This window comes from Lineus longissimus, chromosome 10, assembly GCF_910592395.1.
Source record: "Lineus longissimus chromosome 10, tnLinLong1.2, whole genome shotgun sequence".
In the NCBI taxonomy this organism is placed as follows: domain Eukaryota; kingdom Metazoa; phylum Nemertea; class Pilidiophora; order Heteronemertea; family Lineidae; genus Lineus; species Lineus longissimus.
This window is the reverse complement of record NC_088317.1, coordinates 1,007-71,542: the sequence shown is the minus strand read 5'-3', so window position 1 is coordinate 71,542 and position 70,536 is coordinate 1,007. Positions and strand designations below refer to the sequence as shown.

Sequence of the window (70,536 nt, the reverse complement as noted above, 5' to 3'; positions counted from 1 at the left end):
CTGTTTATAGCTGTTCTGCCCTAAAAATAGTAACGGATTGATTGGTCTAATCGGGCAGGGAACGTATGACGTCAGTGTTTCTAAGCAGCGGTATCGACCACGCGGTTGTCAAGTGAGTATCACTAAGGGTCGTTGTTAAGTACCTGGGAAATGGTATTTTGTCACGATGCTAGGAGATCTCCTAGCTGGCATCCGCCTGATGCTGGACCCGGGAATAAAGAGGAGAGTTGTGTTCTCTTGTTGATCTGTGATCTGACCGGTGACAGATGATCTGTGGGGGTTCTCAACCAATGTTTGTTTAGAACGCAAGGAAGATACCGGAAGTCATCACATCCGAGTGCCTCGTTTATGCATATTCATAATATATGCATGTAATGATCGTTTTAACTAAATCAATGTATGTTGTCACAGTTTTCAATTACAAAATCGGCCCAATGTCTGCTGCGGTACGGTAGCAGGTTAAGAGCAGCTTCGCCCTGAACGCTCGCACTGATCTGGACGATTTCTACTGTATTCGCTAGGCATAAGTCTAACCCTAACCCTTAACTTCATTTACTTCAAATGCTCGCTAATTTCCAATCCTGATAAGCACAGTAGTCGATCAGAACAAGGATTACGATCAGTAGTGCCATCTGTACTCTACGTGCAGATGTGAGGATTGGTCCAGGTGGCGGAGAACAATGGCCCTCTACAGTGTCCAGGGTTTTCGAATACCCGTCAGACCTCTCGCATTTCATCATGTACCCCGATCTCAAGCCCTGTCTCACCCAGTATAGAATACCATTCGGTCTTTTATCCCGAGCACACAGTCGTTCATAAAGAGGTTACATCCATTCTATAAGTCTCATCTTTTTCTTTCACCTTTCCTTCCTCAACCACTCTCCTCGGTGGTAGTTCCTCCGGTAGTGGCTTGCCTTTAGTCTCTGGCATGAACGCGACCATGACGACAGACGTGAGCACACCAAGCACACCAAGCACAACATAGGGCAGTGAGACGTGGAAGTCACTCTGAAATAAGGAAGCAGCTAGCTAATGGGTGTTACGAATAAAGACTTGGAAATGCCTTTACTGCAAACTTCATGTCAATTTACACAAAGCCTTTCTGTAATCATTTCGAGGTCGTTATTCATAGAAGTTATGTTGCTGAAGTGATGTATCGAATAGTTACAACGATGATTTTGCATCATTTCCTAGAGACACCTTTTCGAAGATACGCGAATTCTTGATAAATTGCTTTCTAGTGGGAAAACAGTTGATTTAAATCATTTTCTTTGTTCTGTAGTTTTCGGTAATTTTACGTTGGCGGAGAAGGTATTTGCTAGACGATTCATGCTGTAGTGGAAATGGAGGGTTTATACCTACTAACAAACCAATCTGTGGAGAAATAATTCCTCCTAAAACACACATGAAACTCATAGCCGACATTCCAATATTCCTGAAAAAAGGTGACACAAAATATGTATGGCATTTAGCCCATTATGAAATATTTCAAAACGGCCCCAAATATGCCCAAAAATATTTAACCCTTTGCTGACGTAATGCGTACCCCGGACACGTCACGCCGCAAAAAAATTGCATTTTAAGTGAATGCATAGTACTGCCATCTGCTATCAACTTTTGTAACTACTCTAATGATTCCTGCTGCCAGTACAAACATTCTGCAGCCATTAGAACTACACAATGGCGAGTACTCGCGGCGTTTCTCACAGGTAAATACAATTATGGAAAAAGTGCTCTCGTGTCCAAGGTGGGTAGTGGCTCAGGAGGCAAAGGGTTTTAAGCGAGCCTTCGGTAATAAGGGTGATAATGACAAGGTTACAGCGGCCATTTTGAACACCATGAAAGACAAAGCCAAAAACAAAGCCTTCACTAGACTTTTTTGGATAGTTTTTGCTTGAAAACCAAAAGCACCAAAACCGCTGAAAAAACTTCTGTTGTAATTTATTTGTTGCGAGTCATCTATATCGATACGTCTAAACGTACATAGGTCTTTGTATGCTGGCGCCTCTATCCGTCGTTCTCCCGGAAATGCTTTCAGGGAATGGTTGTTCTTACCTTATCACTGTTGGATAAACTTCGCAACAGTATACGAATAATAACAACCAAACACCAGCGATAGAACCATAGCTTGTCAATGCTAGTCCTGTGCGAATGCCTTCCCGACCTTCCATGTAGTCAGTCAGATCAAGGGCTAGGATAATGAACATGGAGAGAACTGGGACAGCAGTGAAGACGGGATAGCTCCAGCGGCGACCAAGGCTGAAAGAGAACACGGACGGGGTTAGTGACAGAGCTAGTCCGATCAATGCTAGTCCAGTGCGGATGTCTTCCCGACCTTTGATGTAGCCAGTCAGAAGAAGTGCCAGCAGGATGATGAACATGGAGAGAAAGGGGACAGTAGTGAAGACAGGATAGCTCCAGCGGCGACCAAGGCTGGGAGAGAACATTGACGGGGTTAGTGACAGAGCTAGTCCGATCAATGCTAGTCCAGTGCGGATGTCTTCCCGACCTTTGATGTAGCCAGTCAGAAGAAGTGCCAGCAGAATGATGAACATGGAGAGAAAGGGGACAGTAGTGAAGACGGGATAGCTCCGGCGGCGACCAAGGCTGGGAGAGAACATTGACGGGGTTAGTGACAGAGCTAGTCCGATCAATGCTAGTCCAGTGCGGATGTCTTCCCGACCTTTGATGTAGCCAGTCAGAAGAAGTGCCAGCAGAATGATGAACATGGAGAGAAAGGGGACAGTAGTGAAGACGGGATAGCTCCGGCGGCGACCAAGGCTGGGAGAGAACATTGACGGGGTTAGTGACAGAGCTAGTCCGATCAATGCTAGTCCAGTGCGGATGTCTTCCCGACCTTTGATGTAGCCAGTCAGAAGAAGTGCCAGCAGAATGATGAACATGGAGAGAAAGGGGACAGCAGTGAAGACGGGATAGCTCCGGCGGCGACCAAGGCTGGGAGAGAACATTGACGGAGTGGGTCCATAGCATGTAATCCAGTGCGCCGATCCTGCTTCAGATCCCTGCATGCATACACCGGAGATTTTATCTAAACATGTGATAGTTATCGCAGGTGTAAAAAAGTCACTTTGTGGGACGCTAAGGGATCAAATGGCGTTATACCTACACATTGAGTACGAAAGGAGCTAGGAGTCTTGTCACACAGTCGACTGAGGCGGCGATGAGCAGATTCTGGTAGAGGGAGCCCGTCATATTCGGGATCTCGGTTTTGATTCCATACGCAATACAAGCTGAGGTTAACCTGAAGCAGAGGAGAACATGTAGAGAGATGTTTTATTTTAGCAAGAACGCCTGACGAAATATCAAGTGACTATCATTTTCGGTCAGTTAGATCGGAGTCCAGTAATATTTTGTTAATGGGGTTATAGGTCTGGCCGTTGGTCCTCGTGTGAAAAGCAAGCCATAATAGAAAACTTCGTAAGGAAACTGCTACCCTGGTCTCTGCTCATGCCCTCAAACCTCTGGTCTGACCATACATCTCATCGAGAATATGTCCAAGAATATTAAGACCAGTTGACTCACTACTCAGACGTCGAATGGCCAGAATTCACCAGAAGGTGGTCAACAGTGGTGGTCATGTAGGATCATTTATGATTTAGCTCATTATCATGTTACAACTTAGCATCAACCGAAATGACCCAGACCTACCATGCAAACATTGAAACTAGAGTTATCTTTGCATAATATCTCGTCCTGAACAGATCATGGTAGCTGTATTTAGAATTGACCGCCTCTTTCACCCTGAACTCCTCCTCGACTCGGCGGACGAGATCAGCATCTGGGGGCGGCTTCCTGTTCAGTTTTGCGATGAAGGTCAGACATTTGTGGGCATCTTCGTATCGCTTCTTGTGAAAGAGCCAACGGGAGCTCTCGGGCAAAAAGCTGAGAGATGACAAGACAACTGGGTATGCAAAACGAGGCAAGATGTATGAGAAGATGTTCCCTCCTTAAAATACCAGGGACGCCAACCTACTTAAACAGAAGAAGAAATTTTCAAAGTCAAAAAAGTTTTGGGACTGACGATTTTGGTTCATTTTGAGCAGAAAAAAAAACGAATGAAAAAAAATTTGGACTTAAAGTTTTTTTCAGGGTTAGGGTAGGGGTAAGTAGAAAAAAGTCAAAATATTGAAAAATTTACAAAGTCAAAAAAGTTTTGGGACTGATGATTTTTGTTCAATTTGAGTAGAAAAAAAAAAACAGTGAAAAAATTTTTGGACTCAGAAATTTTTTCAGGGTTAGGGTAAGGGTTAGCAGAAAAAAAGTCAAAATTTGTAAAATACCAGGGACGCAAACCTACTTAAACAGAAGAGGAATTAATTGTATGTATACATTGCATACACATGACTCCCCGGTATTTTAAGGAGCGATTATTTTCTCACAAGATAGAAACCCCACTTTTGATATCAGCACTAGTAGAAAGGAGCCGAATATAGGCTCATTGTGATCCTTTTGTAATAACAATTCATACGATATCATTGCTTAATTGCACCGAGTGGGACTTCGTGGTGTCTAATGATAATTTCCCTTATCAGAATGCCGGAATATAACCACTCACAAGCATGCTAAAACAAAAAATGGTATCCACGTCAGACTCAAAGCTAATACGAGATGCCGCCATTGACGAATGAAGTAAGCGAAAAACGCGATGCCAAAGTGTGCTACCCTCCATCCGAGTCTGAGACCAACGAAGACGCGCCATTTCGGTCCCACATATTCCACGGCTAGTGTGCCTGCAACACTCGAACAACAACCTGTAACATAAAGAAAGGATAGAACTTGAGCTGGGCGCATGAAGGTGACCTGTGTCCCTGGAACATACCTATCAGTGGAGGTATGGCGTTTTCCTACTAATTGTAGTCGTGGTTAATTAGCTTAGCCTCCACGACGAGGCTTGTTAATTACCTATGATTTGTTCCTCAAATAACGAAGATAAACCTCTGATAGGACAATATTTCTGAGAGAATGTGTTCTCCGTTACATATCCTAGGAGAGCCACCTACCAAACAGAAGAAGAACACTTGAAAACGTAGAAGCTACACGCAACATTTTGTTCAAAGCACATACAGTCGGAGCTAACAGATCCACGTCATCGGCATAGGCGAAGGCGCCAACAAAAAGTAAACATAGCAATAGTAATAGCAAACAAAAGCTCATCTAAGTAAATACTGAATAAAACCGGAGACAACACTCCACCCTGTTTGACCCCGTTTTTAGCCGTAAACTCGCCTGACATGTGAGTCCCCCACCTAACTCTTATCCCCTGATTTGTATACAATAGAGCCAAGAACCTAGCGACCAGGGGGCAAAATAGTTTGATAAAATGTACCTTATCAAAGGCCTTAGAGGCATCAAGCATTACACAATATACATTGGTATTTTGAGAATTAAAATAATCAATAACCTCATTCACTACCGTACTGCAAGTGGCAGTAGATAACCCCTGTTTAAAACCAAACTGCATGTCAGACGAGGAAAAAACATTACTATATTTATGAAGGAAAGCGTAATCCAAAATCTTGTCCATAATGCTGCTTAGTGAAATACCCCTTTCATCAGAATGCTCTCACCTGAGGTTATGCCGTTAATGATCCGAATAAAGGCATAGACGGGCCATGATGGAGCAACAGACAATATAGATGTGGTAGCTATATTCAGTATCCATGAAGCTAGTAGCACTGGTCGTCGCCCGAACTGGTCCCCTATTTGCCCGCTTGCTATTATGCCGAGGAGATTACCGGCGAACATGAGAGTCGGTAGTAGACGGGACATGTAGCGGGATTGGCATATGAACTGCCACTGGATGTGGAAAGAAAAGTGATGATGAGAACACACCAATACTGTCTGAATTAAATATCCGTCCACATTGTGAGGAACTATCGTATTGCCAAGGTGCTTCCATGTCTAATCTGGACTGTTCTCGCAGATGACGACCTCTTCTTAAGCTGAGTGACAATCGATGAATCCATTGCTGTGAGGCGTTCATCTCAAATCGAATTCAGTAAAGTCACCTTTGATCCGTCGCGACCGTTTATGTACTAGCACAACATATATCAACATTTCATTACAACATCTTACCGAGTAGTCGGGTGTCGTCACTATGAGTTTACTGGCCGAGGTTACAGCACAAACATAGACTTACCTCCGTCGTTGGCGATGTATACCCCTCAAATAATGTCACATTGACACAATCTGTCTTCGCCGTCGGGCATCCATTCCATGTAGCATTCCCAGAGACGTCAGACGTATTGCGGTCAACTGGTGTGCAGAAATAACCAGGATTTCCGCTCTCTATTATGTAATAATTTGTTGACAAGCCGGCAGTGGCGTCCAACGCAATACTGAAGACTATTATGAGAATCTGCGCTGGGCCCATGTCCCCAATCACATCCAAAATGTCCTCGAATTTTGGTCCTGCGTCAGTCTCCATATTAAATTCGTGTACGTTTCAAAAATCTCAAAACATGTACAGGAATCACAAGTCTCTAACTGCAATGGAACTCGGCATGGTTTAGGTGGCCGAGTCGATTAGTGGCATTGTCTAAGTGTTCGGCTATTGGCCTATATGTGGTAAGCCTGGTTTGATTGATAAACACAATCATAACTTTTGATTGCAAACATGTGCTTATCGATCTATACAGTGCTGTGCTAGTTTACTTCTTGATCGGTTGTGTTCACAGTTAATTAACCTATTCTATATCATAATACTATAAGGCGGCTCGCTAAAGTGCCATTTGGGGGTCGTGTTTCGTCTCGAAATTTTGCACGTTTGCAGGTGATATGTTATCCTGATGCAACGTCATGTTTATTTTCGGAAATTTACTTCAGCGGAGCAGTAATGAGGGATTTTTAATCGGACACGGTCAATTCTCCTTATCACTCACGGAAGCCAAGCCATTGCTGTTCAGTTATGCAGGGGATTAATGAATCACCTGCACTCCCTGTGGGGTGACTAACACTACCTGTTGAACGGCTGGCTGTAGGGGGATGATTGGAACAGCCTGTACACGTGTTGACCTGCTGAACCAAGGTTAATGTTATTTTCAATCCACGATTGTAGGTCACCTGATCTTCGAGATTTCGCGGGAAAGAAATTGTAAACAAACACATGTGTGCAGTTCAAATGTAAACAAAAATGTATTTTGATACTTTTGGTTGCTGGACTTGGGTTTTCCCGCAGTAAGGAGCTGGGGTCAAATTGATGGTCTATCGTATATTGGTACTGTATTAGCCAGAGCTAGCCCTTGATTATGAAGGGATTTTCAAATTAAGGTTACAATGGTATGTTTATCTGCTCACCACAGCTTTCAAAACTTGATGTATCTGAAGAGGCACTCTGAACTTGGCATGGCCTTATCAAGGACCTGCTCACGGTGCTGAACTTCTAGCTTGCCTGTTGACTAAGTGCCTTGCCCGAGATCATGCTACATGTAGGAGGAGCACGCATTTTAAAGTTTTAGTACTGATAGTGCAATTGGTCCGAGCCATTTGGAGGCCGACATGTGAAGGCCTATCTGGGTTCTCCTTCATCTCCGTATAAAAAGGGGCATATTGCTGACTAAGGAACGAGGTATATTCACATTGCCTCATCATCTCATTCGGACCAATTGATTTACTTTTATATGCACGCATACAGCACGCCACAGGGTCCGAGTCTGTGGACAAATGGTTGGTTTAATTTGTCTCTTCGATATTGCTCCTTTGATATTGCATTATATTTTCATTGCAATTCAATCTATTCAATGTATAGCCCATTTGAACCTGCCTGCGCCACGGGTACAATGCTAGTAATAGCATAATACCCGTGGCGCGCGGGTTGTTTTAGGATGATGGCTTACTGTGGGGTCGGGGCAATTTGGGTGAAATGAGATTATATGTCTGGGGGTTGTGATGTTGTCTTGATTTTGATATGCGTAAAATAGGTCGATGTGTGATGTGAGCACTCCGCGCCGACCCATGTGTTTACAAATCGAACATGATGATTTGGGGGGAGGATTTTCCTCCAAATTACTTACACTAAACGCGTTTTTGGCCATTTTTTCCCTGAAAAGGCCCCTTATGTTCATGAGTAGGCCCATATATAGAAAGAACAAAAAAATGCTATTTCTCCGAGATCGCTGCAAATTTTACCAATTTAACCCGGGAAGGTGCATCTCCATATCAACCACAACTTTCAGGAAAAGTTTTGAGGTCATCCGATCTGAACTGACGGAGGATATGTGTGACAAACTATTTCAGCTCTACGTCCACTATAGTCGTGATTCAACAAGGGGGCCATTTTTATTGCTGTGGCCAAGCCTTATCAACTGAATAAAGAGATCGCTTGTTTTCTCTGCAGTGTCATCCAGGCAGAAAGAAGGAAGATTGCAGAGGTGCCCTCCGTACACACTGCAAAGAATCACTTGCTGATCGATAAACATATTCTCGGCTTTCACAGTATTTTTGGTTTATTTCCATTTCGCCCCTTCCCAATTCGTCCATTTCCCACTTCGCCCCTTTTTTTCCATTTCGCCCCTTTTCCATTTCGCCCTTGTCCCATTCCCCGGAGGCCTTGCCCCCTGTTATACTGAAGGGATTTGAGGGCGACCAGATTTATAAGCCCCCCTTTAGGAGGGGCTCTTAAGATACACGTGTGTGTGGGAGTATATACTGATTTGATGAGAAATAAAGAGAGTAAATATTGTATATCCTACAAACAATTTTTTTTGGTATTTTTCTGAATTAACTCCGTTGAGTTTACCGATTTCTCCGCGATCTTCCGGTGGTGGTTGCTATCCCATTGGTTGAAATTAATTTAAATCTTCATGGGAATTCGCTACATCATATGCCTAAGAAATTGGCCAATTATATTAATATTTTTATCAGAGAAATATCCGTCCTAAATAATGACAGAAAAGGGTGGTTTATTTCAATTTTGTGTCGACATGATCGAGGTCACGTGACATAAAAACAAAACAATCGCACACACCCGTCCAAAAAAGGCACTTTAAGAAAAACAAATACGTTTTTCCTGCTTAAAACCACACTGACGACTAAGTTATATTGGTCTACTGCCCAAATCTGAAGTATCAAAATGAATAACAAACTAGAACTAGCTCTATTTAGCAAAAGTTGCGTGAAAAATTCGGGTGAGCGACATTCTGCACCCTAGCGGCCAATAATTAAACTACTTTCAGCCGTCTGCTCCGGTCTCGTTAGGGAGTTTTTCCCAAATGTACGCGATGATGACGTGCCCCATTAACAGGACGTAACATCTATTTTAAAATGCGTTTCCAAAGTGAATGCATGAGGACAACCCATTTGTGTCGTATATCACTGGAAACGCCCGATTTCCGTGAATAAGGACAATCACAATGTATTACATTACCAAAACAAAAATGTGTCGGAAGGATGGTCCCATCGCACCCCCCCCTCCAGCAGTATGACACAGAAGGGCTAGTTGACTGTCCACCGGGGGGGGGGGGGGGTTTGGGGGAGCTTCCCCCCAACGCACTGGTAAAAACCTATGTCGACGGAGGGGGGTTTGGGGGGTGTCCCCCCATTGTAACAGCTGTAGTTGTTAGAGCTTGCACTTAACATATGCTCGTAGGGGGGTTCGGGGGAGCTCCCCCGACCTAAAGGGGGGCTCACTAAGTCCTTGACTTTACATATTAATTCGGATTGAACTCGTATTGAACCTGTTGTCTTAACACAGTATCTTGATACATTCTGACCTCATAATCCAATTGTCGCTTCGTCCCTTTCCGGTGTCGCCAGCAGCTCAAGACTTGTGTAGTGTATGATGTCTAGCGCCGCAGTTAACCTTTCCTTCCTCTCGGGCACTTGTTGCAGAAGGTAGGCCTACATCAGGGTTGCCCGCGAAGCAAACATTGGCCTCCTTAATCTCTAAAAATCAAACGAGGACTGACAACGAATTTGAGGGCTTCTTTCCAAAATTACACTGTAGACATTGATTGATTTTTATGTATATATACATATACATCATCAATATATATATTGATGTCTTTTTTGTGGCACGTTCTGCATGAGAGAAATGACTTTGGGAGGATTCACCAGTCTTCTAAGATGACTGTGGTCCAAAGTAATACTCAAGTTGTACTTAAAGAGTTTTCAGGTAGATATTTGGTACAACCAGTCTCGTGAGATCAGATAACCAGCTGGCAGAGATTGGTTGTTCCATTGTCCGTCCTTGTGAGATGATTACCATGGTACAACTCAATCAGTTGTCTTGTATCACCCATGTAGGACACAAGTGTAATGTTGTCTTGTACAGCTAAAGGACCCTTTGAAGGTTGTGTCAATGTCTTCCCAACCTGACCAGATAACCAGCTGGAAGAGGTTGGTTGTTACGTAGGCTGTCCTGTCGTCTCCAAAGTTCATTAGCGGTAACCTTGGTGTAATTTTTAGGTTGTGTCAAGGTCTTCCCAACCTGACCAGATAACTGGCTGGCAGAGGGTAGTTGACAACATGATGAGAGAGATGAGACAGTCACAGACAGGCCAAATCAGTATTGGCTGTTACCCTGGGTCCCGATAAGGACAGGCCCTCTGTAAAGGTCAGGCCTATCATCCAGGACTTCCAGTATCGTACTGGAGTGCACATCGAGATAGAAACAGAAGTGTACTGATGAACTTCAATAGCAGTGCTACAATGAAGAGAACACCTTACACCAACAACCAACTAGGGCAGAAATAACGAATAGAAGACAAATATCATTTTGTACAGGTTAACTTAATACTTCTGAAACAAGGCAATCAAGCTTATAGAATGTACACCTCAGGGGATCATAACATGAAGTGTTGCGTATCAAGCATGAACCCTCTGAAAGACCACTGAATGCAGCTTCGAAAACGTGGGTATTTTTCAGAGGAAGACCAGAAAACATGCTCTCGGGCATAACTATGATTATTTTTTATGAAATGAAATGACAATGGTTTGTTCGAACGCCAGCAATAACAAAACATCCAGGAGAAACCTTCTATACTGAACTCGCAAAACTTTTGTCTTGGTTTAATAAGAAAAGCACAATAAGTACAAATATTGGTAGCATTCATATCATTTTTGGCCATTTAGGCCAACAAACGTAGTGTCTTTTACTACTTTTATTGGTGGCTGTATGAGAAAAGAAGAAATGTACTCACGCAACTAACCCGGTAGAGTGGAGCCTGTTCAAACGGCCTATTTCACCTGCAACAGGCCTCTATCTAACACTGAGCCGCTTCACTGGCTTAATAGTGTCGACACAGTACATTCTTTTTTACTTTTCTATTTTGGACAATGTCTGTTAGCATATTCAGTAGTATCACAATTTTCCACATTGCCCATTTGATACAAGGTTAAAAAGCGCAATTCTGGAGATCTCTCATTAACATATATTCACAATTTTCCTAATAAATACAACTGACAGATAGACAAAGAGTTTATTTTCCCACGACCATTATTGATGGATCACAGCCGCGGACTTTGAAATGAGGGTCAGGATTTGTATAAACGTGATCGTACATTTCTGAGACGGGTGGTTCTGGAGCTGCTTTCGCTGCTTTGACCGCATCATCAACCTCTTTACGAATTTCCCCATCAATTGTCTGAAATGGGAAAATACATTTGATTTACACATCAAGTTACGACTGCAGACCACATTCTGACAGGATGCCATTACCTGGCCTAAGGGAGGAATTCAAGCTATTCAGAACCAAGCCAGCAAAAAATGGAACATATCTGAATTGGCCACATTTGGGAGACATTAGGGCCATTTAGACGGCAGGCGAAAAAACCACATTCGGATCGGATCCAGATGCGATCCGATCGAACCACATTCAGGTCTCAACAGTTGTGCGCATTTCGACGATGAGTGCAATCCGGTCTGATCTGGACGCATTTCAGTCGATGTGGAACTCTCCAAATGTTCTGGTTTTTCTAATTATTCAAGCTGTAGCCTACCTTAAGTTCTTCTGCTGAAGCAAGTTGAGAGGAGATGAGTCGTTCTTTGAATGAGACAATCGGATCTCTGGTTGCCCGGACTTCCTGGATCTCTTCGCGAGTTCGATAACTGCAACGAAATTAAGATCATGAGGGTCACATCAACTCATCTATTGTTAATTGCTTAGATGCGGATGGGATGAACTTGTTTGTGTTCATCTTCAATATCCCAACTTGACCTCTATCTAATCAAGAGACTAAATGTAGCACAAGTGTCTAATACCTTGTGCCAGGGTCACTCATGCTGTGACCACTATATCTATATGTAGCACAAGTGTCTAATACCTTGTGCCAGGGTCACTCATGCTGTGACCACTATATCTATATGTAGCACAAGTGTCTTACCTTGTGCCAGGGTCACTCATGCTGTGACCACTATATCTATAGGTGACGACTTCCATCAGCATTGGTCCCTTGCCCGATCGACACCACTCGGCCGCATAGCGTGTGGCCTCCCTTACTGCCAATACATCCATTCCATCAACCTAAAACAATGACCATGATGATTGTAAGTCTCTTAATAATTCGAGGTCCTAGTTGAAGCTCAGCTCTCAACTCAATATTCTAATCTATGTAATGATTGTGTTGCTCCACTGGATGTCTATACTTACCCATATCCCAGGTACATAGTCTCCTCGCCTGTAATAATCTGTACTAGCAGACGCCCTCTCTACACTCGTTCCCATACCATAACCATTATTCTCGCAGACAAATACTACTGGTAGATCCCACAGTTTGGCGATGTTGTATGCTTCGAATATCTGTCCCTGGTTGGCGGCACCGTCTCCGTAGAGGGTGACACAGATCTGATCAGATTCCATGTATTTGTGGTGAAGGGCGATACCAGCTCCGAGGGGAACCTGCAAGAAGAGCAGATTGATTTTGATTTGGAATGAAATGACAAACATCTACCAATACCTCACAAACAGTTCACTCAACCATACCATTTAAGGGTTCAACATTTGTAAAATAAACTTGTCTCAGCTCCTTACATGGTTTCATTGATCGATGGATCTTTTGACTTTAGTATCACAGTTGTGTAAGCACAGCTCTACTAAATTGAGTTGGGAGCCGAGTGCCATACGAACAACTGATTCCAACTAAGGCTGCCTGCTTGCACTCTGGCACATACCTGAGCTCCAACGATTCCATTTCCTCCATAGAAGTGTGGTGCATACATGTGCATGGAGCCACCTTTACCCTTCGCGCAACCAGTGTATTTTCCTGAAACAAAAAAAGCCATGTAAGTTTTCAAATGATGCAAATTCTCTTTCAGACATTGAAGATAAGGACATGGTCAGTTTGGGGAGTGGTTTTTGTAACACTGACACGTTGAAGACTTGTGTAGGGACAGTAAGCCTTTCAAACAGTCACACCTACTAAGACCGCTGGCAAAATGGAGAAATAACCTACCTGTTAACTCTGATAGAACACCAATAACAGGGACACCCCGTAAGAAGCACCAGCCGTGGGCTCTGTATGCAGTGATGACTGAATCATTCCTACGGATACCTCCATCCATACCAACAGCACAAGCCTCCTGAAAAATAGGAAGATTACTGCAATTTAAGACTCGGTCATACTGTCAAGTTTGTGATCTGTCCAGTTTGTTGAATTTCAACACGTACAATGAATTACAACTCCGGATACATTATAGGTTACTGGTGAATGATGCAGTAGTGGCTTAGGTATCTTGCCTGATCAACAGTTGGCAGTACTTGTCTAAGTGTTTCTTGGTTAACTGTGTCGGTAACCAAAACATTTTGTCAATTGAGTTTCCCTTAGGTCCTCATTTGTGGTAAGACTTTTGGCTTTTTCTCAAAAGCTTCATCTTCATTAGCCAAACTGATAGATGATAACCTGAACAGAAATGAAGATCACTTACTTGGCCAGAATATAAATGACAGAAACCTCGGATGATTTTCTCCTTATACAGGTTCCCGGCTGCTGTTTCCATCCTGCGAATGGTTTGCATGAGGCGGTAATAACGTAGTGCGTCATCTCTTGTCACTGTTACTGTTGTACTAGGTCCACTTTCTAAATTATGTAGCTTATAAGGCTGAAAAGGAAAAACAAACTGAATTTATACATTTGTAAAACAGTATTTCCAACGAATGCAAGGAAGGTCTTAGACACGTAATCAAAATATCCTGGGTTTAACATGTAGAACACTTACACATCGTGTGTTAACTAACACATTGAGTGTGCCCTTGGCCTTAGACACTTTACTTCCCAGAGGATTCTCATGGAGAATGAGACGTGAACCAAGATTCCTTTATAACAACTTGAGATACCCGATGCTTATGCCAGGTAAGCAAAGATACTTATACCATCCAACTCCAATTGAGAAAGGTGTACAATGTAGCTGGTCATACTCCTCCTCCAAAGCCCAACACAGTCTTTCGAGTACATCCAATCAATGCCCATCTGTAGTGACTGGCAGCAATCACCGACGTTCACAAGTCCTAGAGTGATTCCAAAGAAGATCTAGCTAGGATGTGACTCACCTTAGTTTCAAATGTGGCTTCACTGGCTGGACTACAGAAATGCCTCGCACTGCTCATCAAATTTGGCTGCTCCTGAAATTGAACAGGAGATTGAATCAGTGAATAAGACTACCAGTAGTTAGCCTAGCAAGATTTGAAACAGTCCAAATAGCACTGCTCATCAAATTTGGCTGCTCCTGAAATTGAACAGGAGATTGAATCAGTGAATGAGACTACCAGTAGTTAGCCTAGCAAGATTTGAAACAGTCCAAATATTTTTGTCACCATCTTTTTCTGCTCAACCGGGCAAGTGGGTGTTCAAAAGTCATAACCGTTCATGACGAGTGAATTGCCGTCAAATTGACAAGTACCAGTCTCTGTAATGTAATGAGTGAATTAGGCCTAAAATGTTCTGGAGGTCATATAGGACGCCATTTTCACAAGCGTTTTTGCAAATATCTCACCACAAATAACTAGAAATTTTGATCTGATATGTTCTGGCAATAGCAAGGAACATACCCGCACAAATCTAGGGAGTTTTTTCACAAAACCAGTGAGATTTCGCAACATTTTGAAGCCGAAACTGGTTAAAAAATTAGAATCGATCGGAGAATTTTCACTCCTTCTCCAAGCGGAGAATCTGAACAGGCGGGGGTAGGTGTAAACTGTGGACGAAAGTGTGGACAGCGGCCCTCTAAGTTTGGTGGGCTGGCATTTCTTTGTCTTTCAATATATTAACTATTTTTGCCTACAACTGAATGATATTGTCATTGTCATTCAAATAAAAGTAGTTTTTGTGAAAGAATATTATTTGGACTAGTTAGAAATATCACAGTTTCAACAAATTCTTTGATAATTAGTCCACACTAGACCTCGCATTTCCCCGTCCACAAAGTCAAAGGCCACTTCGAAAACCTTCAAAAAAGGGGCTTCAAAATCACCCATCAAAATATTTTTTTTCATTTTTTCTTTCGCTGACCCATTAAAAAGATTATAATGCATAATATACTGCAATTTCTTCTAAGTATATTGAAAGACAAAGAAATGCCAGCCCACCAAACTTAGAGGGCCACTGTCCACACTTTCGTCCACACTTTCGTCCACAGTTTACACCTACCCGTGAAAAGTACGGTTTTTCTCAATTTCGTGTGCAGTTTTTAGAATTCTACAAAGTTGATCTGTAATATTGCGTTTTGCTGTTCTTTTTTGTTGTCTGGTTTTGTTCGATTACTCGGCCTACATACCTAATAACATTGATTGATGGAAAGTCATGATTTTGACTAGTCACTAGGCCTAGGCCTACATATTAGCCTAGGCCTATAGGCCTAGGCTAGGCCGAGCATGCTAGGCCTAGGCTACATAGGCTAGCCTACATGCTGGTGAAGCCGATCTGTTCAAAATGTGAATCCAGTCCTCATCTTGGATGGTGACAGATGGTTTGGGATAGGAAAGAGCAGACAATAGACCTGTGATATGTCGGTGACGGTGTGTCATGCGATACTGCTGCCTGCGTGTTTGTACCTGACATAGCATGATAGTAGGCTAATAGTAGGCCCTACAGTCCTGAGATGGTTCAGACAAATGTCATGATCAATGATGGTTCAGATCAGAAGGGGTTTTGTCATATAAGATTCTCTTTTCTTTTTCAGTAACTTATAAAAGATGAATACAAGTCTTAAAGTTAAACCCACCGTCAAACAAGGCTGCCAGCTAAAAGCAATGCGGCATTTCCGAGACCCTGCAAAAGATGAAGAGCAAGAAGAAGGGGAATCCCATAACCAAAACCAGCATTGGATCGAAAAACTCTTCCCTCCGACCTACGCCTTTGATCATAGTGATGTTGTGGAGAAGCCTTATGAAGAACCAAAGGGCATCATCGGGACAAAACTGGAGCGATTTGATGCTGAGAAGATGAGAGAGATTTTCCATCGTGTTCATGCACTTTATATGTTTGAGGAGGAATTTGAACGGGCAAAGAAAGCAGAAAAGGAGGGTAGGTTGAAAAGTTCTGAAGATTTGGACAAAAAACGCCTTGCCAAAGCAAATCATATACCTATAGATCCATTTGGACAGAGGCTTGACTTGTTTGTTTTCTTGTTAACTTCTCTTTCCATATCAGCAGATTCCATTTGTCTTTTAGTCCTAAAACTGATGTTTTATCAACGAGTCATGATCCAACTTGCAGGTAATCCTCATGACTTGTCAAAAGAGATACAACAGCTAGAGAAAGTGAAGGATGAACCAAGTGACGTCGACATTGAGGACTCGACACTCTGGGACGCACAAGAGATCGGGGTACTGAGATCTGTCTTCAAGGAAGCAAAGAGACAGAATAGAAAGATGCAGGTTAGTTTAGTTAAGCAGGAAAATATTAGGTCAATGACCTAAATATGTGTCGACTCATTGAAGTCAAGTAGAATTAAGGATAATTTGTATGTTTCTTTAGTAGAACTGCTTCTGTGCCTCAATGTTTATTACTCATAGTAACTGGATACAGCTGTTTTCGAAACTCGCATTAGTTCCTCACCTTGTCTAATTGTATATGACTGCTCAGCTGACCATTGTGTTCCATTTCTTATCATTTCTTGCAACCTCTTCCAGATCGTCTTGGAGGTGAAACTCCGGCAGCTATGGTCAGTCGAGAAGAAGTACAAGGAACAACATGATCTTCTTGACACAAGCACTAAACTTTTAAATGAAGCAAAGGCAGCAAACGAACGCCAAGACATTCTTGTAGCAAACTTACACGGGCATCTCAAATGTGAAAAGCAGCGTGTTCATGCTTTGATTGAGGAAATCAAAGAGTTGAAACTGAAGAATGTTGATTTGAATGATCACATTCAGATGTTAAGGATTGACTTAGATCGGGAGAGACGAGAACGTCGACGGAAGGAGCTTGATTTGGAGGAGCAGAATCAGGCGTCGGCACGTGAGCAGATACTACGTGAGGAAAGGGTTGATTTACTCCATGAACAGGAGGTGGTTAAGCTGCATGATCAAATTCACAAGTTGGAGGAGGAGTTAGCAAAGGAGAAACAGGATCATGCGACAACAAAACGAGGTCTTGATCATTTGAGGACTCATTTTGCAAGTTTGCCATTTGGTGGTACTGTAAGTAGTGGTTGTGATAAACTGAAGAAGTTGGCTCTATATTGAGTGGACCTTTTAATTTGGAGTTTGCAATAGTTACCACTGCTCTTGTGTGGGATAGTCCGATAGGTGACTCGATCCTGCTAACTTAGCATTTGATTCAAAGTATCATACAGGGAGTTTTGAGTAAGACTGGCTGAAGAAAATACTTGATCAATATTGTAACATAGCATGTAGTTATTGAAATACCAATAATGTATTGAGCTGGCACTCATTTTGTTAAATAAAACATATTTTCTATGTACCACGTCCTTGGCTATTGGAATCGTTCAACTTGCTGCAGAAAGACTGTCCTGGAAACATCTTGTTGATCAACTCGCCGTCAGTCATCCAGTGTTCTGACCCATTTATTCTTGAGCAACTGACCAATGTACAGGTTTCCCCATACCATATCGCATTGGGGCGAGTGCCGAAGATGACCAGTTGTTATGTGTCTCATTGGTTGACGTATGAATCTGTCTTGTCCTATACATTTACCATTACATTTCCTTTCGATGACATGAAAATGACCAAAGAGAGGTAATATGCACCTGTCGATGAAGTGTCTTTCAGTTGAAGTGAAGCCTTCAGACGAGCTCCCCGTGTCTTTCAGTAGATCTAGAACGGAACATCCCAAGAGGAATCCATTAAACACTATGTTACATCCACATGTACCATACGTGGAGGCCCAATTAATCTCGGGCATGTCCTTGGTCATCTGTGGTTAGGCTTTTGCAAGGCTTTCTCTACTTTCAAGCACACTACCTGTTGGGTTCCACCAGTTCACTCGCGATTCTTGCGAGCCAAGGGTAACAAGTGAGGCCACCCCAGGTTGGTTTATTTCTTCCCGACCAATGCTAGTTAATCTACCCCAGACTATAGACTGTAACAGGCTTAGGGTTTCAGACTTGACCAAAATGTGTGAATCTGGTTTCTGAGAAGCTTACCAGGTTGACTGACATGACATCACACTCTCCAGAGATATTACAAATAACAGAGAGAAAGAACACAACTTAATTACAGATTACATTTTATTATCATATTATAATATATGACATCCACATGATTATTAAAATACAGGGGTAGAGTCTGGATAGAGTTGGATCATTCAGTATGAATTAAAATCAAGTGAGGTCGTTCATAAATTACGCAGTCAAGCGGACATTGAATGTAAAAAGTTTGAGATAAAACCAACTTGGTTGGAGCTGTTGTGTCTCTCTATTTTGGGCATCTGCTTTGAAATGGGATATATCACATCAGAAGTGATAGTAAACCCAGAAAAGACACGACAGCTCATGACTGATTACACATTTTCAGAAACAAAGTCTTTTTTTAAACATTTATCAAAATTGTTGCACTTCATTCTTTGTTTGCATTACCTTTCATTGGCTGCAAATAAATGTCAGTAATGTTTAGGCAAAAAAGAACATACAAATGAAGGTCTACTCTATCATTACACCTTTAATAATACTCAAACTCCGAGCAACAAAACCCACTTCTTCATCTCATGAATTAACAAAGACAGACATTACAGATATGGTGAGACCCGTTCTCCTCCTTGGTGCGGAGTTCCATCCAATTAGCAATCCTTCATTTGAGTCAACGAGGTTTAACACCAAGTCAGCCTCCCTTATGCAACACCTGTCTCTGACCATAAAAAAGATTATTCAGTGCAGTAAATACAATTACCTAGTCCAACGCTGAAAATGTCCAACAAACATTAATCCACAATCTTGTGCGTCTTTCACGTTTGAGGATGGATGCAAAAAAATTGAGGAACAGCAAAAAATTAACTTGAAACCCGTACAAACCAATTGGCTATTTTCATAGAGCCATACAATAATTACAGATTTGATTCAACACTTTTGTGGATGAAATTTAAACAACTAAATATACCATGCTTCATACCATGTAAATCAATTGTGATTTCCAAAACAACAATTCTCTTATCTTAGCCTGGGGACTTCACAATCACATAAACTCTTTCTCTTAGAAGCGGTTTGAATAAAACAAGCATGAATATGCTAAATGATTAGATACCAAGAAGCCAGTCGACAACATTTTATACAGGGTGTACCAAAAATAGACTGCTTATTTCCCATATTAAATTGAGGCATTCCTAGCAGGAATACCTTTGTTACCCCCTGTTGCTTTACAGTGCCATTGTACATTACACTTCAGACAACAACAAACATGTAGGTTAGACATATATCTCATCTCTTCTTAATCTGATGCAGTGCCTGTAAACAGTTATTTCGTGCAAATTTACATGAATGGTAAAATCAAGTATGAATTGATAAATCATATATTTACAAACACAGGATGATACAAGTTGGAACTAGTTAAAATTAAAAGAATCTAACAGAGATAAAATCATCCAAAACTCAAATAAAATAAAGTGTTTGTCTCTTATTAAACCGTCTTCATGGCAGATACTGCTGGCAAAAGATGTGGCAAATCTAATTAAAAAGTGCAGTTTAAAAGCATGACAATCAGACGAGCAACTGGACTGCAAAGAGATATTAGTCTCCCATGTCCCTTCAACACAGATGAACACTAAGCTGCTAGTAAAAACACATACCACAAACTAGTTAATAAAAGAAGAGGAAACCATCAAGATTTGGGTCATCATGATTCATATTTTCACAGTAACACCAGCAGTGTATGACCGGTCTAAAAGTTCCCAAAAATGGCAAAGAAATCACCTTGAGTATCTCAAATTGAAATGTACTGACAATTCGGTGCAGTTCAACAGAAACAAGTGATGTTTCCACACTAAACCTGAGCTACCAGTGAAGATTTGGGGGCAAAATCAACTTAAAAACATGTCTACAGCTTGTGGTTGATCTGAACACATTATTGTTATGTCTCGGTTTCTTTAACAATTATTGCTCATTTTTAATCTAATAATTAACAAGTTCCAATCAATAACATCCAATGTGACACTTTCCCGGATTACTACGCAATCTAACTTCACCCCAGTCACGTGCGTGGTCAAGGGGACAAGGTCAAGTCCAGTGTAGTAGTCCGAGACAGTTGGTTTATGAAAGCATTATACAAGGTCAGAGTTAGAACCACCTCAAAAAGATAATACAGGGTCAGTTGCAATAAAACTAGGCCAGCAGTCAAGCGAAAAACTACACCCTTAAAATGTTTTAAAATCTCATTATTTGAAAACGTGATGGCATCTTCTCCAAGCAATAAAGTTTTGATCATAACCATCAAGTGTATTGATTAGGCACACATTATCTGACAGCTGAAGAGTAGAATGATTGGAGAAAAATGCTATTTTTAGTTCATAAACTGGCCTTATCTTTTCAAGAAAAGTTCATTTGAAGCAATCATAGACTGGACCCTAGCAGTCCAGTTCAAAAATTGAATCAACCTCAGCTTCGTTCACCCAGAGGTAATGAGTCAAAACGTACTCAACTTCCTCCCTCCCCTAACGAATCAACTTCGGGTGAACTTCTCTTTGGTAAAAAAGCATACGATTAGCCAATTTGCCTGATGGTTTCAAATTACTTTTGTACAAACACCCATCCGGGTCCATCCTAACCCTAAAATGAGTTTACTGCATTGCCCCGCCATGTGCGGGCACATTCAAATTGTTCCATTCCTTAGGTAAAGCATATGTCATATAATGCCATGTTCTTGCCGGCGTAGTTCTGGTAATCGATACATTCAGCTCCTGCACTCCTCCTGTGGCGCCCTGCAAAGACACAAACAAAGAGATGTTAGAACAAGCATTCAACATACTTAAAGGTTAGAAGTAAAAGCCATCAAATAGAACCCTAACCTAGGAGAAGTAATTCTTCTCTTGTCTAAGTTCTGAAAGATTAGCAAACATCACAAGCATATCTTCTGCTAGGCAATGTCTTGATACAAACTTATGTTACACAGGAACATTATCAGTAACACTTCGGTACTGAACAAATTCGATGTCTTTTTTCTTGCAGTCTCTAAGGACCTATTACAGTGAATTGGTGACTTTGATGTGAGTGAGCAAAGACATCAAATCCATTCGTCAACACGAGAGGACAACTGACACTGTGCACTCAATCAGATCAAAGGCAAGCAAGATTGCAAAAGAGCATCAAAAACAACTTAGATTTCTGGAGACGGCAAGAATCAGACAGGTAAGGAGTTGCACTTGGCTTGAATGAAGGAGGTTGATGTGATATCAATGAACGATTACTTGTCATCATAAGTCACCTCATCATTTATGCACCTAATCATTGCAAATAGACGTTATTTGATTCTGTTATGTCATGTGCAAGAATGTTAGCATCACAGACAGAGGTGATGCAAGCACACTCTGGAGAATCAGTTGTCCAACTTGGTGAGAATAAGGCAGGTCTCCCGACCTACTGAGTTAGCCTGTCCAGAGAAAGAGTACATTATGTGAGTACACCATTTGGCCAGTTTGAAAAGCATCTCTGTAAGCTGGATGTTCCCGCAAATGAACATCATACCCATGAAGTTGGAGTGTCGTTTCTCCAGGGTGAACCAGCTCTTCACAACAAGGAATCAAACAATTTTTCACAATATCGTTATAAGATTAGATTATCCTTCAATGTCTTTGTTTGTTTACATCAAAGTAATACAACTCAATGGATGACAATAAGCTTTTGGGAAAGAAACATTTCTGAGAAAATAGTCATGAGATAAGCAATGCCTTGTTATTAATCTCTCCAACAACAGAGAACTTGGCAGAGATAGGGAGAGAGAGAGAGAGAGAGAGAGAGAGAGAAGAGTTCCTGGCCATGCACTGTGCTAATCATTGAGTAATGCCATTGATAGGGTCACGATTGGGCTATTAACCTGCTGCAGCTGCTTTACAGTGACCGGTCAGATGGGTAAGGGACACACCAATTGGTCATCCAAGTCCAACATAAAATTGAGAAACCATATTACTGGCTCTTGGCCCTGCATGATAATGCGGTATGGTGAATAATACACTTGATGGATCAGGTCAAAAGAGGCACAGGCAGCTCTGGTGAGCAGGAATCTCTTGACGTCATAGTGAAGACATCATGATCCTGCAACCTTTGTGGTGACCTTTGTTAAAAATGACCTGATATGATCATCTTCTGAAGTCAGCAGATTGCAAAACCAACGGCAACAGTAACCTGACAATCCTATTGAAAAATACAACTTGCGTAATCCCAAGCATATGAACCCATCTGTACCCATTAGTGTAATGAAGAAGGACTGCTGAGCTAACTGGCATGTTTTAGCCTTGTACACAATGGTACTGAAATGCGCTCTCCTTTCGTTTGGTGAAACAAATCGACTGGCAGTATTATACTACATAAGAAAGTTGACCTTCACATAACAAAGAAGGATTTGCATCACAGCTCCATAAATGAGGAGACTGGTAAGCTGACATGTTCAGAACATGGACATGGAATACACGAGTCCTTGCAATAAAGGTTTTGGCATCAAACATTGAACAATGTTTCTGACATTCACAATGTTTTCGTAAAATACCACGTATGTAATGATACACTGAGCCAATTGCTCTTTCGTGTGTAGTCCTTGCCGCGTGACTATCAGGACAGAAATTTAAAAATTCATCTTTGCTGAACAGAAATAGACATCAACGATACGCTTTCTTTGCTGTGAAATCTAAATTTAAAACCAGATTCAATCCAGATGAGGTCAGTATCAACAATAAAGTAACAAAGGCGGAGAGTCTGCATGTTATAAAGGTAATAGTTCAAATGCAAAGTATTTTAACAATTATCAGATGATCCTCAACCCAAGATGCCTAAGGGCCAAACAATGGGAAAGAACTGAAGACACCTTGACGGACACCCAGTGCAGGAGGAGTTAAGCTAGCCATGTCTAAAGCTCACTTAGAAGAACATGTCTTCATCATGAGAACATGACAGGGGAAGCATTACCCTTTAGTCACCCTATTCCCTGTGCAATACGGTCGTACGATTGGGCACCATGAAGAAGGTCATGCACATTTTGAACATGCCACACTGATAAACAGGGCATCTCTGATTTTACACAAATTTTCATACCTGATCTGTGGAATTTTCGGCCAAACCTGAAGGTGTGTCGTCGCATCTTCTTGAGACGGTACGTGTCGTAGGCCCGGCATTCTGCCCTGATGTAAGGGCCAAAGTCGGTGAGGTCTTGTACGGGAGGCTGCATGACTTTGTAGTGGTGACGAACAAGGCTGGAACTGGGCATGTAGTAACCACTCTGTAAGATAGAAAACAAATAGTTACTTCATGATTATCAATGACAAAATTGATAAAAAATTTTGGCTTTGAAAACTATTCAGAATTTTGAACTTATGAAAAAATTCAACTCTGAAGGATGGACAAATTTCAGAGCCAAATATTTTTTTTCACTGTTTTTTTGTTTTCAGCTCAAAATGAACCAACATCATTAGTCCCAAAACTTTTTTGACTTTGAAAATTTTTCAAAATTTTGAACTGACTGAAAGTTGAATAAATTTCTTAGTCCAAATTTTTTTTTCACTAGTTTTTGTTTTCTGCTCAAAATGAACCAACATCATCAGTCCCAAAACTCGCACAGTGCTGCCCAGGTGCTTGATGCTCTGTTTCTCTTGACCTGATAAGAAGGCGTGCTGATACACAACCACGTTTCCAAGAGTAGCCATGGGAACTTTGATGAGCTGATCTGTTCTTGATGGTGTCTGGGAACTGGATAGGAGTATCCCAGGGGGCTTATTGATGGTACCACTTGTCATGCTTAGACACAGCAGAAGCGATTTCAGTAATTTCACCATTACATGCCATGAGCAGCTCAGTCCTTGAGCTGAGTAGCCCAGGGAGCTTATTGATGAAGCCAGTGATGACTCACTCACCAATCTTTCTAAAAGCTATCTGATCATACCCTGTCAGGCAAGGAGGGTTTATGGAATGTTTTACAAAAGATGGCACTATCACTGTAGTAGCGCACTCACAATTTTATCTCTGCGCATATATGTCTTCCACTCCAGCTGAACCAAATATTCATCCAAGACCAAAAAACCACAAGATATCTATGTGGACGACCGCATTAAACATTTTCAGGTCATGACTTACAGTGCCACACCCAGTCAGTGCTGCATATCGGGATAAAGCCATTGTGTTTACATAGTGTCTTATCTCTTCAATCCAGCTTCTATACTCTTCATTCAACCATTCATCAGAAGGAAGACATCCCTGATTTCAAGGACATTGCTAAAATTTGATAAAACCATCCACTCTGACACACACCAGTTGAGTTCATGCCCAAAAAAAGTTTGGTTCCATTGACTGAATCAGATTTGATATATTGAAAGCCTGAAGGCTTCAAAGGATGTAATTAGACCTAAAACCTGAATGACTCATCATCCTGTGAAAGCAAGATTCCTGTCACAGGCAGAGCAATAATCCTATGGAAAATCAATGAACCCATTCTGTAACGTTTTTCTTGACACCAGATATCTTGCTTTGGTGGAGTGCACCTACCGTACTGTCCATCAGTAAGTGCAATGTTGCATTGCATTGTACAGCTGGAGTGCATATTACTCTCAGTTAGAACATTAAGGATTAGAACTGCGTGACTATAAGCAGGATTCCATCGGAACACCATAAAATTGTCAGCTGCTTACCCTCATCTTGGTGATAAGATCCCAGAAATCAGTTGGCGGGATCACCTCCGTTCTGTTGAGTGGCATCACGAAACATCGGTTGCGATCGCGATCTATTACGGCTGTTAGATTCTGAAATGATAGTTTTTTATAATTAATATATTTATGTCAGGGAGGCAAATGACATGGGTATCAATTGGGTACAACTGAAACTGGCAGAAAATTCGATAATGAAAAGATTTAGAAAAACTTAACAAATGGTCTTTCACTAGGATGTGCCACAAATCGCTGTTGTGAATTGAGGACTGACACCGGGAGCAGGACTAGACGAGCAGTGAACTGTCTCAGGATATGGTCATTGATATAACCGTTTATGCATGTTAACAGACTACAGGTACCCCCCCCCCCCCCCCCCCCCCCCCCCCCCCCCCCCGTTCACCCTCCACTGAAGACTTTTAGTGTTGGATGGGGGTAAAGCCAAGCCCGCCTCAAGTCACACACAATCATGTATGTTGAAGATGCTCCCCTTTCGTGACCTCAAGTTGTAAACAAAACACCAAGTTCCAGCTCGGCCAGAGTAACTTCTCTCTCTCCAAGAGTCATGACATTTAGAAACTGCCTGGCAAGTTTCAAGTGTTCAAGACCATGTCAACAAGTTCCATCTTGAAGCTTCAAGGGTGGAAATTCACACAATTCCAATGTGATCAGTTCACATCAGTTTGTGAATGTAACAACCTCTTGAGATATGTAATTTGACTGATCTTCCTGTCGCCAGCCCTGACACATTACGACTCTGTGTACAATGGATAGCGATCACTATGATCAGTAATCAATGAACCATGGTCAGATCGCTGCACAGTTTCTCCATAACTGTATCCATGGTTACACGTATCACCTAGCGCTGGATTGCCACAACACTAGTGAGCGTAGGGCTCGAATGGATCTCAATGGGAGTAACATGCAGTGTGGGCAGAACACAAGCTATCCAGCATAGGAGTAGGCTTCAGAGAAACATTACACATGCAGTGTGGGCAGAACACAAGCTATCCAGCATAGGAGTAGGCTTCAGAGAAACAATACACATGCAGTGTGGGCAGAACACAAGCTATCCAGCATAGGAGTAGGCTTCAGAGAAACAATACACATGCAGTGTGGGCAGAACACAAGCTATCCAGCATAGGAGTAGGCTTCAGAGAAACAATACACATGCAGTGTGGGCAGAACACAAGCTATCCAGCATAGGAGTAGGCTTCAGAGAAACATTTCACATGCAGTGTGAGCAGAACACAAGCTATCCAGCATAGGAGTAGGCTTCAGAGAAACAATACACATGCAGTGTGAGCAGAACACAAGCTATCCAGCATAGGAGTAGGCTTCAGAGAAACATTTCACATGCAGTGTGAGCAGAACACAAGCTATCCAGCATAGGAGTAGGCTTCAGAGAAACAATACACATGCAGTGTGGGCAGAACACAAGCTATCCAGCGTAGGAGTAGGCTTCAGAGAAACATTTCACATGCAGTGTGAGCAGAACACAAGCTATCCAGCGTAGGAGTAGGCTTCAGAGAAACATTACACATGCACACAACATGAATCTGAATATCTGCCTTTTTCAGGGATATTTTCCAAACTGACAAAATAAATAGTGACAGTACCAACCCGGGTATTGACAATTTCCTAGCCTTCTCAACCATTCTCCTATACCAGTTGAGCAAAACCACATAGTAGGCTTTACTGTATTGTTGTGTTTACAGTGATATCATTCATCAGCAAACACTAGCGCTTTATGGCTATGTGAAGCATTAGCAAACAGTTGCCACACAACCCAGAGCAATATTTTATCGAATATCCACCACAGGGAAATTAGGCTGTCGCCCACAGTCAAGAGTTATATTGGATGATGTATTCATAGTGGGTGTAGCCGTTGACGTAGACCTTGAGCATGAATGCTAACTATCATTGACAACTTTGATGTCTGATGTTTATGGATAATCTCTCAGTGCTTTCCAAAGTAGGTCAACTAGTCTGCCAAACAATGCTAGCCATTTGCTCATCCAGTCACTAACACTGACGTGACCCAACAGGAAGACAAATATTGGAAAGACAATTCTCAGAAGATCATACCCTTTATAGACCTATCAGTGAACATTTTACTCTTAAGCTCACACTTGACCCATATTAGGCCTCACTAATATGCGGAAAACCATTACTATATTATTCACCCAACAATGTTTAGTTTTGTCATACTTATTTTTTTCCACCTTCACCACATCTATAATTTATTTAGCCAGAAAAACTAAATGTATTGATTTATCCAAATGAGGTGTATATCCATGTACTATACACTTGTTCCATGGCACATTGCCCGCTTGCATAATTACTTCATTCAGTGCAATGTTTCAACACAAAAAAGCCATTGTTACAGTCAAACTGCGTATGGTATGTGACAATAGGCCTCCTAATAGAGGTAGTGTGGAAGAACAAAGAAGGAACTGAGGGGTGGGTCAAGGACCTCAGCGATCATGATTGTTGAGTTTAGACACTGGTTGGATTGGTGGTAGAATAAGCCACCAGTGAAAAACCAATGGTTTTGCATGCCAGGCAACTTTGGGGGAATGCTACTCCTTCACATGAATATCTATATGCTATAGATGGATATCAAACTTTCAACCTACATATTTAAAATGAAGCAGAAGCTATCCTGAAGTGCAACGATATTATTGGGAAATCATTCAGAAAATCTGACAATCATGGCCAAGATGCCATCGAATGCTAACCCTAATTTAGTTCTTAGCTATGCTTTAAAAACGTACAGTTGAGGGATGCAGATATCCCACACAGCTGAGTTGCTAAGTTGAAGAAACACAATAATGCAAAGTGGACTCCACTGATGTGTCTGAACTGATTAGAGACAGGAACCTTGTATCTAACAAGTAACATCCTGGCAATCTTCCTCTCGTTCCAGTAAAGCACTGACTCCATCTTAGAACTTCATGTACAGAAGTCATGTGTAGTGAGTAAACAAGCTTGTTTTTCAAAGCAAAGCTAGTAGGAATTGGCTGAAAGCTTGCTAGATCAGGTGTAGGTACAAGTGAGCTAGCTACATGTACATGCAACCATGACTATGTGCATGTCGAGATGCTGCAGTCAATCAATTTGTATGCAATTCTGGCCATTAGCCACATTAACCAGTTGACACTAAAGATGAAAAATCCCAAATTTTATGGTCGATAATTATTCTGTTCATGCCCCCCCCTCACCCACTTCTCCCCTGGTCATTCTATCAGGCAGACATGATTATCATGCAGTGATGAAGCAAATAGGTTCTTGCCTCTTGCCGAGGAATATACCAACCAAGTATAAACCAAGATAGTAAGGCTCTTTTTGCAGGTTATGGGCTTCTGACATTACGGAGGCCTACCCACAAGAACACAATGCATTTTTTCTGCTTTTGGCTCATGTCATGGGTGGTCAGCTTGTTATTCAAGCTGGAGAAGATGGCGAAGAAAGTAAACTCCCAGAGCAATCAATATTGAAACCAGTGACTCGCAGACAAGACATCATGTTTGAGTACTTACCGTGATCAACGCAACACATCAAAGTGAGTCTGTGCCAACTTTCAAATTTTTACCAAGCATTGAAGATGGTTCGTGGATAAGGTGTCAAGGTTCAGAGCACCAAGTCTACCTTACTGAGCTGATTAACTGCCTGTTGCAGAAATAACACCAGATCTTCAAATCAGTCTCTTCCTCAGCTCAAATTCTCAGGTAATTTCTTACATGAGAACTAAAACAAAGCTTTCCTGTAGCCTCACCAATCTTTTCAAACTATGAGCAATAATAGGCCAGGCCCCTGATCAATCTGATAAACCTGCGTGCCCCAGTTTTTTTTAAGTGTTTCTTTTTGTTTCTGAAGCAGGTAGAAAACAACAGCATTGAGGGATGCAGTTCCCAGTGGTATACGATCAGGCTGAACATTCAACAGGCTACTTCAAAATTCCACTCTGTTTCCAACATGAAGCAGGAGCAGAATTTTTCAAAAGGGAGACTATTGGCAGGAGGTTAGGGGGTCCTTAATAGTCGAGGTGGTCATGTGGAGTTGGGAGTGCTGGGACTAATATTGACAAACGACAAAAGGGTTAAACACAGAGGAGGGACCCGAGGATCAACCATAGAGTAACTGTCTGACAAAGAAAACAAGACTTTATGTAGTGCTGGTCTATACATTTCTGTGAAATACAATACGTTTTGATGAATGATTCACTCTGCTGATTTCCTGGTTGGCAACCTCACCTTTCTGAGTCAATACATTTTGTGACACCTACAGCTAAATTAAGGCAAAACTACCACAACGCTCAGTTGGCAATTTCACGAGGGATTGAAGACAGCCGCAACAGCGCTTCTTTACTTTCAACAGATTCAAGGTTTTGATCCAATTACAGCTAAAAAATATCAATCCTGCAATCCGAGAGGTGGCTGTGATTGTGAATGTGGCAGGGATGGACCACGAGTCAGTCTTTATCTAGGAAGAGCAGTTATTTTCTCCTCGATGATGTGTTCTTGTGGTAATCTGAGACAACTAGTACTGAACTAGGAGTGCATTTTAAAAATTCTCCACCACAGACTTATTTGGCCAGTGTTGAAACCAAATGTGGACACTTGAAAACTCATTTCAGTTTTGACCAGAATGGCATCAAAATCTGTCCAGGCTCTCCAGCAGAAAAACCTTCACCAACTCCATTAATCTGTCCAGGTGCTGTGTTTGGACAACTATTACAGTGGAGAAACTTGTGGTCAAGATATCAACACAATCCAGTAGGGTTTTGAAATTCCGCCCTTGAGGTCAGACGGGTGTGGTTGCCTATACCTGATTAACACCAGAACAATGAGTTTAGGAAGAAGTGACTGGACTGCCTTTACATACATCCAAGCTGACCAGTTCATCTGAGTGTTCCATGAAGAAATGTACATGTCTAAGTCTAGCGCCATTGTAAAGTGTGCACTTACTAACCCCTATCCTAATTATTCATTCAATTAGGCAGTAATGAAGGCCAATTTATAGATAACAGATTGATAACAAGTATGTGTCAATATGGCATGCAGCACAGTCAATCGTTCTGCCTATTTGATTTGAGCGTGTCTGACTAACCAATATGAACTGAAGGCTAATGCCAAAATGGACAATGAACTGTGCCACCAGGTTTGATAAAGCAGGTGCAATGACAACATTATAGAACACCGTGCATGGGCTGTATTGAGAAAAAGCAAAGAGAAAGCCAACGCCATCCCACAATTCACAGCCAATATTAACAATGTTTGATTTGCTCTCAAATGAACATGAAAATGACTTAATAGTGTCATCTAAAACCGATAAACTCAGCACCTACCTTGAAAAAGTCATGTAGGATCACAGCATCAGAACAAATATCGAATTTTGGCACTTCGATTTTTTCATAATTTCCATCTCTATCTATCTCGACGTGCTCTTCCATGAAGGCATCTGAATAGCCCCCTTTGGTCGCCTCCCGTTGGAACTGGTCAGTGTATTTAACTCCACACCATGCTGTGTACGACTGCAAAAAAGAAACCAATATAATTTTTTTACAGATATAATTATTTAATAATGCATCACCCAAGATAACTGAGTCTTAAGAAAGTTAGAATTGCCATTTTGTGAGCTCTACTTTCTTGATCTCTGCGGTTTTGTGAATCTAAAATCAAACTTCAATGCCAGTTGGTTGTTTTCATCTCATCTAAGATGGGCGACAAATCCAAAAGGTTTGCTATGAATTCTTGATTTCAAGATCTGTTAGTGTTACTGTTACCCTTAACCTTTGACATGTTGTCACAAGGAGTCAAACATTATTTACCACCATCCTTGGACCCCAGTGCAGTCTTGGCCGGGTCCTAAAGACTAAACCACCACATGTATAGCGTATAGCTGCCCAAAACATCTTGCAGGTCATGATGCTTACCCCTCGAACAAAGTGTTTATAAAGGTATATTCCACCCGCAATGCCGATACCCAGAATGAGTAAGACTCCAAGAAGGATGCATGTGTTGGTCATCCGCGATCGTCGTCGTCGGGCGATGTATACATTGGCCGCGTTGGCATCTGATTCGGACTGGAACAAGAAATTTTAAATGTAATACTGGCTGGCTGTTTTCAAAGCTTACCTAACCTCTAGTACCTCTAGGCTGCTGTTATAAGATAGTGGACCAGATCTGTATGCATGCAACATACACCATTATCGCATTGAACCCTGTTGAACAAATTCCCTCATCTGCCGACCAGCCTCTTACACCTTTTTCTGCCCAAAAGTATTACCTCCCCAATGACAATTTCCAATCCATGACCAATCATCGTGCAGTAGTCATCATTTATTTATGACGCCTCCCCAATGTCCATTTTGTAGGATGGCAATCCGACAAAGTTTAAAATAGACATTATCAGTGAAATCCTTTTGCCTCATTGGCCATTAATAATGAAGAGTGAGGGAATTGTAATTTGTTGCCAGGGTATTCAATGCATCTCATAAAAGGATGAATGGAAACCAATATAGATTAGAATCTCAAAATAATTGTATAATGCAATGTATAACAGCTCACACATATCACAGCACTTGGCTACAGTGGAATAAACTCAAGTTCAAGTCAGCCCAATGCTTTTCCAAGTTTAACTAGTGACTCTCTGATGCTAAACACTAACCACATCTCTAGAGTGTACTCAGCCAATTAGAGCAACTCATGGTCTATATCTAAATTCTAATTCAAATTCAAATTCAAATATAGTTTATTTTGTCTGTATTAAAAGACGACTTTCATATAAGATGGAAAATATGTTAAACTGTGCAGTGGGACAGACCAGAGAGAACGAACGAGAAAGTCAACAGAGATCTGTCTGGGGAAATGTAGCCTGATGACTAGAATGAAGGCCTAAGTACTGGTACTTGAAAGTGCATGTACCTGGCGGGCTTTACAATCAGCAGCCCTGAGGTGAAGCGGGTATTTCAGGTATTTTACAGATAATGCAAGCTGGTTAAGGTTTCTTGCAGGTGATTTGTGCAGTACAAACAGCATTGCCATTCTCTACTCTGTCTTTCGCTAGGAAAACACCATGCACAATAGTGAATGACTGTAATACTGAATATTGGGAAGTTTGGCTTGGCGACAAGGGGAACAAAAATTAACAGAACAGGACAGTGCCCCATCCCTCCCGATAGAACATGTATTCATAATATAAGTTATTGGCTCAGTTGGGAATAATTTTTCTCACCACTGACAGCTGCTTAGAGCTCCACTGATCATGAGAGAGTTTCATAACAACCCGCATGAATACTTGATGTCATAAAGGAACGAGTTTAGAATCCCCGATCACACCCCAAAATTAGGCAAAAAAGGTCATCGGTTGACTAACGAAGCACCACACTGTTCAATGGATTTATAGTTGAATGCGATCAAACTACGTCATTTCTGATCGGGGATTCTAAAGTTTAGCCATTGGAACTTTAACAAATTCACGTCTGACATTGACAAGTTTGATGAAAATCCAAGCATTGAATTTTTTCAAATAACAAAAATATTTACACAAACGATACACTTTAGGACGAGATATTACACTACACTGTTGGACCTATAATTATAAAACATGAGAAAAACGACGTACGGAAAACACCTGTAAAATCACATTCTCAATCGGAATTTGACTAAATAAATACTCACCACACCATCTGGGACTGCTGGAGGTGCCACATATTTAGTATCAGGCTTTTTTTCCCCCGTCTTAGCTTTAAATATCGTCATTTTGTGAGCGAATTTTGCGTTTTATCCTCAGTATGTATTTTGACTTCCTTATCTACAATCATGACGTAGAATTGCGGAAGTTTCGCTCCCTGATCTTTTCGCCCCCAGTCGTTTCGCTCCAAATCGAAGTCATTTCGCCCCCTTGGACTTAAGTTGGGATAGGAAACTAGTACCAGTGGCAAAGTAGATGTGCGTTCTAGGGTTGTCAAATCTACAAAGAAGGAATCGTTTGGTCATCTGCTTTGTGATCTTTGACAGGTCACTTGTCTTTCATTCTTTATCATTCGTCCGTCATCAAGTGTGTGATCCTGGGCAAGTCTATCTTCTCTTGCAGTCATATCATGAGTCAGATCCGAGCTAAGATAAGCATCAAGTTGGTCAATTTGACACATACAAATATCTCCGGTTTTCATGATCAAGTATGGGTGGTTATTTCCGCATAAATAGAGGTTGTCTCAAATAGACATTTTATGTCGTGTTATGACTCGAATAGACGTTTGGTGGCGCTCGTTTTAACGGAGAAGTACCTGAAATAAACATATTGTGTCGTATCTCCAATAGACATACACTCAAATAGACGTTTGGTGGCGCTCGTATCTCAAATAAACATATATTGACGTGTTTTCAGCTTTTTGACTGGTTGACTGGTTCAATATATCAGATCATGTGGGTCGATCCGGTGATGTAATGATGAAGCAAAATACAATTTGTAGTGTCTCCTCCAGGGTTGTGACTGTCTTCGGAGAGTGTGTGACTTACAGACATAAGTTGGTCAATTAGACACATAAAACTCTCCGATGTTCATGATCAAGACCCCAGCAGCGTTGCCCCCCCCCCCCCCCCCGCCCCCGCCCCCGCCCCCGCCCCCGCCCCCGCCCCCGCTTGATGAGATGCAAACGTACTTACGTTATGACCCAATTCAGTATTAGTGTCTCATTGACAGAAGTCATTTCTGAAGGGCACGCCGGTACGTCCTCCAAGCTGATATATCCGTACGACACTCATCTTCTCTGGTGCTGCCATCTGAGCTAAGAAAATCCTTGTCGCCAAAATGTAACGGAGGAAAAACATCAAGGTCCAACCGGGGATTGAACCCGGGACTTCTCGCTTATAAGGCCATCACTCTACCGACTGAGCTAGTAGTAATGATGGCAGCACAACATAGGCAATTACAAAAAATTAAAAATATCGCCCGTTTTTAGGGCGGGGGACGATTACAGCTGGAACCCCTGAACCAGCTCCCTCAGATCCGTCATTCATCAAGTCAAAGCAAACATGAACCTGGTTTAATCTCTGGTTTATCTTATTAATGTACTACCTAACGAGACCCTTGTATACTGTGCAAATTCTCTCGGCATTACATGCGGGATGCTATTCATTTTAAATTCATTTTAAATCCTTGTAAACACTTGTAAATACTAATTATACATCTTGTAAATAGTCATAGGCATACCTATGTTTGTTGCTTAATAATAAAGAGACATCAAAGTAGGCTATTTCTTGAGTTGTTCGCTTTTAAGTTGCGCCCATCCTGAGGATTATTCCATAAGTGTCGCGGACAGCCTGCATTGATAGTAACTTAAGTCACGTAGCCTACACCCTACAGTCAAGCCATATTAATAAGCAAAGGTGGAGTCGATGCTTAAACATGAGCATCTGTGAGATAATCGGAAATTGATACAAACTTCCAATTCACAAGCCCAAGCCAAGCCTTCTGAGCAACACGCGAGTATGATCTTAAAATAGATACTAACACGAACGGAATTCCGCGCCGTGACGTCATTTTCTCCGACGAACGGCCATGTTTGATTTCCCCCACAAAATTGGTCGACATCGGAACTTCAGGAAAATTGCCAGAACATTTGGGTGTGCCTCGTTTATCAATGTTCTTAAAAGTTATGGCATAACGTTGAAAATACTGTAGTTTTTCATTCTGTATTCAGAGTAACCGTCCACTGTTAAGTTTTAGGTGAGTTAAAGGCTATTTACTGGTTGTTTTAATGGTATTCTGGAGTTTAACTGTGTCAAAATTACCTATAGGCCTACTAGCTTAAGCCGAGGCCTACTCGCGAACTCGGTAGTCGGACTGTTGACGTCGCATGCCCACTATCAGACCATAGCCAAGGGTCTACTCGGTGGTTTGACTGTTGACGTCGTAGGCCTACTGCGTGTGTGTAAGAATTTATCGTACCTTTATACATTGTAGTATAGTAGTAGGTGCCATGGCCTGATAGTGATTGGTGTAAGCTTAGTTGCCATTTCAGTTAAACCTGGTACTGTGGCACATCGGGCAGGGCAGCATATTAATACTGTTGACTTTTGCTGAAGAAGAAGTGATTGCCATTATTATTGGAATTTCCTAAGGGCAAGACTACTTTTGTCTCGTTGATTCATGACACTATAATACCTTTTTAGCTCCTCCAGGCACCACTGCTCACCCTGCTGAATAGACAAGATGTAGATCTATTCTAACATTCTCAGCAAGCTGAGCAACAAGGCCGGGTGAATTAACTGAAACAATGCTTGAATGAGTGACAATGTCTGACAACTAACGTTAATTTGGCATGTTTCAAAACAAACTTCTCTCGCTTGGCATCCTGGACTCCCTAAGCTTACATAGGAAGCCATGGTGGTTCTCGATTGAACCAAACAGACACAATTGCTTTGTCGGTAATTTGGAGGAGAGAGGGAGTTTTTGTTTTTATTGGAAATGACCTTGCAAAAAAAAATAGGGACTAAACAGGTTTGGCTGAAATGCTGAGCATGGCACAAAGTGGCAGAAGAGGGGAGGATGTAGTCAAGGTCCTAATGAGAGACAGATTTTACTTGTAGATTTTGCTGTTATATTATTTCCTGGCCTGATGGAATTCTGCTTTGTGCTGACAACCAACTACCTTCATATATGACTCCATCATAGTCAAGTTTATGTTGGAGAGTCCTGGTGGGTGGTTTGGACAATTCAAAATAAAGCATCGACACAGGTCTAATCAAGGTCTACAAGGTATGTTAGTATTGAAGGTGTACATGTATGCCGAGTGTATTTACCATACCATCAATAAATAAATTGGTCGACAGTTGTTCTCAAGACCCTTGGTGCTGCCCTGAACAATGACTAATGTGCAATCGAGAAGACCTCTGTAATGTTGCCTGCTACTTGGAATAGTTGTGAACATATTTCCTCATGTTTTGTACAGTTATTCATTTTGACATGTCATACAACCTGGCATATTTGCTTGGTACGTGTTCTCAATAAATGCTAGATGGTCTGATCTGATTTGCCCTCAGACATCAGGCCAAGCTTTCGTTGATATACTTGATATCCAGGAAGGGAGTGACACTGGCATATACCTTCTGGTCACAATCATAATTCCTATTGCATTATTGTCAACCAGTGGTTCATAACAAGTTGCTATCTTTTGTTAGAATTCGGAATGATAAGTAGGTCAAGTCGCTTATTCTTGACTAAGCGACGAAACGCTGTATATGAGATCAATGTGTGTGGTTTGTGGCCTTCTTGATCATGAAAAGGATGTTCTTTAATTGGCTCAGGAGTGCACTCTAATCCTATTATGTAGTGGTGAGAAATAAACATGGGAATAGACATCAACCTGAAACCCTTGTTCAGCCACATTCCAACCTCAATCATCATCATCATCGCCATGTCGAAGATCATTGTAGTGACAGAAATTGCATGTGGTATGCATGCTTGACATTGCTCTCTGCCCTGTTCTTCAAAACAGCATTCTTTCACTCTGTCACACAGTTGACTTGTACAGGAATCCACACTGCCTACCATTTTGTTGACAGAGAGTTCTCAATAACTCCCATGAGCAAGGAACAATAGCACAACTTCTCCTGGGGCAAAGCTTGGATGTGGACTTATGATAATAGTGTAACAATCAAGTGTTGGTATGATATCACACACTACTTGCACTGCCGTGTAAAATGCCTATGAGTTTCAGTTACACAATACACATACATTTTTCTGTCCCTCTTTAGTGAAGCTGTACATGACCCCTTAATGTGCGGGAGTGATCATTTTAAACATACACCTGGGTATTTTCACCTGATGTTTTTTACTAATACCCTGGTGCTCAAATAATTCATGAAAAATAACCTGATCTGGCTGACAATCTGCCTTTCCAAATCATTTTCCCAATCCTACTAAAAACCTTGCATTCATGTGCTGCTGTTTTCAAATTTGATTGAAGATCGATCGGACATGTTTGAATGATTGAGTGTGTGTGACATGTGAACTGTTCAGGGCACTTCATGGATTGTGACGAGGGGTGGGGAGCGTGGAGATCACACGGCACACAGCTCAGAGTATCAAAACATGAAAACAACATTTGCCAAATGTACTGTTCTGCTCTTCAAAGGGTAAAATCAGATTCTGGGTGTGACCAGACATGAGCTCAATGTAAGAGAATATTGCCAAGTTATTTTCTTCTGTGTTCTTTATGCTAGAGTCCAGTTTCTAGTTGGCAGCTTCAGTGCTTATGATAGGTTTTTTAATCTAGGTGATGTACCTAGGATGTGATGTACCTAGGATGTGATGTACCTAGGATGTGATGTACCTAGGATGTGATGTACCTAGGATGTGATGTACCTAGGATGTGATGTACCTAGGATGTGAGTTATACCGTTTCTTTGGTTATTCGACCTCAGTCATGTCAGTGGGGCCTCGTGCAAGGCACTTTTGTGTTGAGGTCTTGGGCGTTGACATGGGCAATACAACTGTTTCTTGGCTCAGTGAAGCACATGCCTCAAGGTGCATTGCATCCACATCATTAGATTAATCTGCTTTGCTTTTATCCCAATTTATTGTGAATATGAAGTATCACCCGCCATAAAAGTTACTCGCTTAATATGCGTGACATTATCCGTAATCCATGCCAGTCATCCAAAACAATGCTTACACATTGGATTAGCAATTGTTTGGTGCCAATGTCATGAATGTCGTGAAGGTGATTGCCAATCATTCAATCGGTGGGCACAGTGACCTGTCATGAACGAATGGCATGGATCGGTGTCTCACATGCATATTTCAGGACACTGTTATCTCAGCTTCAATGCGCAAATCTTCTTTGTAACTTGTATCACTCGGCCAAAATGCTTGTATAAAGTTGAACAAGGAAATGTTGTTGCTGCAGCAAGTGCTTTAGGCTGAAGGGCTGTTCTGAGTGACACAAAGATCTCAGTTTTCATATTGATTGCAGGTCAGTGCAATCATTGACCTGGATGTTTTTTTCCCGATTGTATTCTGACAATCCTTGATGAGCACAATGAAACTTTTGGAGATAGTAACTAAGTAAGATCAAGATGGACATTCTTACTCCAGCCCAGTGGTAGTACCACCAGCCATGTTTATAGCATGTCTTCTGTTGTTGTGCTTATAGAGTATTGAAAGTCACCTGCATTCTTGGGTCGGGTAGGACTAAAACTCTTATTGATTATTAAACTCACAATCAATCAATCTGGGTTCATGAATTATGAACACTGCCTGCATTGCCTGCACAGCAATAGTGTTGTACATGCAGCATGGCTTGTGCTGGAAAATTCAACATGAACAGGTGGGCATGACCCAGAGTTGACTACACAACTACTTTCTCACTGAGCAGGGAAACGTGTTTCTTGAGATTAGTTTTCCATTACATTTTGTTTTTGTCCTGATCTATGACTCCAGACAGAGGCCCTGTGCCCTTTCCACATGATCAAGGGAAGTGATAACAATGCATGGTGCACATTTTGGTGATGTTGGCCATATTCTTTGTGGAAAAACTTGAACCAAACTTGTATTATGGCTTGTGGTAGTAAAAGTGGTGCAGCAATCCAACTCCTGTTACATCCTTGTGTTGTATGTTTGCACGCAACCAGATACTTCAACTACTAGGGGGTTAAAACCATATTGATAACAGTGGATGGGGAATCTTTCTAGGAGAGGAATGGTACCAAGATCACCTGATTTAGGTCAGTATTTTGTGTTTTGGAGCCTATTTTGCGAAGTACAGACAGGCTTCATTCGCGCATAGGAAAAATCGTACTGTGCCAGTAAATTGAACTTAGCAAGTAGGTGGATTAAATGTTAGGTAATAATACTGAACTAGATAATGTCGGCAGGGTTCCTAGTGACCATTTGCAACAGTAAAGGTCGTGTTAGCATGGCCAGGCCTCAGCACACCACCGAGATGTTTGTAACCTACAACAGAAGTGTTTGGTTTTTCTGCATTGAACCTGGCCAAGGGACTCCAACCTTGCTTCACAAAAACGTCTCTACAACAAAAACTACTAAACAGAATCCGTCGATCTTGGTATCTTTCTTCTTCTAGGAAGCTTCCTCATCCACTGGTTTCAATGGTTTTAACCCCCTGGTTGTGAAAGTGTCCCGTTGCGTTTTATCTGGACCACCCTGTAGAGGTGGTGGATGACCACTGATGTTAATTGAGAATGGCCTTTGCAGAGGAGGTTGCTTCTCTGGAGTATGGAAAAACCTCTTGCCTGATTACCAAGTTCGAGCAGAAGCCTAGCAGACACTAACTTTAAAACTTTGAAGTGGTTTCAGTCATTTTGAAACAACTTGGTTCTGATCTTGGTTTACTTGCCTATATGGATTGAACAGTGGATAAAGGCTTGACAATTAGCATTCCTGGTTACACATGGAGAGAGGGTTGAATGAAGCCTATTAGGCTGTCATGTAGTGTATGAGAGGCTGGCTGTGAACTCAAATGCAGTTGTTTGACTCCCTGATCTCTTCTAACACTACCTATCTAACTTATCGTCATCAGTTCTTTACACCTTTTGCATTACGGTATAGTTGTTGTTGTTTTCTAACAATTTATTCTTCCAAGCATCAACCTCATGAATGGTTTTCTTTTATCTCTTCAGATCAACTGAAAGTCACAACATGCCTTTACTGTGATATTGAAGTACCTGCAACACAACCATGGTCATTCTAACCAAGGTAAGTTTAAACTATGACATTGGGACTGCATGATGCATACCAAATATCAAAACTCAATGAAGTCTTTTTTATTCCAAATATTTTCATCAAAGATCAAAATGACAATCTGGATAGGCTTTTTTAAAAACCATATTTTGGTGATTGTTTTCATGAAATGTCATCCATGCACAACTGCCTTGCCAGCACCATCTCGTAGTGTCAGTCACATACCTAGGTTTTTCCTCTGGACCTGCTCTACCTCTGAGAGGTGGAGTATGTTGAAAATCACTGGTTATGTCAGTGTGGCTTTCAGACTGAAGCGATTAATTGTGGTAGAAATGTATTGTACGGGATGTGGACAGGCCCACAGGCTATAGTTCCCTGTTAATCAAACCTGTTGTTGACTCTGGCTCAAAATATGAAAACAGTTCTCACAGAGTGAAAGTCTGTTGTAATGTTACAAGATATAAGAGACGTGTGGTTAGTTTTTGTGACAATGAGGTAAGGTGATAGGGATTTTTGCTGCACTGTCCCTATGCAATGCCTCCTATAATAAATCCATATAAAAATCCAATAAAATAAATTGAAGTTTTTGAAAGATTCAATCAGGAAATCTGGATTATGAATAACCGGTATGGAATATCATATTTTACTGTGTGATAATGAGCATGCAAGAGTTCAAAGTTTTTACATTGAAATGCCTTGCATTGTTAAGTTCATTATTGTGTGAAATACCAAATGGTTCAATACATTTATCAGCATACAGCCATTGTGAGTGTATGTATGTGGCATATTGCATTTGTATTGGAGAATAAAGCCGCGTGTGTACTTGGCTGTAGAAACTCATGGCAGTATAGGGAACTATTGTCACAATGTGGATCAGTCAGCCTATTCATCGTGTGCAGAGGCCCACACCCTATCAGCCTAGTCATTCAGATCAATCTATTAGGAATTGAAAGAATGCTAGGGACAATGACTGTGATGTCCCTCTTTTGAGTGACAGTTAACGACTTGCAGAAGAGGGTCTCAATCAGTCAATGTTAGATTACTGTGAAATCCTTTCTAAGAGGCTAGTGATCAGGCCTATGAGTTGCATATAAATCATAGGCTTGATCAATACACCAGTATTGGGGAGAAATGCTGGTGTCCAGATTCTAATTCCTGATATCTATATGTCAACTTCTGAATGGAAAACTGATCATGTCGACCATAAACTGAGTATATTTTCGCAAGAAAAGTTGTTTTTCGACGGTTTGTGACCCATCACTCCAGATTAGGCGAGTTTTTTTATACCTTGTTTCGCGAACCCGTCGTTTACAAAAATGACCAAGAAAAATTAGAACAATTTTTTGTAGGCTTCTTAATCTCAGTGAACCTGCCTGTGAATGCAGTATCTGTAGAATAGAAGTCAGTGATGTATCCAAGCTCTGTCTCAGTGTGGATCAGGCTGTCCGGCCATGTTTGAATGCATATGCAGTATCTGTAGAAGTCAGTGATGTATCCAAGCTCTGTCTTAGTGTGTGTCAGTCTGTCCGGCCATGTTTGAATGCAGTATCTGTAGAAGTCAGTGATGTATCCAAGCTCTGTCTTAGTGTGTGTCAGTCTGTCCGGCCACTTTTGAAAACAGTATCTGTAGAAGTCCGTGACGTATCCAAGCTCTGTCTTTATAGTGTGTGTCAGCCTGTCCGGCAACTTTTGAATGCAGTATCTGTAGAAGTCAGTGACGTATCAAAGCTCTGTCTTAGTGTGGGTCAGTCTGTCCGGCCACTTTTGAATGCAGTATATGTAGAAGTCAGTGACGTATCCAAGCTCCGTCTTAGTGTGTGTCAGGCTGTCCGGCAACTTTTGAATGCAGTATCTGTAGAAGTCAGTGATGTATCCAAGCTCCGTCTTAGTGTGTGTCAGGCTGTCCGGCAACTTTTGAATGCAGTATCTGTAGAAGTCAGTGACGTATCCAAGCTCTGTCTTAGTGTAGGTCAGTCTGTCCGGCCACTTTTGAATGTAGTATCTGTAGATAGAAGTCAGTGACGTATCAAAGCCAAGTTTGGTATATGGATGCACAGGCATCAGTAAAAGGTGTAAACCTGTGGATTTGCCCCAAATGTGACCCTAACCCTTACCCTCTTTTCGGCCCATCTAGGGTACTCACGGAATGATGAATGTGGCATGCTCTCTCAAGCTTATTCCATCTCCTATGTCTATTTGCAGGGTGACTACATCTGGATTGAATCGGATAAGAAAGGAGGCGAATTTGACGTGTCGCTCGGTGCGTGTGTCAAATTCTCCGATTCCGGTCAGATCCAGGTCATTGATGACGAAGGCAAGGTATGGTTGTCTAAGACTGAATATGGTTCCTCTTCTGAAGCTCACTACATGTATTACTGTGAGAAAAGACCAGTGAACATCCTTGGGACCGCTTGGCTGACTTCACAGCAGTCCTTTGCACCAACTGGGGGAAACAGTGGACATTGTTCAGGACAGTCACAGACATGACAGATGATGCTGGTCAGCCTCAACAAAACTTATTACAAAAACCCACTGCTAGTGGTAAATGTTTTCTTTTTCTAATCAACATTGAGAGTAAGCCTACAAGAAGACCACCCTGCTGCTATTGGTATCTAGGAGACCATTGGCAGTGTAACAATGATTGTGCATCATGTAAGCATTCCTCTGTTTCAGGAACAATGGTTAAAACCAGGCACCAAGATCAAGCACATGCATCCCACGTCAGCCCAGGGCGTGGAGGACATGATCACTCTGGGAGATCTACATGAGGCTGGAATCTTACGTAATCTCTACACAAGATACAAAGATAACCTCATTTATGTGAGTACCTGTGACTAGTTTGGGAGAAACTTGATAATCATGGAGATTATGAACCATGCATGAATCATACTGACGGCATTCTTGAGAATTGTCACTTCATCTGTGGAATCCACCATGTGATTGTAGCTGTTTCATCTTTTCATCTTGTCCACATTCCACTAAGATCCTGTTGCCTTCCCTTCAGACATACACTGGTTCTATCCTGGTGGCAGTAAACCCTTACCAGGTGCTGCCCATCTACACATCAGACCAGATCAAGGCTTACAAGGACAGGAAGATTGGAGAACTACCACCACATATATTTGCAATCTCAGACAACTCGTATTATAATATGAAGCGTTATGGTAATGACCAGTGCATAATCATCAGGTAAGCATGCATGAAGCATATTAGTGAAGCAGCAAGGTCTGTTCATACTGAGGATGGAATCGTGTGGATGTCTCGCTCTATTATTGGAAAATGGATAGAGATTATTGTAAACTTGTGTGGAGTAAAAGTAAAGAAGCTTGGTTATTTTATGTTTCCAATGAACTTAACTCCTCCTGTGCAACTGAAATTCAATGGTCGTGTCCATTAGATTTGAAATATTTGTACAGTTCATGCTTGACAGCACATTTTGGAAGATCATAATTTTAAGAAATGTTCTAGGTTTGAATACTTGCTGGATCGACCAATTCAGCTATCCTTTGAATCCTGAGTGTACAGTCATAGAGTGGCTGTGCTCTGAACAAATGATTGTTCCATGATAATCCAGATCATCTTATTGATGGGTGGATTAAAGGATTATAACTCCACTAAAACTGACATCAGGTGGTCATGTGTATTTATGGTTGTTTGACTTTCCACTGGGACTGCACTGTGCAGAAGTAAAACTTCCTTGTTTCCTCTTTTGTGATGTCATGATGAATTAATGAAAAACCAAACAAACTGTTTCATCAACAACTAGCTTTGGAGTAAATGTTGTGATAAATGCTTAATGCTATGTTATATTGTATGTGTGGTTGTTTCAGTGGTGAATCTGGAGCTGGTAAAACCGAAAGTACCAAGCTGATCCTGCAGTTTCTGGCAGCCATTAGTGGACAACATTCCTGGATAGAACAACAGATCTTAGAAGCTAACCCAATCATGGAAGGTATACTCATGTCTTGCCAAGCTATGTGCTATTTGCGACCAGGGCTCCAGTGGGTGTCTTTAAACTTAGATCAAATATCTCTGGTTTGCAACTGTTAAATATCAATATTGCAAGAGAACATGCCAATTGGTGTCTTTTGTCATTGACTATAATTGTGAAATTTGTTATTTTCCAGCCTTTGGCAATGCAAAGACTATACGTAATGATAACTCTAGTAGATTTGGTAAATACATCGACATTCACTTCAATCAGAATGGCTCCATAGAGGGTGCTAAGATTGAACAGTACTTATTGGAAAAGTCTCGTATCGTTAGTCAGGCGCGTGATGAGAGAAACTACCACATCTTCTACTGCATGTTGGCGGGAATGACACGCGATGAGAAGAATAAACTTGATGTGAAGGATGCGTCACAGTATAACTATCTCATCCAGGTAAGGGGAGACCATTGATTGCATGTGATTCACTTGAGTGCAGCTGGGAGCAGGGAGACAAATCTCATCCAGGTAAGGCGAGACCATTGATTGCATGTGATTCACTTGAGTGCAGCTGGGAGCAGGGAGACAAATCTCATCCAGGTAAGGCGAGACCATTGATTGCATGTGATTCACTTGAGTGCAGCTGGGAGCAGGGAGACAAATCTCATCCAGGTAAGGCGAGACCATTGCTTGCATGTGATTCACTTGAGTGCAGCTGGGAGCAGGGAGACAAATCTCATCCAGGTAAGGCGAGACCATTGATTGCATGTGATTCACTTGAGTGCAGCTGGGAGCAGGGAGACAAATCTCATCCAGGTAAGGCGAGACCATTGATTGCATGTGATTCACTTGAGTGCAGCTGGGAGCAGGGAGACAAGTTTGGTTGGGTGGGTTGACCAGGGACACACAGTGTTTATGTTGTTGAAACCTATGGCCTCCAAGTTGCTTTACTGCTCCACCAACTGTTAGTTTTCTTAACCCAAACCAATTACCGTTTATTTCCTTCACTTGTAGGGTCGGGAGATCACAGTTGATGGCCGCGATGATGCAAAGGAGTTTGCTGACATCAGGTCTGCGATGAAGGTGCTCATGTTCACAGACGCTGAAGTTTGGGAGATCCTCAAGATCCTTTCTGCTTTGTTACATATGGGCAATGTGAGATACAGTGGTAAGTCTGGTGCACACACTAATATCTTAGAATATTTGTTTTGAACACTGTACTAGGTGTTGATCATTTACTCCAGGTGACAGCTCTTCCTCAGGATCACTCCTGGAAAGTTGTTTCTGTTCAACTGAAAAAGCAATTGGAATGTTTGTGTTCAGACTCACTCAGTTCGTAAAGATTTTGCAATATATGCCACTTCATCTTTCCAGCCACTGTAATTGACAACTTGGATGCAACTGTAGTGAATGATAAAAATGAAGTGAAACGAGCAGCGAATCTCTTGGGTGTGCAAACGGATGATCTCATTGAGGCCTTGACAACAAAGACAATATTTACTCGGGGTGATTCTGTCACATCGACCCTAAGTGCCAATAATTCTCTTGACGTGAGGGATGCATTTGTCAAGGGCGTGTATGGGCGCATGTTTGTGTGGATTGTGGATAAGATTAACACTGCCATCTATAAACCCAAGAAGGAATCAAAGAAAACAAGGAAATCAATTGGTGTCTTGGATATATTTGGTTTTGAGAACTTTGATAAGAACAGGTATGTTTGCTAAAGGTACTCTGAAAAGCAAGACCACATCTGCCTATACTTGTATTGTATTATGGTCCCGAAACATAATTCCATAACCTGGTATGAGACAATCTGCTCACGGTCAGGTGGCACAAGACTGTAGTGAAGGCCTGATTGCGGCTGTGGGATGTCTTTGACCAGTTACCATTTGTACAGATGTAAAATGCTTGAACACGACTAGGAAATCAAGAAGTGTTTGTGATGACCTCAAACAACAGCAGGATGTTGGTGTGATTTAGTTCTATGTGCTTGCATCTCTCCATTGATATGAGACGGGTTAGTGATCCTTTCATCTCTCGTCTCCTTTCAGTTTTGAACAACTGTGCATTAATTATGCAAATGAGAACCTGCAACAGTTCTTTGTGCGCCACATCTTCAAGATTGAGCAGGAGGAATACAATAACGAGGCGATCAGCTGGCGCCATATCGAGTTCATTGACAATCAGGAAGCGCTTGATCTCATCGCGGTCAAACCAATGAACGTCATGGCTCTCATCGATGAAGAGAGTCGCTTCCCGAGGGTCAGTTGACTTCTAGTGTTTCCTGTGGTGTAATGGATATCGAGTGTGGTGTAATGGATATCCAGTGTGGTGTAATGGATATCCAGTGTGGTGTAATGGATATCTAGTGTTTCCTCTAATATAATGATATCCATACTTTGTCATTTACTCCTGACTTTGGACCTATTGCTCAATCAGATGTACAAGGGCCTCTAGTATCAAGTCATGTCAGAACCTATTGCTCAATTAGATGTAAATTATAGTTGCAAGGGCCTCTGGTATCAAGTCATGTCAGAAGGGTGATCACCAGATGCACACTGTCAACTCGTCCCCTTGGCATAGGTTACGTTGAAAAACAAAACGTGTTGAAAACACACAACAAAGCTGTCCGACTGGTCAATTATAGATCCTCAACCAATGTGTTTGTTTATTTCAGGGTACTGACCAGACCATGCTGGGTAAGATGCACTCCCAGCACATCAGCAACAGGAACTACCTTAAGCCTAAGGCTGACATCAACATGTCCTTTGGTCTCAACCACTTTGCAGGAGTCGTATTCTACGATGTGAATGGCTTCCTGGAGAAGAATCGTGACACATTCAGCGGTGACCTGATCCAGTTGATTCAGACGTCTAAGAACAAGTATCTTGTGAGCCTGTTCATGCAGGATCTGTCCATGGTGAGGGTTGTTTTAAGTCTTTTTCAAATTTTCTATTGAAAATAGTGAAAAAAGTGATTGATAATCCTAAGCAGATTTGGAAGTCCCAGAATTTGCCACTTTGGTTTTAAATGGAGCATTTAATTGATGAACATTTGGCCAAAATAATCATTGTGAGATTTAATGCTTGCTTCCTGACAGTATTCAACAAGCTGAGCTGTGGTATCATCCTGATTTAGATATATTTACCCTAGCTACGTTCAAAGCACCTCAGGCTCACTCTTACAGAATATGTTATGCTCAATTTCCAGGGATCGGAGACGAGGAAAAGAGCTCCTACGCTGAGTGCACAGTTCAAGAAGTCTTTAGATTCCTTAATGAGAACCTTGGGGAACTGCCAGCCTTTCTTTGTCAGGTGTATCAAGCCAAACGAGTTCAAGAAACCTCAGGTATTTATCATACTATCTTAGTATTGTGTCTCGGTGGCTGTGATTTTGGCTTTGAAAATTTTTTTCAGAATTTTGAACTTATGAAAAAGTTCAACAATTTTGGCGTGAAAACCTAATCATGCATTTTCTCCCCAGATTTTCAATTTCACTAACGCGACCACCCAACGACCAGTCAACCTCGGTCCCATGAGTGGTCGTGTTACCAGGGTTCCACAATATATGATTTGATGCAGTTGCCTCTTACTATGTAAATGCCTGTCTGGCCTTCTATTCGTAGACATGCTAAGCGAGATGATTTGTTCATGTTGCAGTTATCTAACCCTAACCTTTACTACTGTTAGAAGCGAGATGATTTGTTCATGTTGCAGTTATCTAACCCTAACCTTTACTACTGTTAGAAGCGAGATGATTTGTTCATGTTGCAGTTATCTAACCCTAACCTTTACTACTGTTAGAAGAAATACAAAAATCTGGCGCCATTTCTCACTTCAGTTATTTGACCGCGAGCTCTGCTGTAAACAGCTCCGTTACTCGGGCATGATGGAAACAATCCGCATCAGACGCGCTGGATATCCCATCAGGCACTACTTCACTGACTTCGTCGACCGCTATCGCATCTTGACGACAGGTATCCCGCCATCCCATAAGTGTGAGCCCAAGGCAGCATCCCTGAAGATCTGTCAGGCGGTCCTCAAGAGCAATGAGTTTCAGATGGGAAAGACAAAGGTTTTTCTCAAGGTAATTTCCAAGTTTCACCAGTATGTTTCTGAGGTGCGCTTTTGGTTGAGGCCTTTCTTGTAGGGTATATAGAATAGTAATAGTACTTCATTCAAACAAAAATGTGGAGAGCCAGTTTCCCCAGAAACGGCACGACACTTCATCCAATCTAATCTAGCAAGAGGGCATGGTGCTTTTAGTGTCGACGTGCTTGCATTCTCATCAACTAAAAGAAAAGGTGATTTGGGGAATGTATTGCAGTCTCCATCCTGGTGTGTTATCCACTTGAAATGGCTGATTTCAGGATGCCCAAGATGCCTACCTGGAGTCTGAGAGAGAACGTGTCCTGACCGGCCGCATTGTGGTTATCCAAAAGTTCATCCGAGGCTGGCAATGTCGTAAGCGCTTCCTGAAGATGAAGAAGGACAGTGTGACGATCCAGGCGTTCTGGCGTGGCTGTGCCCAGAGGAAGAGATACAAGGCGGTAAATATCCACCCATCTAAGGTTGCTTCCCCATTTGTGCCGTCTGACTGGAACATATTAACCCTCGGGAAAGATGGTATCACCTTCTCCCTAAGTGTTGCAGTGAGAATCAGTCATGTGCAGAATCTGGCCATCTTATACAGCTAATGAAGGTATCACCTTCTCCCTAAGTGTTGCAGTGAGAATCAGTCATGTGCAGAGTCTGGTCATCTTATACAGCTAATGAAGGTATCACCTTCTCCCTAAGTGTTGCAGTGAGAATCAGTCATGTGCAGAGTCTGGCCATCTTATACAGCTAATGATGGTATCACCTTCTCCCTAAGTGTTGCAGTGAGAATCAGTCATGTGCAGAGTCTGGCCATCTTATACAGCTAATGAAATGGAGAATGTTGTTCTCCTGAACCTGTATGCCATTGGTATAGTCTCCCTGGTAAATGTGATCTACTGTTAGGTTACTTGTGTTGTACTAATATACATGGAATCCAACCAGAACTTTGCTTATATTTGAGGAGAATCGTTTCTGTTGCAGATGAGACAAGGTTACATGAGACTTCAGGCCGTGTTCCGGTCTCGAATCCTGACACACCGCTTTATGACCCTGCGCACGAAGATCATCAACTTCCAGCGCTACTGTCGTGGCTACCTAGCCCGCAGGAACTACACACGGCGCCTGCAGAGTGCCATCAAGATCCAGGCTTCAGTGAGGATGTTGATCGCCAAGAAGAAGTACAGGTATCTGAGGATTGAGGTACGTTGTCTCTTGCTGATAGTTTGCATGAGGCCTTCACTCGAGTTCACTTACTAAAACTAGCAAAGATGGAGTGTTCTCGCTAATGTGATCGAGATAAATCGAAGATCTTCAAAAAGTTTTCAAATAGAACTCATCAAAAACAATGATGAGCCATCTAATGCATGATTTATTTGATGAACAGCATCGGCGTAAGATGGAAGCTGAGCGTCTTCGTCAAGAAGAGGAGGAGAAACTGCGCCGCCAGATGAACGCCAAGAAGGCCAAGCAAGAAGCCGAGCGCAAGCACAAGGAGCGTCTCGCCTTAATCGAGAAGGACCAGCGGGATATGGAAGCAAAACAGCGGCAGGAATCAGAGATCAAGAAAACGCAGATTGAGAATGCTGAGAGGAAGCGCAACGAGCCAATCGATGATTCCAAAATGGTCGAGGAAATGTTTGGTTTCATTGACGAACAGACTGCGACTGGAGAAGGTAAGTCTCTTGCAGTGCTATTCCTTCTCACGGATGTTTAGGCTTTACTCAAAAAAGGCATCATTTGGTGAGATAAACCACTATATCAATGATTTTCTCTAGTTTCTGGTATAATTTCCAGTGGGAAATGGTCACAGTTTGAGTGAGAAAGTTCAAGAGTTTTCTCAATTCAATCATTTAGAAGTTCTCTGCATTCCATGAGACAGTAACTCTCTGTCTATCCAGGTGCCGCGCCCACAGCTTTTAAAGACTTGGAAGCCGGCAGACAGAAAGCCATACAAGAGAATGGCTGGGCGGTCTCTGAAATGTCACTCCCTGTGCCAGAAGAAGATGAAGATATCTCCGAGTACAAGTTTGCAAAGTTTGCGGCAACCTATTTCCAGGGGAGCAACGCCACTCATACTTACGTCAGGCGTACATTGAAACAACCATTGCTGCCTCTGAAGAATGAGGGAGATCAGTTGGTAAGGCTCTCTTAGACTCTTTCACCCACCATTCACCATCATGTCTCCCTAAGTTGAACATTTAAAAGTTTGGATTTTACGGTCTGATATTAATTGCGGTAGAGGATGTCATCCAACTTCCCACTTTAACCCAGATCTATCCTGAAACTTTTCAGTGGAAATCAGATGAGCTTCTCATTCAGCGCGACAAGCTGAGCATTTGTGGCCAGTGGCTGTTGATGCTGAATGGAGTATGGCAAGTGAGACAGAGACCTGCCTAATGTCTTATAGCTGCTTTTCTACAATCAATCTGCGTTAAAATGTTTCTATTGATCTTTAGGCTGCCCTTGCTGTGTGGGTAACGATCCTGAGATTCATGGGTGATCTCCCTGAGCCCAAGTACCACACCTCCATGGCCGAGTCGAGGGACACCACCCCGGTTATGACCAAGATCTATTCCACCCTGGGACGCAGGTTCAACAAGAAGGATATTGAGGATGCGATCAGGATGGGAGATGAAATGGTAAGGTCCCTTGAACTATGATATGTACATGACATGGTCAGATAGTGGAAAGTTGCTGCATTCTGCTCGTTGGAAGAGTACAATAGTTCAGAGCAAGTAACAAAGTCTTGTTACGAGTTTGACAGTCAAGTTCATGAAATACCGGTAGTCATTTGGGACAGCTTGGCTAACTGAAGAATTAGATGACAGCATGGTTAGTCCACGAGCTGTAATACTGGCCGGCAGTGCTGCATGTACTTGTATAGAAATATGAGCCATTTCTTACCAATATGACCAAGCAAGTGCTCTCTACTAATAAAACCATCAATTTAACCCTTTCAGTTACAGGTATGTATTTACAATGGATTAGGGACTCTCACTGTTTTTGGTTTACCAACAATGAATATTTGTTAGATGTAGACAGCTCACTGGGAATTTTGTTCCTCTTGGATCAAGAATTTCCATGTAAATTGTTTGAATAATATCCATTTATGGTGGGTTGTTTTTGATCTTTTTGCACTGTTGGTTGCAACAAACATTCCTGCTTCCGAATACAAACATTTCTTTTTTCAAGAAAGGCTGCTTGGTTTTTCTGGTGGATATGCAAAGTTTCAGTTTCTCTGGGGGAAGCTTGGAAGGGTGAGAGGATCGGTAGAACTGGGGGTGGGGGAAGCTTGGAAGGGTGAGAGGATCGGTAGAACTGGGGGTGGGGGAAGCTTGGAAGGGTGAGAGGATCGGTAGAACTGGGGGTGGGGGAAGCTTGGAAGGGTGAGATGATCGGTAGAACTGGGGGTGGGGGAAGCTTGGAAGGGTGAGAGGATCGGTAGAACTGGGGATGGGGGAAGCTTGGAAGGGTGAGAGGATCGGTAGAACTGGGGGTGGGGGAAGCTTGGAAGGGTGAGAGGATCGGTAGAACTGGGGGTGGGGGAAGCTTGGAAGGGTGAGATGATCGGTAGAACTGGGGGTGGGGGAAGCTTGGAAGGGTGAGAGGATCGGTAGAACTGGGGGTGGGGGAAGCTTGGAAGGGTGAGAGGATCGGTAGAACTGGGGATGGGGGAAGCTTGGAAGGGTGAGAGGATCGGTAGAACTGGGGGTGGGGGAAGCTTGGAAGGGTGAGAGGATCGGTAGAGCTGGGGGTGGGGGAAGCTTGGAAGGGTGAGAGGATCGGTAGAACTGGGGGTGTATTTGTTCTAATGACCACTATATACACCAGTCTGAAATATGCAGCTTGGTCACTATATGTGCTAAATGGACATGACCATGAGGAGATAAAGGTCCTCATACGAAAAATGGTAACGTATTACAAAAGAGGATTTCACTGGCATTTATCGTCAAGATTTCAGTTCTCTTATCAAGTAATGTCTATCTCTGCATCATCCAATGACCAAGTTGCTACAATGGAAACTGCACAAATATCGGTCACACCAATATCACTAGGTATTTCCCCCTCTTGATTTAAAGGATGTGTGTCTTGGTGTCAAAATGGCTGAAAACCAACAAATTGTCTTTAAAAGATCCCAATCATGGGAGGAGGGCTCCTACAGGGTAAATTCAACTGTGGAATTCCTCTCTAACTTGACATGGATGTTGTGATGAAATACCCCTCCCCAGCTCATACATATAATGATATTACACATGAGTCCAGTGATGTGACTGCCTCGCAGGAGGGCTAACCATAGCAGTGCACGTTTTGTTGACATAACAATTGTCGGGCCTATTCAGAAGTGAAGAAGGCCTGTGTTGTAAATAACAATTCCTCCCCCAATAAATGAGAAGAACCTCTAAGTGATTGTGTGGAAGTTGTTAGACCTTCATGCCAATGTTTCCATCCTGCTCCCACTTGCAGTCGTTTAGCCCACCACATCCATTCAAACGGTCCCACTCATGGGAGGAAGGCTCCTCAAGGGTAATGTGACCATGGCATTCTCCCCTGCATTTCTTCACCCAATGATATGATAACACCATTGACCACTGTCTACTGTGAGCCTTAAACAACCTGTGAGAGTTTGCTTGTCTGACAGTATTTGTTGGCTCTGTGTTCATAAACATTCCTGTGTGAGTTTATTACCTAATTACTAAACATGTGTGAATAGAGTAGAACTTTGACTGTTTGTATTTAGATACCATTTTCAATGAAACTTTGAAGTCGAATGTTGAAGAAGAATTTATGCTCCTAATATGACGTTAAAGAATGCTCGAAAGATGAGATGTAACTCGCTTGAAATCTCTCATTTCTTGTATATTGTGTGTTGTATTGGACATCAGAGAGGGTATGAGATTGATTCAGATGGGTACAAGCCCTTCTCTTCACAGGATGGTGTATTTGGTTTAGGCCTATTCTAGACCTCCCATTGAATGTTCAACCTCTCGTAGAGCCAAATCTACCTTTGAACAATCACACTGAATGATTTGTGTATGATAGACTTCATCAGATCTCTTGGTCTTTTTGTGCTGTGCTGCCATTGGCTTAGCTCCAACTGATACCAAGATCACTCAGATTTCTTGTCTTCCAATGACAGCATTGGGACTGAAGGAAAGAGAGATCTTGTCTCCAATGACAGCATTGGGACTGAAGGAAAGGGAGATCTTTTTTCACTAGCGTGCCGTTCACATTGACAAGTTAGAATGCATGCACGTAAACAATTTAGTCACAATGTCTCTCATCTGTCGGCTCCGAGATTCTGCCACATCTTTCTCTCCACTACTTGAGAGCATTGTTTTATCCACTGTCTCCCTTCAGCTGCCTAATACAACACAGTCTTCCACTACTGGAATACGGGCACTCTTTCTTCAGTTTTGTTGAATATTTTTCAGAGGTAGTTTTCTTATTTTTTTAAGCAGTTTGAGGTGCTTGAAGTGTTTGCAGTGTTAGAGACAATTTGTGTCATCTTTTCCCTTGGTTTACTCCCCAATATGCTATATTGTTGTAAGGAACATAATGTTAGGTGGATGCACTCCCTCAATCAACTTCGATGTACTTCCCTTCGTCATTTGGTTAACTTATTGGAAAAGGTTCATTTGAATAGCACCTCCATTGATGTCGTAATGTCCATTGTAAAATCCTCCTGTTCTAACGAATGTCTCAATACATCACTTTTATAGGAGAGAGAACCATCTGCCTCGACTCGCAGCAAACGGAGCATGCGGAAAAAGATTGTGTCGCTGACCTTAAAGAAGAAGTCCAAGATAACGGAAGATGTTGCAAATCGTCTCCGTGATGGTGAATACATAGGAAGTGGTAATGCATTGCTGGAGGACAGACCAACGTCGAACCTGGAGAAGTTACATTTCATCATTGGCCACGGAATCCTGCGACCGGAGCTTCGTGACGAGATCTACTGTCAGATCTGTAAACAGCTCACCCAGAATCCGTCCAAGAGCAGCCACGCAAGAGGCTGGATCCTACTGTCGTTGTGTGTCGGCTGCTTTGCCCCATCAGAAAGGGTAGGTCGACAATTTAGATGTGATCTTCTGTTCTTCTAAGTACTTGAGATCAAATACTGCAAGAGAATGTCTTAATGGCTGATGTGTAACTTACCTGAGCACCATCTGGGCTCACTTATTAATCGATGTAATAGAGGTCATCTATTCTTTCTCGCAGTTTGTCAAGTACCTGCGATGCTTCATCAAAGAGGGTCCACCTGGCTACGCTCCCTATTGTGAAGAGAGGCTGCGTAGAACCTTCGCGAATGGAACGAGAAATCAACCACCAAGTTGGCTTGAACTGCAGGTAAATAAACAATATTACTGTTTGTATAAAGAGGAGTATACAAAGTGTAAGTGGAATTTTAAATAGCAATATAATTTGAGGTGCTGAGACACTGATGACACTATTCCATGATAACTCTGTTGTTAGCATGAGATGCATCGATGACAACTTGACTCACTCCACCAAATGATTCTGTCATGGATATTGATAGTCTTTTGTCTTTTGTTACAATGGTCTTGCGTCTCATTCTAGGCTACTAAATCGAAGAAACCCCTCATGCTTCCGATCACATTCATGGATGGGAATACGAAGACACTGCTAGCCGACTCTGCCACGACTGCGAGGGAGCTGTGTCAGCAGCTGGCGGATAAGATCAACCTCAAGGATCAGTTTGGTTTCTCACTTTATATTGCTCTTTTTGACAAGGTTAGTTCCTTCTCTTATCTTTTATGTACTTTTTACTGAGACACCAAATATATTGTGTTGTCGAGGCTAAAAGAGGCCTTTATCACTCAATCATTAACAAGAAGAAATAAAGTAAAGTTGGTTTTATTAGAAATATGGTGTCATTTGTTATTTGTCAAATCAAGCCTTTTACCTTCATCTCCATTCGAATCATCATAATCAGGTGACTATCTCTTCTTCTTCCCCCCAGGTGTCGTCACTTGGCAGCGGTGGAGACCACGTCATGGATGCAATCTCCCAATGTGAGCAATATGCCAAAGAACAAGGTGCCCAGGAACGCAATGCCCCCTGGCGGCTCTTCTTTAGGAAGGAGATCTATGCTCCGTGGCATGACCCAGCCGAGGATCCAATCGCGACCAATCTCATTTATCAACAGGTTGTGCGAGGAATCAAGTTTGGAGAGTATCGATGTGACCGGGTAAGTGATGTGTATGTATATAGGGACATGTCCATGCAGTGTTGAAATGTGAGGTAGTAGTTACACCTGTATATCTTTGGTTGTGATGGAAGTATAGTAATCACTTGCCTAACGTCATAGTCATACCAGTGTATAGTAATCACTTGCCTAACATCATAGTCATACCAGTGTATAGTAATCACTTGCCTAACGTCATAGTCATACCAGTGTATAGTAATCACTTGCCTAACGTCATAGTCATACCAGTGTATAGTAATCACTTGCCTAACGTCATAGTCATACCAGTGTATAGTAATCACTTGCCTAACGTCATAGTCATACCAGTGTATAGTAATCACTTGCCTAACGTCATTGTCATACCAGTGTATAGTAGTCACTTGCCTAACGTCATAGTCATACCAGTGTATAGTTATCACTTGCCTAACGTCATAGTCATACCAGTGTATAGTAATCACTTGCCTAACGTCATAGTCATACCAGTGTATAGTAATCACTTGCCTAACATCATAGTCATACCAGTGTATAGTAATCACTTGCCTAACGTCATAGTCATACCAGTGTATAGTAATCACTTGCTTAACATCATAGTCATACCAGTGTATAGTAATCACTTGCCTAACGTCATAGTCATACCAGTGTATAGTAATCACTTGCCTAACGTCATAGTCATACCAGTGTATAGTAATCACTTGCTTAACATCATAGTCATACCAGACTGCTGAGAAATATGCTTCATCTTGAAATTGTCAAATCAAATGCAATTTCAATCAATGGCATTGCTAATTCACATATAAATTCATCAACTTGTTATTTTTAATTTAGGATGAAGATCTTGCAATGATCGCGGCACAACAGTATTACATAGATTATGGTTCTGAGATCGTGCCAGATCGCCTTCAGTCCCTCCTCCCTTCCTACATCCCAGACTCCAGTCTGCAAGGCAACAGAACACTCAACTACTGGCTCTCGAAGGTCATCCATGGCCATCAGAAATCCTACTTCAGCCGAGAGCATGCACCGCCACTGAAGGTCAAGGAAGACATTGTCAACTATGCAAAATACAAATGGCCATTGCTCTTCTCAAGATTCTATGAAGCATACAAGTTCGCCGGGCCAAGTTTGCCAAAGAATGATGTCATAATTGCTGTTAATTGGACTGGAGTGTACGTGGTGGACGACCAGGAGCAGGTCTTGCTTGAATTGTCATTCCCTGAGATCACGGCCGTCTCCAGCAGTAGGTTAGTATTACTATAGTTGAGTCCTGAGTTTATTTAACCAGCATGAATCCACAATCCTGAAAATAAGATGCCCTGTTACATGTTGAAACTGACGTAATACAGAAATACACATACATGTAGGTATTGCAGAGTTCAAGATTTTACCTGTATTTTTGGACTCATTTCTTTCCAAAAAATTGATAGAAGTTGAATAAAATCATGACACTTATTAACGTTTCTTTTTCCAAAATATCCTGCTCCAGTGATGAGTTAAAAGATATAGATAAGAATGATGACGATGTAAAAAAGGTTCCCAGAAGGTTAGCTTGTTACGATATGAAGGAAATGGGTCATTGGTTCTGGCAGAATCCTGTTTGGAACTAAATGATGTTTGGTGGACAAGAATAATGTCATGTAACAATGTTTTGGTGGTGTAGAAGAATGCTGGGCTTCACAAGGTCATGGGTTCAAGTGTGGCCTTCAGGACCAGCTTTCCTGTCTCCCTGCTTGATCAATAATACGTTTACTCTGGTGGAGTCTTCAATGGGCATGGCACTTAACCCTATCATCACCTCATAGGAATATGTTAACGTGGGTTAAAGTACATCCAACAATGCTATAACTGCACGCACATCATTGCCAGGTTGATCACTATTTGAATCTTGGTTGGCAAACACCTGCTTTCAAGTCAAAACCAATTATCTCATCTTAATTTTTCATATGTCAGTATTCAACTAATGCGCTGAAGGTCAGTCCTAACATTTTAGTTCTGTGATCCCTAAAGGCAAGATATTTCCTAACCATAAAGTGTACTTCTCTTCCAGAACTGGTAAAATGCACGGCCAGAGTTTCACTTTGGCCACAGTGAAAGGGGACGAGTACACATTCACATCACCCAACGCTGAGGACATACGTGATCTTGTTGTTACGTTTCTTGAGGGGTTGAAGAAACGTTCCAAATATGTGATCGCCCTCCAGGATTACAGGTCGCCAGGTACGGGCCACCGAGGTACACTATCCACTTTTACTAACATTCTTCCTGTAGTTTAGTTCGTGTATGCATTCGTGTCTTTCAGCACATGATGCTTTACTCTCTTCCTCTATAGCCACATAACCACCTTTCATCCCTCTACTGACTATGCCTCACTTCCAACACTCTACTCTAGTTTATTTTGCTGTGACTGATCCACAACCGATTGTGCTCTCTGGCTCATGACTTATTCTCGTGTTTGTTTAAATTGTCTCTTCAGTCTGTTTCCAAAGGCATAGTTCTTTAGGATGTTCCTGTTGAGATTCTTTGCTGTCTGGTATTGAGAGAGAGAGTCTAAGCAGGTTCATGGTGATGCCTCCAATCATCAAGTGAGTACCCACAAGTGATGTAGGAGCTCTTGGTTGGCTGATCATCTCATCCAAGGCGTGATTGTGGTAACCCTCTGCTTCATCACATCGCTGCCTAATTTCAAGCTTGGTAACTATCATCACAGAACATTGAATGCATTTAATTTCAGGTGAAGGATCATCCTTCTTGAGTTTCCAAAAAGGTGACCTGATCATCCTCGACCAGGAGAATGGCGAGACTGTCATGAACTCAGGATGGTGCTATGGAGAGTGTTCCCGCTCGGGCCTGCGTGGAGATTTCCCAGCAGAATGTGTCTATGTTCTTCCCACGATAACTAAACCGCCACCAGAAATTCTTGTGAGTACACATGACCTGTAGTGACAAATATCTCTTTTCCGAATTCAGAATTTTTCAGAATTTTGAACTTATGAAAAAGTTCAACATTTTTGGCGGGAAAACCTAGTCATGCATTTTGTCCCCGGATTTTCAACTTGACTAACGCAACCATTCAACCTCGGTCCCATGAGTGGTCATGTCACCGGGGTTCCTCTGTACTGGTACCCAACTCAAATTTTCATGAAGATTGAAGAGTTCCTTACTCTTGTCCTATTCAATTCCAGAGTCTATTTGCACAGCAGTCGGGAGAAAACACACAGCTGCCCACGCCAAGTCACATTGTCGACTTGTCAGCTGAACCAGAAGAGAAACCACACACACTTGAACAGTACTCATATGATCATTTCAGGTAGGTTTCAAATGTTTCAGCACTCATTACTGCAAAGTCATTCATAATTCTAAGATTGCCGAGTTGTATTTGAACTCTTTAGAAAAACTATTGTGATTGGTTGAATATTTTCGTATTGCAGGCCTCCACCCAAGAGAACTCTATCAAAAACCTTATCACTCCCAAACGCCAGCAAGCGTCGCCGTGCTGATGACCTCTGGAGGTACAGCAAGGAACCTATCAAACAACCTCTGCTGAAGAAACTGTTGGGGAAGGAGGAACTAAGCCAGGAGGCAGGTCTGTGTTTCCTGGCCGTGTTGAAGTACATGGGAGACCACCCATCTAGGAGGAGTCGGGCTGGAAATGAACTCACAGACCAGATCTTTGAGGCACCACTTAAACATGTAAGTCGCTCACCGTCTATCTCAGTTGAAAATAGGATTAGTGACAAAGCTGCTAACCTGAGTGAGAAGATCAGAGCTTTTATATCGGATGTCACAGACACTGATGGTTCCATTTTATTACTAAAATTTCAAGTTGTGGTAACTTTAAGTTGTGTTTTATTGACTCTTTGTTGTTCTGTGCCCCTCTCAGGAACTGCTGAAAGATGAGGTCTACTGTCAGGTGATAAAGCAGTTGACAGACAACAGGAACAGGATCAGTGAGGAGCGTGGCTGGGACCTGATGTGGCTCGCAACAGGCTGCTTCACACCGAGCACGAACCTCTTGAAGGAGGTCACCCTCTTCCTCAGGACCAAGAAAAACCCTGTCTCTCAGGACTGTCTCCAGCGTTTACAGAAGACATTGAGGTAAGAATCAATTTGTTTAATGGAAGTTGGAATGACTCTTCTTGATCAGCTCTTTATTTACGCTGTGATGCTAGAGGTGGTCACTCCTCCCAGAAAAGTTCACTTCAGTTCTCGCACTCATTACCAGTCCTAATGTTGAGCCATTATTCCATGTGAGTGTCTGACTGAGGCAAACTGGTATGTGACAAGTTCAGAGTGGGTTAAGTTGCACATATAATTGTTTTATGAGAGCCACCTGTTGTGTCTATATTGATTATAATACTAGGCCCTGCACGCATGGAGATCAACCTGTTCATTATGATATTGATTGAATATTTCAAAGTGTCCATTTCAAGTTGGGGGAAGTTGTGCATTGTGTATCTGCCAGTGTACTGTTCTAACAGGCAATCTAATTTGTAATTCATGAACTGTTTGATTATTCTGGGAGATGAGGAAGCTCACGTACATGAGTTAGGGTGTTGTGTCCCGATGTAATATGCTATGGAGGGTATCATGTAATAATGTGTAATAATGTTACCCTGTTCCTGTGGAGTAGGACAGAGAGCCGGTGATTTCAACATAATCAGCAACTTCTGAACAATTCAACAGCAGTCTTTTCTACTTATCTATGAGCTACAGCTCTCAGTATCAGAATGTCTGATTCATTGACTCGAGTTTACAGTGCTTCTACCTCTTATGGTTGGCAACGATTCTTTATCATGGATTGTAAAGACAATGTTTATAGCAGTCTCCATGGCAAAGGTGATGGTGAGTTCTATCATTCATTTGAACGTTATTACAGGAAAGGCCAGAGGAAGTACCCGCCTCACCAGGTGGAAGTGGAGGCAATCCAACACAAGACAACTCAGATTTACCACAAGGTTTACTTCCCAGATGATTCTGATGAGGTAAGAGAGAGATTTCACCCTTTCACAGTCCTTGACGTATGCTTGTTTCCTTCATGTTGCCATCACAACATTACCATGGTTACCGATCGGTGCCACACGGTGCCGAGTGTGTGCTGAGGCTTGGTACCTTATCTGGGCCATATCAAGTTGTTTGAAGGTAGAATGGACCTCAATCTATTCATTGTTTCATCTTATCTGTTACAGGCTCCTTGGCTGGACAGAGTAAGCTTTATATTTCATTGAATTCGAATGTATTTTCATTTGTTCAGAGGCAGAGGCATGGCCAAATGATTTCATATTCTACATGCAGGAATCTCTTAGAAACCATTGAGTTTAGTTCACAACTGGAAGCCGATATATAGCACAGTTTTAGCTTGAATGGAACTTAAATGATGGCATGCAGCTATATGTAGATGTTAGGTGTTGCTCAATCATACTAGTGATGGGGTGATGAGAGTGATAACTGGGAAGTTTGTGCTCCATTGAGTCCATGTAAGTCTTGCTTTCTGGCCATGGCCCTTGTCTCTTTCTTGTACAGTTGCTGCATTCTCTACCCTAATCTTAGACAGTGTACAAAATCAGTTCTTTTGTTGTAAGATTCTGGAAAATGCGCTATCAAGCTATACATCATGGGCAAGCAGCTCCTCTGATAAGGAGACCCAAAAAGTGGCTGTTGACTTTACCTCATGTTCTCTTGCAGGCATTTGAAGTTGATTCAAGTACTCGTGCCAAGGACTTCTGCCAGAACATCGCCAATCGCCTCAATCTCAAATCAGCAGAGGGCTTCAGTTTGTTTGTCAAGATAGCAGACAAAGGTATGTTGATGACATCTTGACTTTCAACCAGCTGGCTGCTTGTAATAGAGCTGTATATCAACCACCACAAGGAATCCTCAAATCCCAGCATCTTGTCTTCCTGTCTTCTGCGTTTCCTGATACCATGTCTTGGCAAAAATCGGCTCCCTTCTTTCAAATACTCAATTCCTTAACTCTGTATATAGGCTTTCTGATTAGCTCATGAGTTATGTATTCTTAGTTTGGCATGTAGGCTTTCTGATGAGCTCATGAGTTATGTATTCTTAGTTTGGCATGTATCCTTTCTGATGAGCTAATGAGTTATGTATTCTTAGTTTGGCATGTAGGCTTTCTGATGAGCCAATGAGTTATGTATTCTTAGTTTGGCATGTAGGCTTTCTGATGAGCTAATGAGTTATGTATTCTTAGTTTGGCATGTAGGCTTTCTGATGAGCTAATGAGTTATGTATTTTCAGTGATCAGTGTGCCAGAAGGAGACTTCTTCTTTGACTTTGTGCGACATCTGACCGATTGGATAAAGAAAGCTCGACCCACACGAGACGGTATGTACCTGATACAAATATTAACTGTGGTAATAAGAGCATACTCAATCTTGGCATGGCAAGTTATTTGAAACCCCTAAATGAAGATGTAATAAGGGGTGACAGTGCATTGTGTACATCATGTAACAGTAAAACAGGTAAATGCAATGAAAGATATTGGTGACGAGTACAAAATTTATCCAAATCAAAATATTGAAAATAATAGTGGTAGGTTTACTTGGAGTTGTACAAATTCTTCTTTCTAGTAATGGCAGCTAAAATACTTATTCCCATTTCACCCCTTCCCATATTACCCCTTCCCTATTTGTCCCTTTTCCTGTTTGTCCCTTTGGCTTTCCCATTTCGCCCCTTCTCTTTTAGAAGTGGGAAAGGGGCAAAGTGGCAATTAGGCAAATTGGGAAGGAGCGAGATGGGAAAGGGGTGAAATGGGATGACACCATTCACTGGTTCATGGTTTCATCATGAGCCTAGCTCCGAATTCTGTCTGAAGTGTGACTTGTTTATTGTTTGGCAGCATCCGTCATGGTGTGTGTCAAAATATCCTACCTGTGGAGTAAAAAAGAGGAAGGTTGGTTGGCATGGCTTTGTTGATTGATCGACGAGCATGAGAGTTTTGTTTGATTTTCTTTGACAAGAATGATATGCATTACGCTTCCTCTTTTTTACTCCAAATCTATCTTTCCCTCAAATAATGACGAAAGTTGATTAATAATGCAACAAACCTCTTTTTATGACATTCTAGAGAAACATATAAGTTTCTCTGTAATGACCTGATTGATCAGATTCTAATGCTAGCAGTATCAGTTCTAGTGTAGGCATCGCATGATACACCGTGTACTCGTCAGGTTCAAAACCACTTTCTTGAGAACTAGTGCACCAAGTCTATTTCACACACTGTTTGTCTTCTACATGTAGGTGTCACTCCTCAGTTTGTGTATCAGGTGTTCTTCATGAAGAAGCTCTGGACAACCACTGTACCTGGCAAGGATAGGAACGCTGACATCATTTTCCATTACCACCAAGAATTACCCAAACTGTTGCGAGGCTACCACAAGTGTTCCCCTGAAGAGGCATCAACGCTAGCTGGCCTTATCTTCCGTGTCAAACATGGCGATGATAAATCCCAGTTGCCAAACATACCGTAAGTTATCTGATGGGTGGCCTTGGTTGAGACACTTTGATCAATGTATCTTGTGCAGGTGGAATCAGCGGTGATATCTTGATTTTGTTCTTTATAAGAAGTCCTCTAAACAGTTTGAGCAGTTTCAGGTGAATCATTGAAAAACTTCTGTACGGAGTCCAGCCATGTCTATATAGCTGCAGAGAAGGAGTGTATTCTGTTGCCATGCCATCTTTGTCCAGGTTAACAAACTAATCAAGAACTTCAAACATTGCTGAGCTGAAATCAGGAAGAGGGTGTTGGTCACCTGACCTGATTTCAGATCATGTGAAGTCCTTAGTAGGTGTCATGAACTGGGAACCTCGTCTTCAAATCATGTGAAGTTCTTAGTGGGTGTCATGAACTGGGAACCTCGTCTTCCAATCATGTGAAGTTCTTAGTGGGTGTCATGAACTGGGAACCTCGTCTTCCAATCATGTGAAGTTCTTAGTGGGTGTCATGAACTGGGAACCTCGTCTTCCGATCATGTGAAGTTCTTAGTGGGTGTCATGAACTGGGAACCTCGTCTTCCAATCATGTAAAGTTCTTAGTGGGTGTCATGAACTGGGAACCTCGTCTTCCGATCATGTGAAGTTCTTAGTGGGTGTCATGAACTGGGAACCTCGTCTTCAAATCATGTAAAGTTCTTAGTGGGTGTCATGAACTGGGAACCTCGTCTTCAAATCATGTGAAGTTCTTAGTGGGTGTCCTGAACTGGGAACCTCGTCTTCCAATCATGTAGAAGTATGGTTGCCGGTTGAAAGTGAAAGTTGAGAGGATAACAGTGTTGGCCTTGATGAATTCCAGACGGCGATTACGTGAGTTCATCCCAGCCGACCTGATCCGGCAACGGCCAGTTGAGGATTGGAAGAGAGCAGTGGTGGCTGCCTTTAATCGTGATTCGGGTATCAGTCCCGAAGAGGCCAAAGTGGCCTTCCTCAAGATCATCTACAAATGGCCAACATTTGGTTCAGCATTCTTTGAGGTCAAGGTTAGTACACTAGATTCACACACTTTATGGTTCTCTTTTCAATACTGCTTTATTATCAAATATGAAAGTGAAAAATGTACCCAATTAGAAACTAAGGCGGCTGTCATAAACACACATTTAACCAACGCCCTTGAGCCTTACTGATCAAACGCCGATCTCAATCTCTCTCCTAACACCATGTCCTAAAGTGTCACTCACTCCTTCCCTCTCATAACACTATTCAATGACTTTTTCAGCAAACTACTGAACCCAACTTCCCAGAAATTCTCCTGATTGCAATCAACAAAAATGGTGTCAACCTGATTCACCCGCAAACAAAAGATATCCTGGCAACCCATCCTTTCACTAGAATCTCGAACTGGAGTAGCGGAAATACATATTTCCATATGACTATCGGAAACCTGGTCCGTGGAAGTAAACTGCTGTGTGAAACATCTCTAGTGAGTATGAGTGTACAATGTATGCAGAAAATGATTTCAGCTGATTGGCGCTGATGGATTCTTGACTACCAAACAAGAATACTTGTTACGACAGGTTCTTCAAGTTGATCACCCCTGAGTGGACTCTCCAGTCGGCTCATAGTTTCCACCAAATAAATGATTTTCCAATTGGTAGATTTTCTTTGACCCGATGATGCCAAGTTGTGACCAGTTGTAGATGATGTGTGATACAATGATGCTGGTCTTTTGTGACGTGATGATGCAGGCCTTGTGACCAGTTGTAGGTGACGTGTGATAGAATGATGCTGGCCTTTTGTGACGTGATGATGCAGGCCTTGTGACCAGTTGTAGATGATGTGTGATACAATGATGCTGGTCTTTTGTGACGTGATGATGCAGGCCTTGTGACCAGTTGTAGGTGACGTGTGATAGAATGATGCTGGCCTTTTGTGACGTGATGATGCAGGCCTTGTGACCAGTTGTAGATGATGTGTGATACAATGATGCTGGTCTTTTGTGACGTGATGATGCAGGTCTTGTGACCAGTTGTAGATGATGTGTGATACAATGATGCTGGTCTTTTGTGACGTGATGATGCAGGTCTTGTGACCAGTTGTAGATGATGTGTGATACAATGATGCTGGTCTTTTGTGACGTGATGATAAAGGCCTTGTGACCAGTTGTAGGTGACGTGTGATAGAATTGGCACAAGGTGATGGTGGACAAGTACTTATAGTCAGTTGTGATTTGTACCATTGTCTCTTTTGCAGGGTTACAAAATGGACGATCTCTTGACGTCTTACATCAGTCTGATGTTGACGAAGATGACAACCAGTGCTGTTGATCAGGATATAATGGAGAAGTGAAGAGGATGAAAGTCAACCTGTGATTACTACAGAATGCATCTCCCAAAATATTCTGTATTTTGTTTTGTTGAAGAAAATGAAGCCCAGACAAGGCAGGAGGCTTGAAGACATGATTGGTTTAACGCATTACATTACATTCAGCATTCAGAGTTTTGTTTCAGCTAGATGCACTGTACAATTTTATTTGATACTGTGCATAGAGGCACCTAAGGGCAGGTGCAGTTCAGAGAGGCACCTCAGGGGCAGTTCTATACTGTACATGGAGGCACCAAGAGGGAGGGGCTGTGCTAAATGTGTGATTAGTCAATGTTCTATTGACATGGACTGTAGTTGATACACACTGATGGTTGGCGACCTTTCTAACAGTTGCAAGCAGACCTTGAGTTCTCAAGAGAAGGATGCCTTGCAGCTCTGGGTCAACACAGATGCTTGGAGTGTTGTGTATATTTGGCATGTACAAATTAGTTAATTGTATACATTTTGGTACGAAATGATTTAGAATATGATTTTCTGGTATATATTATTATCATCATTATTATTATTACATATTGATCACAGCTGACCCGAGCAGTCAGTTTAGCATTTTTGTTATCTGTCCAGTTATTTTAGAAATAATTTATTTTGTATGCATGCTGTTACATGTTGGTGATGAGTGGTGTCAAAGTGATGTTCACTCCTATAATCTTGGCACACACTTTCCTTCAGCTTTTGGCTCATCAGGGCATCGTGGCATCTTTGCTCTTGTATGCATAATATAATCATAGCGTTATTTCTGTCATGTGCTCTAACCGAAGTTATTCCATTTAGTCTGGCTCACTGCTTATGTTTCACACTTCAAAACTATTGTTCACCAACTTGGTGCAATGAGTAACTTGTCTGAAGCGAGTCAATCTTAGCCTCCACTTTTGGTTGTCCATATGCAGCCCACTCTGTCGAGGAATGCTATAGCTATTGTAGTGGCTCCCATTAGTACTTTGGCACACTCCCCCATGCATCAGTAGGCCTACGAGACCAGCCCACTCTGTCGAGGAATGCTATAGCTATTGTAGTGGCTCCCATTAGTACATTGGCACACTCCCCCATGCATCAGTAGGCCTACGAGACCAGCCCACTCTGTAGAGGAATGCTATAGCTATTGTAGTGGCTCCCATTAGTACTTTGGCACACTCCCCCATGCATCAGTAGGCCTACGAGACCAGCCCACTCTGTAGAGGAATGCTATAGCTATTGTAGTGGCTCCCATTAGTACTTTGGCACACTCCCCCATGCATCAGTAGGCCTACGAGACCAGCCCACTCTGTCGAGGAATGCTATAGCTATTGTAGTGGCTCCCATTAGTACATTGGCACACTCCCCCATGCATCAGTAGGCCTACGAGACCAGCCCACTCTGTCGAGGAATGCTATAGCTATTGTAGTGGCTCCCATTAGTACATTGGCACACTCCCCCATGCATCAGTAGGCCTACGAGACCATTCCACTCTGTCGAGGAATGCTATAGCTATTGTAGTGGCTCCCATTAGTACTTTGGCACACTCCCCCATGCATCAGTAGGCCTACGAGACCAGCCCACTCTGTCGAGGAATGCTATAGCTATTGTAGTGGCTCCCATTAGTACATTGGCACACTCCCCCATGCATCAGTAGGCCTACGAGACCAGCCCACTCTGTCGAGGAATGCTATAGCTATTGTAGTGGCTCCCATTAGTACATTGGCACACTCCCCCATGCATCAGTAGGCCTACGAGACCAGCCCACTCTGTCGAGGAATGCTATAGCTATTGTAGTGGCTCCCATTAGTACTTTGGCACACTCCCCCATGCATCAGTAGGCCTACGAGACCAGCCCACTCTGTCGAGGAATGCTATAGCTATTGTAGTGGCTCCCATTAGTACTTTGGCACACTCCCCCATGCATCAGTAGGCCTACGAGACCAGCCCACTCTGTCGAGGAATGCTATAGCTATTGTAGTGGCTCCCATTAGTACTTTGGCACACTCCCCCATGCATCAGTAGGCCTACGAGACCAGCCCACTCTGTCGAGGAATGCTATAGCTATTGTAGTGGCTCCCATTAGTACTTTGGCACACTCCCCCATGCATCAGTAGGCCTACGAGACCAGCCCACTCTGTAGAGGAATGCTATAGCTATTGTAGTGGCTCCCATTAGTACTTTGGCACACTCCCCCATGCATCAGTAGGCCTACGAGACCAGCCCACTCTGTCGAGGAATGCTATAGCTATTGTAGTGGCTCCCATTAGTACTTTGGCACACTCCCCCATTCATCAGTAGGCCTACGAGACCAGCCCACTCTGTCGAGGAATGCTATAGCTATTGTAGTGGCTCCCATTAGTACTTTGGCACACTCCCCCATGCATCAGTAGGCCTACGAGACCAGCCCACTCTGTCGAGGAATGCTATAGCTATTGTAGTGGCTCCCATTAGTACTTTGGCACACTCCCCCATGCATCAGTAGGCCTACGAGACCAGCCCACTCTGTAGAGGAATGCTATAGCTATTGTAGTGGCTCCCATTAGTACTTTGGCACACTCCCCCATGCATCAGTACGAGACCATTTCCTTATACAGCAGAACCTCCCTTAGCAGACACCTCTCTATTAAGGACACCCTCTCTATAAAGAACACTGGTTTTGGTCCCAAATTGGGAGTTTCCATTCAATTTGACCTCTCTTAAGCATTTCCTAAGACTGGTAGAATCGTGTGTTTCTGTTTGTAAATATACTTCTCATGAACATATCACTTTTGATAGAGTCAAAATGGCTGCCTGATATAACCAGCATGGAAAAGATTTCCTCCACCCATCCTCACCTGTTCTATATGTATGTGTTATCAATTTACTGTAACCATGGTAACATTCTGTTATTTATCCATTAACATTCCATAATTTTTCAGTTGTAATTTGACCCTGAATACTGGCTGCAGGCCCTGAACTAATAATTGATGAGAAGGATTCTCTGCGATATTGGCTCAGCCTTCCCTTTTAAAACTAGTTGACATTTACATTCCATATATTGCATGAAGATGGATGCGTTTGTTCTGATTGTAGCCATATAGTGTCTTTATTTGTGAGGAATCCGTCCGTTGTTACATATCTGGAGCTCAATGAGATTTCTCCATCAAGCACATACATTTGTACAATGTCAGTTTTGCCTAGTTGATAGGGTTTGCTTCTATACTCACAATCAATATGTCCTTGGTGTTGTCCCACATACACTCTGTACTATACAAGTAACTCCTGTTTTCATAGTTATACCATTTCTTTACTATAATCGAACTGTAGCCATTCCAGTGTTACATGTATTGACTATTATTTTCTACAAAATAACACCAAGCATTCCAGTATTTAAAAGATCACCTTTTGTGCCCGTCAATTTATCAATTTCATGTATATGTAGGTGGCTGGTGATACTTCTTGATCTTTTGTGTTCCTAATTCTTACTATATGCACTATCTCCATGGAGACAAACAAGTGCTCTACTATATTCTAGTAATTTCCAGAATAAATCCACGTGGCACCGCACTCTGTTATTGTGCATATATGGTGTATCACATGAGTGGTATTGTGCATGCATGGTGTATCACATGAGTGGTATTGTGCATGCATGGTGTATCACATTAGTTGTATTATCTATTTCTGTAGAAACCAAGGATCATCAGATCAACAGTTTATGCCTGTTTCGCCTATTCCTGTTTTGCCTATTCCTGTTTCGCCTATTCCTGTTTGGCCTATTCCTGTTTCGCCTATTCCTGTTTCGCCTACTTCCTGTTTCGCCTACTTTCCAGTACCCCTACAATAAATCGACTCTCCCAGGGGGAACCTTAGGGATGCATGTCCATTTTATGGGGAAAATGTGAGGGGACAATTGGATAATGTTAACGATGTGATGACAATTTGACTAATCAAATGCCATCAACTTTGTTAACAAACCATGCCATGACCGTTTTGAAAGAGTCACCTTGAAAGCGGGGACAGTCCGGGACTTATTTGACCATAGGACCGTACTGACAGTGACACACAGTAAAAACTAATAGATTAAGTAGAGTAAAGCAGTCGCTTATTTTATAAAAACAGGAATTCATGAGTTTTTGATAAAAATACATAATACTGTACATTCTCATAATTATTTGATGAAAATCAGCTGTAAAACCCATGTCATAATAAAGAACAATGTAGCTATAGGTATTCTTACTATTAAGAAGCCAGTTACTGACTAAGACAAAAGAAAGAGAATCCACAATATAAAATGCAGGCCTGAGAAACCTTTCTCAAATCTAATGAAAGGGTAAAACTTTCTTACTATTTTATTTCTTGCCTTTTAAAATAAGCTAAAACATAAGCCTATGTAAGCTATGTATAATTTTCCAAAGTTATTCCGAATAATACTGAAATAATTGACATGTCGCTAAATCCATTATTTCAGACTTTATTCTTAATGATAGCCTTTAACGCTATTGTAAGGGACGGTTCATATTCCTACCTCTGTGGGGAGGTAAGCAATACATTTGAATAGGCGAAACAGGAATAGGTGAAACAGGAATTAGGCGAAACAGGAATAGGTGAAACAGGAATTAGGCAAAACAGGAATTAGGCGAAACAGGAATAGGTGAAACAGGAATTAGGCAAAACAGGAATTAGGCGAAACAGGAATTAGGCAAAACAGGAATAGGCAGAACAGGAATACACCATCAGATCTGCTATGGAGACAAAGCTGTGAAGACATGTCACTCAGTCATACAAGACCTACTTGACTTCACTTATTATTCATCGCAAGCAAGCCACTCTCATTGATCCAGTTCTTGGCCAGAGTATAGCATTCCTGAGTGGCCACTCTCCGATTATCAAATATAACTAATCGTCTGTTTATTCTCCACACTTTCTTCATTTGATTTAAATGGTTTGCGTTGGGTTGAGGTGATTTTTGTGCTACTTTACAAAAACAACAGAACATAAAAACCAGAAAGACGAGCGTGGCTATTAACCATTTGTAAAGACTTTATTTATTTTCCAAGTCTATATTGTATCTCTGATAATGCACAGCAAGTCCAGAGGAGACTTCTTTGGAAGGAATGCAACTAAATACTAATATGAATCTGACATTGTAGATATATTGGATTTACAAATAAAGTATTTAATCACAAAGAAATGTGTCTTTCTGATGTTTCTCTTGCAAATCTTCCCGGTTGATCAGGGATCGAGTTCTTATCTTCGTTCATTATTCTCGCTATCTTGTCTGAGAGCAGTGCATGATTGTTGGTACCCAACCCATTATGATTATGGGCTCCACTACAGTGGAGACCATATTGATATCACTCAGGTACACTAATAGATTCATGTACTTATATCAAATATTATGTTACCATTTGGATAGAGCTTGCAAAAAACCTTCAAAATGATACCACATTTGTCACATTACCTTGTAAAATAAGAAAGTTACAGCATTTTTAGTCGTGACGAAATTGACTTATACGTGCTATTGTTTTTAAGTTAACTTGGACAAAAAGTGTGATCTACGTCCAGGGAAATAGCACTAAAATTAC

The 70,536-nt window shown here is 42.0% G+C and overlaps 5 protein-coding genes across 9 annotated transcripts in view; 2 read left to right on the top strand and 3 right to left on the bottom strand.

Annotated features, from left to right (window-relative positions):
- The window catches only part of LOC135494699 (solute carrier family 22 member 6-like), a 6,764-nt gene extending 268 nt beyond the window's left edge, over window positions 1-6,496 (bottom strand). The window contains exons 1-8 of one of the 2 annotated variants that reach the window (XM_064782913.1): window positions 6,161-6,496; window positions 5,589-5,817; window positions 4,577-4,772; window positions 3,670-3,903; window positions 3,128-3,262; window positions 2,056-2,259; window positions 1,363-1,435; window positions 1-1,008 (exon numbers count right to left, since the gene is read on the bottom strand). The exon at window positions 1-1,008 is cut by the window's left edge and continues 268 nt beyond it. In XM_064782913.1, the coding sequence (XP_064638983.1) occupies window positions 814-1,008; window positions 1,363-1,435; window positions 2,056-2,259; window positions 3,128-3,262; window positions 3,670-3,903; window positions 4,577-4,772; window positions 5,589-5,817; window positions 6,161-6,448 (1,554 nt within the window). In that variant the 5' untranslated portion in view covers window positions 6,449-6,496 and the 3' untranslated portion in view covers window positions 1-813. The remainder of the gene's footprint in view (window positions 1,009-1,362; window positions 1,436-2,055; window positions 2,260-3,127; window positions 3,263-3,669; window positions 3,904-4,576; window positions 4,773-5,588; window positions 5,818-6,160) is intronic. The other variant, XM_064782915.1, reaches the window with a different exon arrangement.
- Window positions 6,497-10,730: 4,234 nt separating this feature from the next.
- On the bottom strand, window positions 10,731-15,132 carry LOC135494500 (pyruvate dehydrogenase E1 component subunit alpha, mitochondrial-like). Its single transcript, XM_064782539.1, has 9 exons — window positions 15,003-15,132; window positions 14,505-14,576; window positions 13,883-14,056; window positions 13,411-13,537; window positions 13,130-13,221; window positions 12,609-12,857; window positions 12,343-12,482; window positions 11,959-12,067; window positions 10,731-11,603 (listed from the first exon to the last, which is right to left on the bottom strand). The coding sequence occupies exons 1-9, from the start codon at window positions 15,051-15,053 to the stop codon at window positions 11,439-11,441; spliced, it is 1,179 nt and encodes a 392-aa protein (XP_064638609.1). The 5' UTR covers window positions 15,054-15,132; the 3' UTR covers window positions 10,731-11,438.
- A 478-nt stretch (window positions 15,133-15,610) lies between these two features.
- LOC135494776 (coiled-coil domain-containing protein 160 homolog) lies at window positions 15,611-17,864 on the top strand. The gene is made up of 4 exons (XM_064783040.1): window positions 15,611-15,663; window positions 16,133-16,476; window positions 16,669-16,829; window positions 17,085-17,864. The coding sequence occupies exons 2-4, from the start codon at window positions 16,146-16,148 to the stop codon at window positions 17,637-17,639; spliced, it is 1,047 nt and encodes a 348-aa protein (XP_064639110.1). The 5' UTR covers window positions 15,611-15,663; window positions 16,133-16,145; the 3' UTR covers window positions 17,640-17,864.
- Window positions 17,865-18,625: 761 nt separating this feature from the next.
- Window positions 18,626-33,078, bottom strand: LOC135494540 (integral membrane protein 2B-like). Its single transcript, XM_064782608.1, has 6 exons — window positions 32,931-33,078; window positions 31,184-31,333; window positions 30,596-30,781; window positions 25,231-25,341; window positions 23,645-23,828; window positions 18,626-21,321 (listed from the first exon to the last, which is right to left on the bottom strand). The coding sequence occupies exons 1-6, from the start codon at window positions 33,009-33,011 to the stop codon at window positions 21,230-21,232; spliced, it is 804 nt and encodes a 267-aa protein (XP_064638678.1). The 5' UTR covers window positions 33,012-33,078; the 3' UTR covers window positions 18,626-21,229.
- A 1,767-nt stretch (window positions 33,079-34,845) lies between these two features.
- On the top strand, window positions 34,846-70,321 carry LOC135495057 (myosin-VIIa-like). Of its 4 annotated transcripts, none has more exons than XM_064783465.1 (36): window positions 34,846-34,980; window positions 39,897-39,972; window positions 42,160-42,276; window positions 42,631-42,777; window positions 42,962-43,146; window positions 43,788-43,909; window positions 44,085-44,341; window positions 44,900-45,053; window positions 45,260-45,596; window positions 45,937-46,147; window positions 46,563-46,805; window positions 47,096-47,233; window positions 47,726-47,971; window positions 48,255-48,434; window positions 48,964-49,182; window positions 49,367-49,655; window positions 49,881-50,119; window positions 50,439-50,621; window positions 53,703-54,044; window positions 54,202-54,330; window positions 54,562-54,735; window positions 54,965-55,192; window positions 56,015-56,430; window positions 57,234-57,403; window positions 57,918-58,105; window positions 58,369-58,493; window positions 58,615-58,876; window positions 59,067-59,281; window positions 60,063-60,168; window positions 60,373-60,390; window positions 60,869-60,983; window positions 61,439-61,525; window positions 62,441-62,666; window positions 63,492-63,675; window positions 63,912-64,115; window positions 64,886-70,321. In XM_064783465.1, exons 2-36 carry the CDS (start codon window positions 39,955-39,957, stop codon window positions 64,979-64,981), a joined length of 6,570 nt encoding a protein of 2,189 aa, XP_064639535.1. In that variant the 5' UTR covers window positions 34,846-34,980; window positions 39,897-39,954; the 3' UTR covers window positions 64,982-70,321. The 4 variants fall into 4 exon arrangements, with proteins under 4 accessions (XP_064639535.1, XP_064639534.1, XP_064639537.1 ...); XM_064783464.1 differs by having other exon boundaries at window positions 57,234-57,418; XM_064783467.1 differs by lacking the exon at window positions 60,373-60,390 and having other exon boundaries at window positions 64,886-70,320.
- Window positions 70,322-70,536: the final 215 nt, after the last annotated feature.

What these genes read in the sequence shown, in the direction of transcription:
- LOC135494500 (XM_064782539.1), bottom strand. Translation starts at nt 15,053, where the DNA reads ATGTTGCGAAATCTCACTGGTTTTGTGAAAAAACTCCCTAGATTTGTG. An exon ending in AACTCCCTAGATTTGTGCGG is followed by an intron (nt 14,577 to 15,002) that starts GTATGTTCCTTG and finishes GTTCAATTTCAG; the next exon opens with GAGCAGCCAAATTTGATGAG. An exon ending in CTTCAGCAGAAGAACTTAAG is followed by an intron (nt 11,604 to 11,958) that starts GTAGGCTACAGC and finishes TTCCCATTTCAG; the next exon opens with ACAATTGATGGGGAAATTCG.
- LOC135494776 (XM_064783040.1), top strand. Translation starts at nt 16,146, where the DNA reads ATGAATACAAGTCTTAAAGTTAAACCCACCGTCAAACAAGGCTGCCAG. An exon ending in AAAGAAAGCAGAAAAGGAGG is followed by an intron (nt 16,477 to 16,668) that starts GTAGGTTGAAAA and finishes TCCAACTTGCAG; the next exon opens with GTAATCCTCATGACTTGTCA. An exon ending in GACAGAATAGAAAGATGCAG is followed by an intron (nt 16,830 to 17,084) that starts GTTAGTTTAGTT and finishes AACCTCTTCCAG; the next exon opens with ATCGTCTTGGAGGTGAAACT.
- LOC135494540 (XM_064782608.1), bottom strand. Translation starts at nt 33,011, where the DNA reads ATGACGATATTTAAAGCTAAGACGGGGGAAAAAAAGCCTGATACTAAA. An exon ending in TCCTACATGACTTTTTCAAG is followed by an intron (nt 25,342 to 30,595) that starts GTAGGTGCTGAG and finishes CTATCATTTCAG; the next exon opens with AATCTAACAGCCGTAATAGA. An exon ending in ATCTTATCACCAAGATGAGG is followed by an intron (nt 23,829 to 25,230) that starts GTAAGCAGCTGA and finishes TCTATCTTACAG; the next exon opens with AGTGGTTACTACATGCCCAG.
- LOC135495057 (XM_064783464.1), top strand. An exon ending in GCCAGGTACGGGCCACCGAG is followed by an intron (nt 57,419 to 57,917) that starts GTACACTATCCA and finishes ATTTAATTTCAG; the next exon opens with GTGAAGGATCATCCTTCTTG. An exon ending in CAGCATTCTTTGAGGTCAAG is followed by an intron (nt 63,676 to 63,911) that starts GTTAGTACACTA and finishes TGACTTTTTCAG; the next exon opens with CAAACTACTGAACCCAACTT.